Source organism: Eschrichtius robustus, chromosome 1 (genome assembly GCF_028021215.1).
Source record: "Eschrichtius robustus isolate mEscRob2 chromosome 1, mEscRob2.pri, whole genome shotgun sequence".
NCBI lineage: Eukaryota > Metazoa > Chordata > Mammalia > Artiodactyla > Eschrichtiidae > Eschrichtius > Eschrichtius robustus.
In genome coordinates, this window is record NC_090824.1 from 113,400,883 (window position 1) to 113,472,971 (window position 72,089).

Below are 72,089 nucleotides of genomic sequence, written 5' to 3' on the forward strand. Positions count from 1 at the left end.
CTCTTCCCTCCCCTTTCTGTACAAATCAGTCCAAAAGCCAATTCATGGAGCCAAGCAAGGTTGGTGTCCTTGGTGGGGGTGTGGAACTGTGGTGGCTGAAAGGCATGAGGAGGGCATCTGGGTGAGAGGTCAGCCAGGTGCAGGTGTCAAAGCCCAAGACAGGTGAGAAGGGCGTCTGTGTGGAGGGCGGCATGACTGGGATGAGGGGCGTGTTCCCCCCAAGGAGAGGGACCCCGGTGTGGTATCCCGAGCACAGTGGCAATGGAGTCCCTGCAGAGGGTTAGCCTGTGGCTGCCAGGTGCTGGAACCCAGTGAGGGTAAGATAGCTATCCACATGGGGAAGGGGGAAGGGAGAGGAAGAAAGGAGGCCTAGTGTGGGTGCAGAGATCAAGCTGGGTAAGGAGGCCATCCATTGAAGGAAGGCCATCTGGCACAGGGTGTCAGAGTCAGACCAGGGTGAGGAAGGTGACTGTGCAGGCGATGGTCCAGCTTGGGGCACTGGAGCCCAAGCAAGATACAGAAGGTATCCAGGCAGAGCAGCAGCCCAGTGCAGGGTGAGGAGGTGTCCACACAGGGGGAAGGGGTAATCACAGGAGATTATTTATGCACGGAAGGATTGATGAAATACAATAGTCATACTAAGGATAATGGGAGTTACATTTGTCACTGGTAGAGATGGTAGTTACATATATGAATAATGAAAAAACTAGAATGAACTAGTTGGTGTTGGATTGAAATTGGAGGTATCAGTGTGAACTCATGATTTTGAATATATATAGATATAGAAATATAGATGTAAAATGTGTTTGTGTAAACATAAATTTAAATTTACATACATAAATACATATATACATATACATACATATATTTCATATATTCCCTAGATCTGTCTGCTGAAAGGGCCTAAGAACAGTGATACCTCAATAGCAATGAGCACATCTAACGCCAAGATCTTAGTTTCTGAATGCCATTCTCTGCCAAAAGAAACCAGAGCTCCTTGGAGAAATGGCTGATTCCAGGGCTGGGGCAGGAAAAGTACAAAAGAAGCTTGGACTATCTCATGCAGCAAGCAAGAAAGTGCAAAAGAATGATGGAGTGATGTTAAAAGGATAAAGAAGCCAACTTGAAGGGGCTTCCACTGACCAAATGTGGAACAGTCTAAGTGTCAAAATAACGACAGTAATGGGTTATCGTCCACTGAATAAAATAGGAATTCCTTGGCTAATACAGATATAAATTTTAAAAAGAATAACTAGGAAGTATGATGAAGAATGGGATATTTACATAGCCTCAAAGTACTTCCCCACAAAATACTTAATTACAAGGCAGATGCCACCTTAATCAAGTTAGCATCACCAGTGACACGACAGATTGAAGTCATGTGCCACCTAATAGGATACAGTGAGAACATGGCATCACTTCTCTGATCGTTCCACCAAAGATAACCTGTATTTAATCATCACAAAACCTCAGACAAACCCAGACTGAGGGACATTCTACAAAAATAAGTGGCCGTAATCTTAAAGAGTATCAAGGTCATGAAAGTAAAACAAAGACTAGGGAACCGTTCAAGATTGAAGACTGAAGAGACAGCTAAATACAACGCATAATTTCTGGGCAGAAGGACATTATTGGGACCACTGACAAAATCTGAATGGGGTATGAGGATTATACAGTAACATATCAATGTTAAATTCCTGATTTTGATATTGTACTGGGGTTATCTAGATGAATATTCACTAGTAAAAAAATACATACTAAAGTATTTGTAATGACAGGGCATTTTCACAGTTCAGGCTCTGCAGGAAGAAGACTCTGAGTCAGAGTTTAGTGTCCAGGATGTTTACCAGGGAGTGCCTTTGGGATCGACACCTGTGGAATAGAAGAGAAGGAAGCAGGCTTAGACGGAAGGAAAAGCAGGCTGCATATAAGGAAAGCCCAGTAGCCTGAACTGACCCCATGAGGAGTTTTGGAGCTGAAACGGTCCTTCAGCGTTGCCCCAAACCAGGCTGAAATGGCTGGGCTTAAAAACCACGCCTTGATCAGTTAATGGATGTAAGCTGTCTCCAAAGGGGTGTGAGCTCTGATAAGGCAGCTCTCTGCTGCCTAAAGCCTAAAGGCTGTCTAATGACAGAGCCCCAAGTAGCTGGGACAATAAGTCCCTCTGCAAAGGGAAATCTCAGTGGGTCATCTCCACGTTCATTCCCTGTGCTGCTCCCGGATCTACTTCGTCATATACATTGAGGAGTAGCTTCTTCAGGTTTCTGATGAGCCTCTCCTCCTGGGGAAACTTAGAAGAGGAAGGCTTGTAGAACAAACAAACGATAGCCCTCTCTGCTGCAGCTGGTCTTGGGGCTGCAATTGAAACTTACAGCCTCCTTTCTCAACCATCCTTTCTAAATTCCTCTCATTCTCAGCTACCACTTCTCTTGGCCTTAGTGACTTACCTGGGGTCACGATCTAGATTCACATCCCAGAGAGGTCTGGGTTCCTGGTCGCCATGTCCTTGCTGCATTATCCATTTACTATTGCAACTGGGCAAGAGAATAACAAGAAGCACACAAGTAGATCATCCGAGTGCTAGAACAGTCTTCCCTACCCTTATTGTATAACAACAGACCTAAGTCCTTCTGATAATCAGGGTTAATACCCCTGCTAAGATGATTCCTCTACTTCCAGCCCACTCATCCCTGGATACTAGGAGCCCAAAGTGCCCAGCGGAAGTTTAAGCTAGTAGTTCAAAGGGACTTTTGCTGTATCCTTGGGTGGAAATATTCCCCTTTTAGAAACAAGGTCCTCTGACCCTGCAGAGTTCTGAATCGCAGGAACAGGAAGCATAAATTTCCCATTGGGTCATTGGGAATAATGATAAGCAGGTCTATTTGTACTTCCATAGTTTGCTTCTCAGACCCATGTATTCTTCCTGTTGGGGACACAGAACCAAATAAAGATCTTTGATTCAATGTGTTTAATGTATCCAGGGGGATGGCACTCACAGAGCATTGCATCTCAGCTAACATGTCAGCCATACCTTCAGCATGGCACCCCAATACTCTGTCAGGCCAGGAGCTTCAGGGTGTTGCAGTAAGTGATACAACCAGCAGATACCATTGTCATGGGTCCACTCTCACATCTTTTTTACTGTAAATTGGGTCCCCTGGTCTGATGCAATGTTATGTGAAGTCCCCTGCTGGTGGATCAAATATTGTTTAAGCACAGAGTGAGGCCTGAAGACAAGACTTTTAAATCCTTACCCAGAATATGTGTCCATTCCTGTCAGAATGAAACATTCTACCTTTCAGTCAACTTGCCACCAACTTGTTGGTTGGGCTCCTTGAGGAACGGTGCCATATCAGGAGCTCAGCATTGATCTCTTTTGCTGTCAAGATGGACATTTGGCAGAGGCAATAACTAGATCAGCTCTGATAAGTGGGAACCCATGCTAATGGGCCCAGGATAGCCTCAATCTCTGCCACATGGCCACTTTATTCAAGTATCCATTGTGCCAGAAATGGTGTGGTCAGTGACCAAGGGGGAGTCAGCTGGCTGAGTCATTTTATATTGAAGGATTTACAACTGCCATTTTGCCTTCTTTTCCATATGCCATGGCTTTTTTGCTCCTCTACTCCTATATTTTGCCATCTTTTGTGTTAAAAAGATATTTTCCAATGTAACATTTTAATTCCCCTATCATATATATATTTGAGTTATTAGTGGTTGCTGGGATCATGATTAACATCTTAATTTATAACAATGTTGTTCAGATTAATACCAACGTAATTTCAACAGTATTCAAAAACTTTGCTCCCAAATAGTTCCATTCCCTACACCCTCTTTGTTTTCTTTTGCTTGTACAAACCAAGTAGTACCCTTATTGGCTGTCCATCTATTTTTCAGCAAGTGACACCATGTTTTATTAATTATCTCCATAACTCTCTGCAGGTCAGGGGCCCCTGGTTGCCACTTTGATCTTGCTGCTTATTATCATAATTGCGTCCACATGGTTTCTGACACGTGTGTGATGCCATCTGGTTCAATTATTTCTGGGTTGTATTAACTCCATTGCTAATAAGGAAGTCAGTTTTATAACAGCGTCGCCTACCATCATCAGTCCAGCCTGCAAAAGAGAGCCGCTACTGAACTTCATAGTGATTCTGGTGCCCTTTCACCAGCACATTCTATATTGCTTTGGTAGATGGTGTATCCTCCAGGTCCTCCTATGGAAGAGTCATCTGGTGGGTTTTCTGGACTGACATAGCATAGCTATACCAGCATGCCCACTTCCCTGTGTCCTTTTTCAAAAATTGAGATAGCATTACATACATAAAATTCACCATTTTGAAGTGCACAACTTATTGGTTTTTAGTATGTTCACAAGGTTGGGCAACCATCACCACAATCAATTTTATAGTAGTTTCATTACCCCAAAATGTAACCCTGTGCCAGTTAGCAGTCATTCCTTATTCTCCCTGCTGACAGCCCCTGGAAACCACCAATTTACTTTATGTCTCTATGAATTTGCCTACTCTGGACATGTCATTAAATGGAAGCACACAATATGTGTGGCATTGTATGTCTGCCTTCTTTCACTTAGCATAATGTTTTCAAGGTTCACCCATGTTGTAGCATATATCAGTCTCATTACTTATTATGACTGAACAGTATTCCATTGTATGGATATAGCAAATTTCATTTACCCATTCATCAGTTGATGAACATTTGGGTTCTTTCCCCCTTTCGGTTATTATGAATAATGCTGCCTTAAACGTTTGTGTACAAATTTTTGTGTAGACATTATGTTTTCATTTCTTTGGGGAATATACGTAGGAGTGGAATTGCTGGGTCAAATGGTAACTTTATGCTTAACTTTTTTTTTTTTTTTTAAATAAAGTTTCTTTTTTTTTTTTTTTAAACTTTGGGTTTATTTATTTTATTTTTTTAATTTATGGCTGTGTTGGGTCTTCGTTTCTGTGCGAGGGCTTTCTCCAGTTGCAGCAAGCGGGGCCACTCCTCATCGCAGTGCGCAGGCCTCTCACCATCGCGGCCTCTCCCGTTGCGGAGCACAGGCTCCAGAAGCGCAGGCTCAGTAATTGTGGCCCACGGGCCCAGTTGCTCCGCGGCATGTGGGATCTTCCCAGACCAGGGCCCGAACCCGTGTACCCTGCATTGGCAGGCAGATCCTCAACCACTGTGCCACCAGGGAAGCCCTATGCTTAACTTTTTCAGCAGTTGTCACACCGTTTTCCAAATTGGCTGCACCATTTTACCTTCCCAGCAGCAATGTATGAGGGTTCCAGTTTCCCCACAACCTCACCAACGCTTCTTTTTCTTTCTTTTTAAAAATTTTTTATTACAGTCATTCTATTGGTGTGAAGTGGTATCATTGTGGTTTTGATTTACATTTCTGTAATGACTACTGATATTGAACATATTTTCATATGCTTGTTATCCATTTGTGTATCTTTTTTAAAGAAATGACTATTCAAATCTTTTATCTATTTTAAAATTGGGTTATTTGTCATTACTGTTGAGTAAAGTTTACATATATATATATATATATATATATATATATATATATATATATATATAAATTCTGGATACTAGATTGTTATCGGAATATGATTTGCAAATACTTTCTCCTATTCTGCAGGTTGTCTTTGACTTTCTTGGTGGTGTCCTTTGAAGCACAAAAGCTTTTAATTTTGATGAAGTGCAACTTTGGTTGACTGTGTTTTGTGTCATGTCTAAGAAACCATTGCCTGATACAAGGTCACAAAAATTCACACTTACTTTTTTCTTAGAGTTTTATAGTGTTAGCGCTTACATTTAAGACTATGATTCATTTTAAGTTAATTTTTGTGTATTTTGGGAGATAAGGGTCCAAACTCTTTCTTTTGCTTGTGGATAGCACCATTTGCTGGAAAAAACTATTCTTTCTTCATAGTATTTTTTTGGCATTCTTGTTGAAAATCCACTGCCCATAAATGTGTAGGTTTACTTCTGGACCCTCAATTCTATTCCCTTGATCTACATGTCTATCCTTATACCAGTACCACACTGTTTTTGTAGCTTTGCAGTCAGTTTTAAAAATGGGAATTGAACCCTCCACCTTTGTTCTTTCTCAAAATTGTTTTGGCTATTCGAGGTCCCTTACATTTCCATATGAATTTTAGGATCAGTTTGTTAATTTCTGCAAAAGAGCCAGCTGGGATTTTGATAGGGACTACCTTGAATCTGCACATCAATTTGGAGATTAATGCCATCTTAACAACATTAATTTTCCAATAAATGAACATGGAATATCTTTCCATTAATTTAGGTCTTCTTTCATTTCCTTCAACAAAGTTTTGTAGTCTTCAGTGTATACGTCTTATTAAATTTACTCCTAGGTATTTTATTATTTTTGATTTCCCTTAGTGTTTTAATCCTTTCCTCTACCATCTGCCAAGACATTTATGGCATTTTCATATCTCTTAGCATGGGCCATCACTTTTTCCATGCTTCATAGGAGCCATCTTACCAGTAAGTTTGCACCAATTCCTGGGGTCTTTTGACAGAGTATAAATCTTATATTTTGGGAGAATGTACTCAAATTGTTTTTGAATCTTATGTTCTATCCCCCTTGATCAAGTACCCTCAGAATCTAGTCCCATGTGTATTCCCCCACCTCCTGCAATCCACACTGGTTAAATCTTTTTACTCCTTTGGGATATGGTTTCTTTCCTCCCTTCTCAGGCCTAGCATGTCCCCAGCTGGATTATGCTGCCACTTAACCCTAGTTATAGATTTAGTGGACAGGAGGGTTGGTGGGGGAAGATCCTGACGAGACACATGTTGTATTGCAGGAAGAGGCCCTGGCATTGTCTCAAGCTAGGGGAGTGTATGGCTCTTAGTAGAAAAGGGTGGCTCACTTCTGCAGGCTCAGAGGATCAAAAGGAACCTGGGAATATAAGATATTGGGGGGCATCAATTTAAAGGTCCCCATCCCATGTGTCAGGGTCTCATTCTTTCCCAACAACAGCCCTGTCCTTGGATTAGGAGACCTAGTTTATTAGTAGTTTAACCTTCTTTGGAGCTTGGCCACATTGATGATTTAGTGTGGTCTGGTCCTCAGCCTTCTCTGCGCTCCCTCTGCAGGTTATGAAAGCCTCTTTACCAAAGAGACCCTCTGGCTTTCATACTTGGCTTTCAGTTGCCTGCTAGCCACTCTCTTAGCTTTTTGTTTTCTTCTCCTAGAGCTTTAATAGAGCTAAGCAATAACCATCCAATCCCACTGTCCTTATAGTTACTATTTCCTCCATATATTGTACCAACTAATACATTCTCTTTCACTAGTATACTATCCCAGTTCACCACTGGTGAAAGTGTTAGTAACTGTACTGTTACCTTATGCCAGGGGCTATCTGTGCTCCATCCATCACCAGTGATGAGGTCCTCATACCAGCTGGGTAGTGATCCAGCTTCAAAACCCCATCTTATCATCTGCTTTCTCGATCTCTCCTGGCTCTAACTGTGGCAGTTTGGGTTTTCCAGGAAGCAGACTCTGAGACAGACTTTAGTGTTCAGGATAATTATGAAGGCGAGCTCTTGAGATCCATGTCTGTGGGTTGGAGGAAAGAAACCAGGATTGGGCAGAGGGAGATGTTGATCTGAGATACAGGCTGATAAACTCAACTAACCCCATTGGGAGCTCTTGAGCAGAAATGGCCCATTGAAGTTGCCCTGCACAGGGCCAAAACAGCCAGGCTGCTCTATCCTTCCCTTGATCAGTCCTTGGATTTGGGCCACCTGGGAAAGGGGCATCTTCTTGGGCAAGGTAGCTCTCTGCAGATGAGGCTAACCCTGAAGGGAATGACAGTAGACAGATGCTTGTTGACCTCACAGCTGAGCAACAAGTCCTTCCTTGAAGGGTATCTGGTCAATGCATCTCAATGTCCACCACAGGTGTCATGCCAGCAACTTACTCTCAAATTAGTCAGTTAAAAAAAAGTTCATTATGCTATGTGTGCAACTTTTCTGTAAGTTTTAATACTTTCAAAATTAAAAAAAAAACTTAAAAAAAATGAACATGCTTACATAAATTGTGACTTAGGAAACACCTAGAAGAAAGCCTTCTGTTGCTGATACAAAGAAAGAGGAATGGTGTTGAAAGATGAAAATTCATTTGAATGAGTAAAATATGGATCACCAGAAGAGTTAGTGGGAGGTAAGAATGAAAAGGCAAGTTGAGACTTCATCCTTGCTGATACAACACACTTCAGAATAGGGCGATAACAGAAAATGCCTATTTCATCACAGCTAGACCTGCCTTTAATTTCATCTCACCTCTTCTGAGTAGGTAAAGTCTTTTCCAGATTATCTTTAATAGTTACTGTTTCCTAGCTCCCTCTTCCTTTTGTTCCTTTCCTCTCCAAGGCCATCATGGAACTTGGAATGTGAAGATGTTGAGTCTTTGCTCAGCTTCCCATACTGGGATGAAGATTATTTTTAAAATTAATCTCTGAGTCACAGAGGGAGGAGGGAAAGAATCATTTTAATCTCTTCCTTTTCCCTCCTTCATAACCTGCTGTACAGCTAAATCATTTTTAAAAATCTGTCTTTTTTCCTCTTCCCCAAGAATCACTTGCCTTTTATTTTTCCTTTGGAAACAGTATTTATAAACCTTCAGAAGCTTCTAAAACTGGAAGAAATTTTTCTTTGCTGAATGGGCCACCAGCTAAAGGAGATTTCCGTAAGCTGCTTTCATGTAAGTAAATCTATTTCTTATAATACTGATTGTTGGGATCTGAGAAGTTATATACAGTTCCTCCTCCTCCCCTTCTCACTGTGCCATCAGCTGTACCCTGTCTGAACTTTCCCTTCGTCTCTCCTGGGCTGCACAGAAGACACTCCTGTTTTCTGTGGGAGATGCAAGCAGAGACTCTTCTGGCCTTCTACCTTTGCAGCATGCTATGGCATGTCTCATGTTTCACTATTTGACCTCAATTCTTTGAGGGATAAATAAGCATAGAAACAGTGAAAGCTGCATTTTTTAAAAAGTGTTTACCAATTTACATACTAAACGTTGAAGAAAAGCCCTACCTAAGTTACTCAGAAAATGGGGACAAAGTTCTATGTTGGGTAAAGCAGGCACTTAAAGAATATCTGTGGAATGAATTGAATGAAAGAGAGAGCTGCCTTAACTTCAGGAAACCGTGGTTTAAACAGGCAAGCTTCTGGGTGGAGATATTAATAGCACCACTTATTTATACAGTCGTTTAACATTTTCAGAGTGCTTTCACACACATGATCTCATGAAATCCTTGGAACAAACCTGCAAGGGAGGAGAGGCATTTTTATGATAAGATTAAATGACTTGCCTGTGGCAGAACTGGTGCCAGTACGCAGGTCTGCTGACTACTGTTGGTGCCCGAATACCAGATGGATTTTTCTGATTTCAGAGTGGAGTCCTCAAGGATTACTGCTAGGGGACTTACTTAAAACTTTCATAGACTGTTTGAAAGTGGGCTCATATAAGAACAGTCACTAGGCTGAGGTGTCCTTAAGCTCTCCAGAGTAGTAAACACCAAGCAGATCAATCTAAATTGAAGTAAAGATAAATAAACAAGGCTATGTGAGTGGACAGAAGTATGGCAAATGAGTTTCATTCTGTACTGATTTTGAATAATGCATTTAGGTTGTTAGTCTGAAGGACACTTGAAAGAAGATGAGCTTGGAGCTATGTTTTATTTCAAGAAAGAGAACCGTGAGTTATTGTTGACTGTTTCCTAAAGTCATGTAGCAATAATTTCCAAGTTCTTAGCCTCCTTGCTAAAAACATGGAAAACAAAACTGAAAGCACTGTTTTGTCCTATATTCGACAAAATAGTAATGAAGCTATACCTCTGGTCAAGCATTTAATTCTGCCCCAAAACCTTAAAAAAGAGCCTAGTCAGTATACCAGGTCAGAGAAAAGAGCAACTAAAATAATCAAACAGATTCCCTAAGAAGAAAGTTGCTTTAAAAATAGGAGTAAATAAGTGGATATTTGGAGGAAATTCTTATTTACCTTTCTGAAGTTTATGTCATAGAGGGCAATTATAATATTCAAAAACACTTCATTTTCAACAAACATTTTATTGGGAGGACACTATATTCAGATACTATGCCCCACACTAGAGTTTACAGTGAGTAACACATAGCATTCACAGTCATTGTCAGAGAATACCACACCAGACGAATCTTTTGTCCAACTCAGCACAGCTTTTCTTGTGTTCTTTATGAATTGGCATCTGGTTTATAGTGCAGTCTCTTGGGTTTGGTTGGTATGTGTTGGTTGCTAGAGACCAATCAACCATGGTGAACCTGCAATCAAGTTCTTCAAGCTGCAAATCTTTAGGACTGGACTCTTCATACCACCCAAAGGATAAAGTGAAGTTATTACTATTAATAACCTTCTCATTAATGTTGAGTTGTTTATCTGGGTCTTACAGACACCATCCTTCTCTGTGTTCTCAGCATTTCTTCTGAGCTAGGAAAATAAAGATAGTCCCTGTATGACTGAGTTATGTCCCCAAAAGTTGACTTCTAACTTAGTTGTTTGAAACTGAAAATGCATTTTCCCCAGAGAAACAATGTGACAAATACTGGTTAGGTCCTCAGGCCAACTGTTAGAAGCCCATTTAGCCCACAAGCAGCTCGACTATGAGAGGATGAGAACTGTGACCTACAGCATTGTTTCCATGGGAAAATGTGCCCCAGCAGCAGAATAAGGACTTCCTTCCTCCCCCACTTCCTACCTCCATGAGCAGAAGCCAGTGTGTTTACTACAGGAAATGCAGCTCCTGCCTGCGGGCAGCTGGGCACTGCAGCAGCCTTGGATGCCTGATCCACGGGGCAGAGATACTCTCTCACCTCTCCTGCCCTAACCCTGTCAGTGAAGAGAGTGGGGGCAGGTGTGGAGTCTTTCCCTGATCCACCGTCTCTGGAGCAGGGCTGTTGGGATTCTTTTGTGGGGGGGTGGGGGGTTCAAAGCTGGCTACATAATTTCTGGGGCCTCGTATTCAAAAAGTAGAAAAAAAATGGATGGAGCTAAAGGCACCAAAATATAAAGCCTTTTCCCTTTCTTCTGGTCTTGCTCTCTTGACTTACGGTGTTTAATTTAGACAGTCAATAATCATAACTAATATTCTAAGTAAGGAAAAATTAAAAATTTAAGTTGTCAGCATGACTTTTATAATTAATTTTTATATTGTAAGATGCAAATATAGTTTGAAATACAAATATGAGTATTTAACTCCTATGTGAAATCACCAAAATGACACAATTTCTATGTTGCAGCTCCTACATGCATATATATTTTGTTCTCACCAGAGCAGTGGAAAACACTGCAGAAAACGAACTTAACCATTATTATTTCATTTCTTGATACACACATTGGAGCAACACTCTCTACCTTTGACTTATTGAGGAGTAAGTAAGGGCTGAAAGGACAAAAGAAATGTTTTGGCCTAGGCTGTTGGCTAATATGGGGAAGTAACGCAAGAAAGGATACGATAGGGTTCCTTGATCTTTTCTGCTTCCTAGAACGCCATTGCCTTCTTTCTGCGTTTGAAGCAAGTTCTGGTTCCAATGGAAAGCATGGCCTCTCAGAGCTATCAGCATCCCCAGTTACTCAGTTGTAGATGTAACACACCTTATACTCACTTGCTTTGTTTCACTGAACTCCAATGCCTTGTGGGTCCACCAGAATTCTGTGCTTATCGGGCCCTAAGAAAGCTATATGTGAATAGGGTGGCAAGGAACAGTGATCACCCATTGCGCCTCTCTTCTGTTCACATGCATACTCTATTGTCCCATCCAAATGCACTACAAAACATGAGTTCAAAGATAAACTTATAAGGAATTTCAAGATGGCAATAGGAGAGTATTAAACCAAGCATGGGGTCTTTCTGAGCGTGTGATCCTGCATAATGCCCTGGATATGGGGTGGGGTGGAGGCCAAAGGTGGGGGAGGTCTGTGGTAGCCTGGGGTAGGAATTCACAGGGATAGAGCTACCCAGGATGGGCAGATGGATCTTAAGCCTCCAGAGGGCCTGGCCATTTTCCTTTGAGAACACCACTCCTAGGGTATTGCTAGAAACAGTGAAGGCTTCAGTCAAGACTCCAGAGGTGGGACTTCCCTGGTGGCGCAGTGGTTAAGAATCCGCCTGCCAATGCAGGGGGCACGGGTTCGATCCCTGGTCTGGGAAGATCCCATATGCCGTGGAGCAACTAAGCCCGTGCACTACAACTACGGAGCCTGCTCTCTAGAGCCCACGAGCCACAACTACTGAGCCCATGTGCTGAAACTACTGAAGCCCGTGTGCCTAGAGCCTGTGCCCTGCAACAAGAGAAGTCACCGCAATGAGAAGCCCGTGCACCACAATGAATAGCTTGCTGGCAGCAACAAAGACCCAGTGCAGCCATAAATAAACAAACAAACAAACAAAAGACTCGAGGTGGGTACTGGTCTCTAGGGATGACATCTTCAGGGAAGGTTCTTCCAGTGGTGGTAACTGCCAGCTGGCAAAATATGTCACACAGAAGGAGATCATATTGTGGAAGGTAGACCTACTGCACCATATTATATACTGGTTGATAACTTGAGCACTCAGAATGACCAATGTAAACACACCTTCAGCATGTTTACTTAGAGTTACAGATAGTGATTACCTTCTTCCCCAAATGACAGATAGCTTGACTATTTTGGAGTACAAAAAGGAGAAAAATGACCTTGTGTACTGAAAGCTGCTTTGCCCCCACAACTCAAAATATTTATCACTCTGTGGATGGGCTGAGGAACACCTTGTCTGATCTTTTATTTGCATTGGTCATGTGCTGGAGGCCCAGGTTGTTCTCAAAAACCTAGGATGTTTATAGAAGACTGTGGTCTCAAGAATTCAAGTTTCAAAAATATGGACTATCTCCAGGACTCAGGAGCATCTGTTCTCACGCTAATGGGGCTCTCAAGATAGGAGGAGGATGGACAAAGTGTAAATAAGAAAGCCTTTGGACCATATTTCCCTAAAGCCAAGAGTGTCACCATCTCTCTGCTCCTCTTAAAAAGTGTGCGTGTGGGGGTGTGTGTGTGGCAGGCGGGAGCTACAACTGTTGTATTAGTCGTTTAATTCTACCATTTCTACAAATTTATCCGACTTCCACAAAATACTGACTTTCAAGGCAGATAAATTACAGGGAGGATCCTTTGATTACTTGCTGTTTTTGTAAAATTACCCCAATAGGTATTTCCCAGTACATTTATGTATTTAGTTATATAACCATTATTCAAAAAGTAAGTGTAGGGACTTCCCTGGTGGCGAGGTGGTTAAGAATCCGCCTGCCAATGCAGGAGACACGGGAAGATCCTGTCCGGGAAGACCCCACATGCCTCGGAGCAACTAAGCCTGTGCGCCACAACTACTGAGCCTGCGCTCTAGAGCCCACGCGCCTAGAGCCCGTGCTCCGCAACAATAGAAGCCACGGCAATGAGAAGCACATGTGCCGCAATGAACAGTTGCCCCTGCTCGCCGCAACTAGAGAAAGCTCGTGCGCAGCAACGAAGACCCACGCAGCCAAAAATAAATTAAATAAATAAATAAAAAGTACGTGTACAGATTGTTTCAGAGATTTTGTTACAAGGAAAGCCAGGTTTTGTCTAAAAAATTTGAGTAGTTGATTGCAGCTTTCCTACGAAATCCTATTTACCATAGCCTAAGAGAATGAAATAATGTTTACAAAGTGTTTACCTGAAACAGGTTACTTGATAAATGCTATTACCATTCTCCCAAGGAGTAAGCTCTTTGCTGCCCCATCACGTTAAATGTAGGACCCTTGATCTTCATTTACAGGTGTCTCTCGCTTCAAAAAACCTTCATGTGATCTGCCTCTCATTGAACTTTACATACAGCTTCAATGGATCTTGGCTGAAAACATTCTCTTCATAATCTTTAACTACAGTCAATCCTCATTATTCGCAGATTGCTTGCAAATTTGCCTACTTGCTAAAATTTATTTGTAACCCCTAAATCAATACTCACAGCATTTCTGACATGCAGAGTGGTGAAAAAATTGTTGCCCTGTGTGTATGTTCCCATTGAGGTTGAACGAGGCAACACTCTGCCTTCTTGTTTCAACTCTCATATTATAAACAAAAGTCCTTTCTGTGGTCTAGTTAGCACCATGTTTTTTGCATTTTTTGCTTTTTTGTTGGTGATTTAGCTGTTTAAAATGGTCCCCAAGCATAGTACTGATGTGCTGGCTATAAATGTAAGAAAGCTGTGATATGCCTTTTGGAGAAAATGTGTTAGATAAGCTTCATTCAGCATGAGTTACAGTGCTATTGGTCAGAGTTCAATGTTAATGAATCAACAACATATATTAAATGTCTTTAAATAGAAACACACATAAAACAAGGTTATGTATTGACTGGTTGGTGAAAACATGACCAGAGATTTGCAGGAAACTAATCCTGTATTTCCCTGAGAAGCAATGGTTCAGCAGTTACTAATTCAGTGTTCAAAGTGACCTTACAGAACATAACTACCACAAACAACAAGAATTAACTGTACTTGGCAACCAGTTTCTTCAGTGGAAAGTTCTTTTGTTTACAAATCAAATTACAATGTGTTCTTTTAGAAACCATGTCTAGGAAAGCAATCATTTTAAATTAAGAGTATAAACATCGACACATAGAAGCTTCTATCAATAGTTAGAGAAGACCTTGGATGGTATCACCTCTTTGCAGGTTCCTCCTCCCCCCAGCAATTTCTTTTATAGCATCCCTGACAGGTGGCCATTGTTTTCTGACTGAATGCTTCCAGTGTTGTAGCGCTCACTTCACCAGGAGGTCCTGTCCACTGTAGCTCAGTTCCAATATCCAAAACTGTCCTTTCTTACACTGAGTCAAAATCTTTCTCTCTGTAATAGCCCTCCTGGTGGTCTTAGATTTGAACTCCAGTACAACATGGAATAAATCTACTCTCTTCTCTGCATGACAACCCTTTAGCAAATTGCTTTTCTGCAGGTTAAGCAGACCCAATTCCCTCATCTTTTCTTCAGAGAAAAAATGGTTTCCACACTCTTCCTAGATGTCTCTTCCTAATGAATTCTGATTTGTTATGCAAGGTAGCTCTTTTTATGTGGTATCTATATTTGAACACATGAGTTCAGAAATCCTGAGCTGAATAGCATAGGTCTGGTGTCCCTGTGACTTGAACACTGTTTTGCATTAACACAGTCTACATTTTGTTAGTTGTTTGGTGACAGCTCACACTGCATGAATATCTGTAACTTATAGTTACATCATCAGGTCAAGCTGTTCCCCAAATCCTGGCCCCTTTCAAATGATTTTTCTGAACAAAGATACTATACTTTATATTTATTGCAGCCAAATGTCATCTTCTTTAAAAGAAAAATCATGATTTTGAATAACTATTCTGTCATCATATTCTGACCTGAGTTCTATATCTTCCTCAAATTTGATATCTTAACTCAAAACATTGATAAAAATATTGCTCAGGTCTGGACAAAGGAGGACAAATCTGCATTGCTCTTCTTGAGAACTTGAGGCCTCAAGATTAATGTCACTCCAATAATTAGCACTCTTTGAATCAATTCTCTGCAATTATCTAAACCCGTATTTCTCAATCTTATCCACAAAAGTGTCTTGACTTTTTGAAATGACCAACATCTTTGTTTAGTAATGTAATAATCCTATCAAGAAAGAAAGTGGTATTTCTTTGTCATGATTTACTTGACAAGAATCCATGATGACTCCTATTAACTGTTACATTTTCCCTAACACATCGTGTTCAATGATTTACATTAGAAAATTTCCAGGAATTGGCATCAAGCTTAGTGGTCTTATTTCTAAAATCCGCTTTTCCCTTCATCTTGAAAATCAAGATATTGACAGTTTATTTTCATGGGAAGATGGTCATCAGAATGGAAAAAGATAAAACAAGTAGTCTAATGAGGGAATTTAAACTCAAATAGGCAAAATGGGAGCAACTGGGTAACCCAAGACTTTCCCCTCATGGAGTCCAGTTGATCTGGCTCCAAGAATATCACTTGCATTGTCATCCCCTTTCTGTGCCCAATAGAGACACATTCTCTCTCTTTCTCTCATGCTTAAACCAGAGATTGGATTGGGTTTTCTGTCACCGTAACAAAAAGAATTCTGACTTATACAGGAAAGGGCTCCTTAAAGGACATTAGAGTATTGTTACCAGTGTAAAGCAGACTGGATACAGAGCAGAAAACAACAATGGATCCTCCTGCCCTCTTCCTGTTGCCAACCTCTTGCTCATCTAATCTACCCTTCCCATTCATAGCAGAATTATCATTCTAAAATACTAGTTGAATCATCTAAATTCCTCTCCTTCTGCCTTTAGCATAAATCCAAAAGTTCTGGCATCCAAATAAGGCCTTCTCAACTGGTGCTAACTTGCCTTCATTCCCCCAGGCCTGTCAGACTTTTTACCAAAGTGTGCCCAGCACATTCATGCCTTTGTACACTCTGCCCTCTCATCCTGAAATTTCTTTTTTCCTCATACTTCCTGATGGAATCAAGCCCGGCTCAAATACTCTGTCTTCTTGTTGGAACTTTCCTGATGTTTCCAGTCCTTCATCAATTGTTCCTTCCAACAAGAGCAGGTAATTTGCATCTCTGCTCAGGACGCACTAATCTCAAGCTGCCTTATGGTGTACTTTACCTGTTCCTTTCCTGCATTCTTCCACTACAACGGTGGCTTTCAAACTCTTTTTAACAATAACATAGCTCATAGCAATAATGAGCAATAAATAGTGCCATTGTAATCCAACTGGCACATTTATAGATACCTTATAGTTCAACAATTTTAAGAAGTACTTCCTCCAATATCTCTGAGATCAGGATGTAGCAATAGGGTATCATTATTTTGATAGTTTTTGCTTTCTTCATAGTACATAAAATAATGGTCTGTCATAATTGATGACATTTTAGATTTGTTGGAATATGATACATAACCAAAACAAAAGTTTCACAAAACAGTGTTTACTCTTTGTTATAGGCTATGGTCTCTAGTTTGGTTTTTTTTTTCTCTATTTCATTAAGAAGAAAATGCAGACCATAATCCACCAAAATGATTTCACTGTGTATGGCAGTTTGAAAAACTACTGAGAACTTAGAATATTTACAGCCGCACAATAGGATTAAGAACTAAAACCGACTACCTCAACATGACTTTACAACCCTAACACCTGCATAAACATGACTTCAATTCCAAGAAATTCTTGCCCGAAAAAATGAAGTTGCAAGTAACTTTATTGCAGTTTCAAGAACTTCCTCAAAGTCCATTTAACTCAACAACAGACTACAACCGACCTAGCCTTCATCAGGGTAAACAGTCCCTCCTCAACGAAATTACTCTTGGGTTTATCAAACCATTGTTGACTTTTCTAGGTTTGCTTCAAAACTCTCCCCCTCCCTGTGTCTACTAATCCTAAAAGATTACATAACAAATTTAGTCCCATCTCAATCATGCTTTCATTGAAAGACCTGTCTTAAATTAATCCTGACCCTCTGAAACCATCCCACTCTTGACCTCCCTCTTTGAGATGCTATTAAGACTGTCAACACAGTGGTTTCGCTTACCTTCTGTAAGGAGTACATTTGGCTTTGCTCGATCAACAGGTTATTTTGGTGGTCTCTGACGGAAGTTAGGAGCTGACACATTATAACCTCCTTGAGGGAAGGCACAGTTCTTATCCTCTACCCCCTCCTCCTAGTGATCAAACATTGATGGATGGGGGAGGAAAGGTGTCAGGAATCTCAGGGGAGCCTAGAGCAGGGGCAGCAGGGATGTACAATGGTCACAGGGAAGGAGCTCTTGTTGCAGAAAGGCTGCAGCCAGAAATAAGAAATCCTGTGGTTAGGACAACCTTCCCCTTTCTCTTGGTTTTATCTACTCACTGTGCCCTCCACACCTGGTATTCAGATGGTATTGTTTTAAATATAAAAAATATAAAACATTCAAACTCCATCCCAACCACTTAATTTCAAGCCACTCTGTTACCTTTGAAGTGGTCTTTGCCTCGTGCTTGAAGCTTGAGGATGCACATAATAATGGATAAAGGGCTGCCAAACGTTTGGTTCTCATCAGGAATGGTGAATAAGTCATTGAAAAAATATGTCGACCTGCGTCTCTAACTTCATAAATACCTACATACAATTCACATAAACACTAGAAGGCTTCTTGGATTCAGTAAGCCATGATGGATAAAATAAGCTTGCTTTTCGTCCAAGTGGGCCCAAGAAGGCACCAATCTAGGTTTCCCACTTATCTCACAGTACATTCCTGCTCAAATTCTACACTTCCCTCAAACTGGCCTAGTCCCAGTTCCTGCAACAAGCCAGGTGCTCTCCTCTTCCCTGTCTTTGCTCATTCTGTTCCCTCCGCAGGCACAGCCATCCCCTCACCTCCTCTGGTTTCAGGGGCTCCTTCTCATTTAGCTGAAAGGTCACCAGTGGCAACCTCATTTAGAAGCCTTCCTTAGCACTTGACCTTTAACGCGTTTGCCTTGTTCGATGGCTGCTGCTTTCTAGCCCATGTATCTTCAGGTCCAGCCTCCTAGTTCCTCGGAGGCGGGGACAAAGGCCTATTCCTCTAGGTTGTCCAGTACCTTGCACGTAGTAGGTGCGCAGTAAACACTCACAAAGAGTTTGGTCACTTCGCCCTCTAATGCTGGGGCACGTAGAGCGAAGACGGCCCGTCTGTTTACCTCCGCGCCAGCGGCCCGGCCCGGCCCAGTCCAACCCACCCCACCCCACGCGAGACGCCTGACGAGCCCGCGTGCCTCACCTGCAGCCCCTGCGCCGCGGAGAGCCCAGACACGGATGTTGGAAATTCCGGCGCCTGCCGGCGCGCGGGGCTGGACTGGGGCAGGGGCGGGGGAACCCGTGGAGTGAGCCTGTGACGTGAGGGGGCGTGGCTCCGGGAAAACCCGCCCCCTCTTCCTCGCCCTCTCTCGCGGGTCGGGGTTACATGGCGGCGACTGCGGCAAAGCGAGAGCCTCGGAGACGCCGCTGCCGCCAGCACAGCCGGAGACCTGAGCCGACACTGGGGGCTGTCCGTGGGCCCCGCACTCCCTCGATGAGTCGGAGAAGTCCCGTGAGTATGTGTGTGTACGTGTGCAGGGCGCGCCGGCGGGGCTGCTCGGGAGGGCGCCGCGGCGGGCCCGGCGGCGGCGGCGGAGCCGGTTCCTTCCATTGTGTGTGACCCTCAGGCTGCAGCCGCTCAACAAAGGCGCTTTTGTTCCGTCTCCCGCCCGCCCCCGGCCCGCCCGCCGGCTCCCTAGCTCGGGCCTGGCCGGCGCGGCCCCTCGCGGGCCGGCGGGCGGCGGGCCGGGGTCCCCGCGTGGGGCCGGCAGAGCGACCGGCGCGCCCCTCCCACCCGGCACGCCCCTCGCCGGCCGCGGTTCCGGGCCCGGCCGCGACTGCCCGCCTCAGGGCCCCGCTTTCCGGCTGCCGCACCGCCGCCCGCACCCGGGTCCGCGGGTTCGAAGCCCGGCCCGGCTCCGCCGGCGGGCCCGGGGCGGCGGCCGGGAGGGGCGGCCCGCCCCGGGAGCGTGAGGTGGCGCGGAGTCTCGCCTTCCTGGCACGCTGCCTTTCGAAACGCTCCCGCGTCTCCTCCCCCATCCCACTCGGGTGACTCGGCCTCAGCTGACTCCGGCCGGGCAAAGTCTCCAGTACACTCGGCAAATTGCGTAGCGCGCCGCTTACCCGGCTCGGCTCAGAGCCCTGTAGTCCTCTGCCCGAGTTGAGTGTGGCCGTAAAGGAGGTACAGGAAAAGTCGTCTGAATCGGAATTCCTAATTTCCTTCTCCTCTACTACAGCCTTGCCTGAGCTGCGTTCGGGACGTGGAGCGGTGGTAGTCCATGAAGGTCCCCAAATGAAAACTTGTTTTGTCAGTTCACTGAAAAGGGGCCTCCTCGCTCCGCTGTGCATTTTTCCCTGACTTGGTGAGGTGCGTTGAAAAGTAAGGGCGTTTTGGCCACCTTTTGTTCCTTGGCTTAGTAAGACGGGTTCAGGTGTTATGTGGGAGCGCCCCGAAGCAGGATATTTTTGATTCCTTTCCTGTTTTATTTTTTTCCTTTGCTCGCTCATTGGAAAAGGTCCAGTAAAGGGAAACTGGTGAGGTGGAATTAGAAGTCTACTGCATTTGCAGCAAAATTCATGTTCTTTCTTTCCTTCAATGCTAAAAATGCTCCCCAAAGTCAGTCTGAGTGTTAACTTTTTTACAGGTACAAGATGGTTTGTCAAGGGAAACAAAAATTAACAGGGGACAAAATGGAGCGAAAACAGCTTCAGAGTAGTTTTCTGATTGTTTGATTTGTCTAGCCGTGTCATTTTTTAAAGTTCTGATTGGACACATTCTCTCTAACGTTGGGAAACTGAGATGGTCTGACTAGAAGAATGAGTAGTCTGAGCTAGAAGAATGAAGGGACCAAACAGGACTGGGCCCTGAAAAGGAACTGCCTCTAGAGTTTCTTCTTAGCAGTGTCAGATATTTATGTTTGAAATATAATTTCTAACTGGGTGGCAGAGACTTTACACTTCTTTAACGGGTAGTTGTTCAAACGTTTACAAAGGGCTTGCTATGTGCCAAGGAACGTGGAGTCCTTTTATATATATGTGTTACATCACTTAATAAGAATTGCCTTGTGAAACTTGGTAAAATTGCTTATTGGTGTCCTAATTTCAGTAATTGCAGTCATCTAGGAAATATGCCAGATTTGAGGAGGATACGTTTTAATCACCTAGGTATTACTGTTCAGAAAAAAAACTCTGGGAAATGAAGAATTATTTAGAAAAACCATTATATATCACCGTATTTTGCAGTTCAGTTATTTGCAAAAGAGGATTAAAAGTGTTTGCTACTTTCTGTGATTAAGAAAGAATCCAGAAAAGATTGAAGATCAGTTAATTTTGCAATAGGAAAAGCACATGTTCTAATGACAAATGTTAGTACTAAAAGTGTTGCAGCATTTTGCATAAGTTCATTTAAGCATCGTGAGAATTCATAACTGACAAAATAGTAAGGTTTGCTGACTCAGGGTACATTGCTGAAGGGGATGGGGTCGAGTAGGAGGAAGCTTAGAAGTGCTGCAAGTTTTGAGTTGGGTGATGACTCATCCTGCCCACGGACTGCTACGTGGCCTTTTTTTTACACACTGTATTTTTTTAAATGATAGGCTAAAATGCTCCTGTACACATTATAATTGTCTCTCTCATAGAGGAGCCACAGTTTCTGTAAAAATGTAATGGCTTCTTAAATTGCGTTTCGAAAGGATTATCATATATCCTGCAGGTGGAATTTTGTAATATTTGTTGAGAGGAAAGGTAAAATTAATTGCTGGTCAGTTGCTGCAATTAAATATTTGATACTAACAGTTCCTTGGTTATTATTGAGAGAGATTTCTTATGGATTATTTACAAAGGACAGATAGTACTTTTATGGTGTGGATAGAAATTAACCTTTTGTTTTCATTGGTAATGTAAAAGTTATGTTTATAATATCTAGAAATTATTATAGTTTAAATAAATGTTGTAAAAGCACAGCAGTAAAGCTCTTAATATGAACATTTCACTCTGATGGAATTATATTTAGTGCTTTCTTCTGATCTACGTGAATTTGCTGTTTTAATAAAGACAACTTAGAATAGGTATTGTTATAAGCACTATTTTTTCATCAGTCTTTTTCTAAGATAAGCTGAATGTACAGCTCCAAATTTAGGACTTACATTGAAATTTGGTGATAAAATATTTTGACTATTGTAGAAAGCCATTGTTTAGCAGGTTGGCTTAAAGTAAGATTGAGGGGGAAAAAAAGATTGAGATAGCAGTTTGTTTTAAAAGTGAGAAAAAACTCCCCACTCCCAAGTTTTTCTTTGTATATACGATTTATCTTCTCAGTGATTTATTTGAAGGGTTTTGTGGGCAGTAAAGTGTATTAATGAGAATCAAATCTTTGGAGAGATTTTGGAAGAACGTTGTATGATTTATATAGGGGAACTTTAGTAAAGTTTAATTCAAACTTTAAACTGTATTTCCTACTAAAGGAAATCTAAAAATACAAATTTTAAAGTATTATAGATTTTCAAAGCATCCTGTCATTTAGAGGTTGAACATGTATTTCCAGTGTGTGTGTGTTTTGAGAATATAGGTAATTACCTGTCATGCTTCATTCAGAATTTATAAACAAACTGGGTGTGTTAGCCTATCTTCTTTCTATGAGGTATTGCCTTATGAAACTATGAGCCTCACCACTGCTATCCAGTTCCTTGTTTGCATTGCCTACTCTATGGCCCGTGTTAAAAAAGAAGATGCCTCGAAAGTAAATTCTTTGTAGCATTGTTGGCTTCCCACTGTCAGCTCCTTCAGCCTGTTTTGTGGGCTGTTACATTACTCCACTGCCTTCTAGGGGTATGGGGATTTTGGTCGGTTTTATTGCTCAGAACCCTGACTGAGACTTGATAAAAACAGTAATGTAATTGTAGTTACTTTTTTTTCTTGGGAGTTGCTTGTCATGTGGAGGTGATGCATTTAGAAAGGTTTGTCTTATATACATGTCAGCCTTTTAAATCCATTTCTGAAAAGTGGTACCGAGATTGTCTGTAGCAAATCACATTTTCCCATTGATATTCATTTAAATTTGATAATTTTTTATGGGGGAAAGATGGTGTCACAAAAATTGTTTGTTAGAAACCTAGCGTTTACTTCAGGGAAGAGACTGCCTCTTCAAGAGTATGAGAAATCTGTGTGCATTTAATTCTATACCACCATAAAACTATAAAATGTTAGTTTTTACGGAGGGGTCATGGGTATTATCTTCCCCCAGGTACATCATTTGACAGCTAAAGAAACTGAGGCCCAGAGAAATCTAAGACCTTGTTACTCACAGGGTGATTTCTGGACAAGCAGTATTAGCAGCACCTGGGAATTTGTTGGAAGTGCAGAATCTCGACCCCATCTCAAGACTTACTGTGTTAGAACCTGCAGTTTAACTAGATTCTCAGGTGATTCAAATGCACATTCATTTCTGGAAGCACTGCTAAGTGACCATACATAAGTTGCTCAGCTGGTTAGTGACTGATTTGGAAAACTCAGGTCTTCTGAGTTGTTCTTTCCATTGGCCCTCCTGAAAAAAAGTCAAAAGGAAGATTGAGGATCTAATGACTGTCCAATAGAACTTTCTGTGATGATAGAAATGTTTTATTCTGTGCTGTCCATTGAGATAACCACTAGCCACATGTGACTGTTGAGCATTTGACAGGTGGCTAGTGCACCTGAGGAACTGAATATTTAATTATATGTAATTTTAATTAATTTATACTTAAATAGCTGCATGAAGTTAGTGGCTACCATATTGGACAGCACAGATTTAGATGATCTTTGCCCACACTAAATTTAAAATAGTCTAAGCTGTAGGGCTTCCCTGGTGGTGCAGTGGTTAAGAATCTGCCTGCCAATGCAGGGGACACGGGTTCGAGCCCTGGTCTGGGAAGATCCCACATGCCGTGCAGCAGCTGGGCCCGTGAGCCACGACTACTGAGCCTGCGCGTCTGGAGCCTGTGCTCCGCAATGGAAGAGGCCGCGACAGTGAGAGGCCCGCGCACCGCGATGAAGAGTGGCCCCCGCTCGCCGGAACTGGAGAAAGCCCTCACACAGAAACGAAGACCCAACACACCCAAAAATAAATAAATAAATAAATTTAATAAAAATAAATAAATAAATAAATAAATAAAATAAAAAAAATAAAATAGTCTAAGCTGTAATTTAATAACTGATTAGGCTTTTAACGTATAATTTTTTTCTAACAGAAGATTTTTTTGAAGGAAAAAAATTTAATCTTTCTCCTTGATTCTTGAGAAAAGTATTAGGTACTTATTAAATAGATATGTTATAAAAGCAATTGATAACTTATGAAAAATATGCAATTTATTTTAAAACTATGATATGTATGAATTTATGGCATGGTGAGTGTGATCCTAAGATGTACAGTTTGATAAGTTTTGACAAATGTGTCGAGTTGAGAGTTCATATAACATTAAAATATAAAATATTTTTATCACCCCTAAAAAAAAAATAACTGATTAGGCTTAATTTAATAATTTCCCTCTTCATTTTCAAATTGGAGAGATGGTAGGTTTCTAACTACCTGCTTCTCTAATATGCCCAGATATTATTTTAGTAGTTATTATAAAACAGTGCCAATTTTCTGATTGATACTCCTGTGTTCAGTAATGTAGACACTCCAAGTTGCAAGTATATGCATTTTCCCATTTGTCTCAATAAAGATATTTTCACTTGGATTTAAAAATATTAAAAATAACCTGTTAAGTAAATGTTCCTTAATTATCTTGAAGATAACATTGAGGGGGCAGTTTTGCCTCTGGCCTAGTACCTCCAGGCTTTTTTCCACTTGTTGATAAGCTGCCAGATTGATCTGCCATTTGTTATGTTATTTCCAGGCATAGAAACATTGAGTGGTTCTTTACCTCCCACCTTATGCAGTGGTAAGATTCTAACCCTAGAGTAAGTCAGAGTGGCCTGTGTCCAGATCTTGACATTTACTATATGTGCGATTTCAGTGAACTTGATTTACCTCTCGGAGCAAAAGTGTTCTTATTTGTAAAATGAGACTTAACAAGGTGTTGGTTCTGAGTAACAGAAGTAGTTCGTTTTAGAAAGTGCCTGTCACTTAATAGATAGTAAATTTGAATTACCTTCCCTTCCCCTTGTGCTTAGCTTTTTATAGCCTTCTGTATTTAGTCTTATGTTTAAGATTCCAACCAGACTTAAGGGATATTCTGATTTTAAGTTGTGTTGGTTCCCACCGATTACATGGCTTCATGCCTTGCTTCATTCATGTTATATCCCTTGTACATTCCTCTACTTGTGCTCTAGATTCCTTCTCTTGACTTCTTAAGGGCTCATTTCTTGCCTGCATCATGAATTTTGCCCTTTCTGTTGGGCCATCTTTATTGGTATACAAATGTGCTCTAGAGCTATGCTGTCCAATATAGCCACTAGCCACATGTGGCTATTTAAACAAAAATTAATTTAAAAAAATTCAGTTCCTTAGTCATGCTAGCTACATTTCAGTCGCTTGGTAGCCATGTGTAGCTATTGACTTCTGTATTGGACAGTGCAGATATAGAATAGAAGTCTGTTATAAACCCTCTCCTGATTCCACATTCTTCTCATTACTACTGCCTCATTTCTCTGATCCTCTTTCTTTCTTTTTTTTTTTTTTTAAACATCTTTATTGAAGTATAATTGCCTTACAATGGTGTGTTAAATTCTGCTTTATAACAAAGTGAATCAGTTATACATATACAATATGTTCCCATTTCTCTTCCCTCTTGCATCTCCCTCCCTCCCACCCTCCCCATCCCACCCCTCTAGGTGGTCACAAAGCACCGAGCTGATCTCCCTGTGCTATGCGGCTGCTTCCCACTAGTTATCTATTTTACATTTGGTAGTGTATATATGTCCATGACACTCTCTTACCCTGTCACATCTCACCCCACCCCCTCCCCATATCCTCAAGTCCATTCTCTAGTAGGTCTGTGTCTTTATTCCCGTCTTGCCACTAGGTTCTTCATGGCCTTTTTTTTTTTTTTTTCCCTTAGATTCCGTATATATGTGTTAGCATACTGTATTTGTTTTTCTCTTTCTGACTTACTTCACTCTGTATGACAGACTCTAACTCCATCCACCTCATTACAAATACCTCCATTTCATTTCTTTTTACGGCTGAGTAATATTCCATTGTATATATGTGCCACATCTTCTTTATCCATTCATCTGTCGATGGACATTTAGGTTGCTTCCATGTCCTGGCTATTGTAAATAGAGCTGCAATGAACATTTTGGTACATGACTCTTTTTGACCTATGGTTTTCTCAGGGTATATGCCCAGTATTGGGATTGCTGGGTCGTATGGTAGTTCTATTTGTAGTTTTTTCAGGAACCTCCATACTGTTCTCCATAGTGGCTGTATCAATTTGCATTCCCACCAGCAGTGCAAGAGTGTTCCCTTTCCTCCACACCCTCTCCAGCATTTATTGTTTGTAGATTTTTTGATGATGGCCATTCTGACCGGTGTGAGATGATATCTCATTGTAGTTTTGATTTGCATTTCTCTAATGATTAATGATGTTGAGCATTCTTTCATGTGTCTGTAGGCCATCTGTATATCTTCTTTGGAGAAATGTCTGATCCTCTTTCAAGCAGATTTTCAAGAACTGTCTTTGTGTGCTCTCTCCACTTTCATTTGCTCTTCAACTCCAGACTGGTTTCTATCACCATCTCACCACTGAAAGTACTCTAGTCAAGGTTACCAGTGATATCCGTTTACCAATTTTATCTTAAAGGATCTTGCAGCAGCATTCAGTATTATTGACCACAGTTTTCTGCCTATTCACCCGCTTCTCTTAGTTTATGGGACGCATATTCCTGTTTTCCTCCTACCTCACACTTTGTAATACTTTTTTTTTTTTACAGGTTTCTCTCTCCTCTCCTGCCTCTAAGTATTGGCATATCCCAGAGGTTAGTCCTGGACTTTTTTCCCCCCTTCTCTTGATTCTTTCCATAGGAGGTCTCATTCAATTTAGTTTTTTAAATACTATCTATATGTGAATAATTCTCAAGTGTATGTTTCTGGTTTAGACTTCTCACCTAAATAGACTCAATATGTCCAAAATAGACCTCTTTCTCCCATATTGTTCTCCAAGTTTTCCCCATCTCAGTAATTGTCACCTAGGAGTTATCCTTAAAACCTGTTTTTCCCTTTATCCACCATATCTAATCCATCGTCAAGTTTTCTTGGTCTCCAAAATATCATTTGGATTTGTCTCCTGTTTTACATCTTCATTTCTACCAGCCTATCTCAGTCGCCATCATCTTATGTGGCCTACTGAAATAGCTTTTAACTGGTCTCTGCTTTCACTTGACCATCTTCTTCAGTGCATTCTCCTCCCGGTAACCAGAATCATCTTTTAAAAATGGAGATGAAACCATGCCAGTTGTCTGCTTAAAATCCTTCAGTAGCTTTCTTAGTTATAAAATTCAGAATCCTGCCTCATGTGTTTGCCATCAGTCCCTGCTCCCTTTGCTCAGGACGCTGTCACATCTTTTCTTTTCCTCCAAAATACCAAGTTATGTCCTGCTCTAGGTTGTATTTGCTTTTTCCTCTGTTTGGAACAGTCTTTTCCCATCTCTTAGCAACACTGGTTCTGTCTTACTATTCAGGCCTCAGTTCCTTAGATGGCCATTTCCAAGCCACCCAGTCATAGCACTTGGCCAAATCTGAAGTTATGTTTACTTGTTAGTCTTTCCTCATTAGAATGTAAAGTGTTTGGAAGCAGAAGAACCTTAACTGTCTTATTCTCCACTGTACCAGGAAACAGTGCTTGACACATGCCAAGTGCGCAGTAAATTTTTGTGCACTGTATAAAATGTTTGTTTGACTCCCTTAAACTTCTAAAGGGAAAAAGTGCATTAAAGATTGCATTGTAGTGATTGTAACATGTGATTCTGAACTGGGTTTATTTAGCTCTCAAGTACATTATTGGTACAATTGTAAAAACTTAAATGGGATCTGAGTACTAGATAGTAGTGCTATGCCAGTGTTAATTTCCTGACTTTGATGACTATATTTTGGTTATGCAGAAGAATGTTCTGTCTATAAGAAATATACTCTACTATTAAAGGGTTGGGAGGGAATGTGTAGTGTACTTGTCAGTAAATTACATTATTATTTGAGAGACGGTCATGGGCTTTGCTTTTGAAACCTGAGGTTCAAATTCTGGCTCTCACTGATATGTGATTTTTAATGCATTATTTAAATTCTCTAAAGATCTTAGTTTTTTGTTTGTATTGTTTTTCCCTAGTATATACTTTTTCTCTTTTCCATAGTTGCTCTTAAGAGTTGCTCTTCCACCCTTCCCACCCCCCAGTTTTCAATAGTTTATGATGTGCTTAAGTATGGGTTTCTTTGTATTTATCCTGCTTGCTGTTCATTGAGCTTCCAGGTTTGTGAGTTGATGTCTTTTATCAGTTTTTGTCCATTTTCTCATCACATACTTCTGCCCTGTCAGCTTTCTGAACCTTGGGGCTCTCTACTTTTCAGCCTAGCTGCCAGCTCTTTGGATTGCTTGGACATTTTCTTCGCTTTTCAGTACCACCTCAGGTTTTCTTTAACTCATGTTTTTGCCCATTTTCTTATGAAGAATATCTGCCTTACATTCAGAGTGACTTGGAGCGGTTTATCTCATATTCCTGTCTTGGCCTCCACCTTAAGAGGGCATCTGTCTTGTACACAGTGGAGACCTATATGCTTCATGAGATTTTCTCTCAGCTTTCCGGCCTTGGCTTCAGACTTGTGCACTTAGTGAGGACCCGTGGGGAAGAATTGGCAGGTGGGGCTTGTAACTGGGCTTCCTCTGAATTCTAATCTGTTACCTGAATCCACATTCAGCCAGTAAAATTTGTTTATAAATTTGGCTGGTTTCTTCTTAGTCCTGTTAGTGGAAAATTTCTTGTTTTCTTGCCACTTTGCCAGGAATGAGAATAGCCATGGTCTCTTGTCTTATGAAGAGCTTGACATTTTCTGGAACTTAATTTATTTAGAGTTCTTTGCATCCTTAACTTTCTGGTGTTTTTTAAAAATTTGTTTATTTTTGGCTGCATTGGGTCTTTGTTGCTGTGCCCGGGCTTTCTCTAATTGTGGTGAGCAGGGGCTTCTCATTGTGGTGGCTCCTCTTGTTGAGGAGCATGGGCTCTAGGTGCACGGGCTCCAGTAGTTGTGGCACGTGGGCTCAGTAGTTGTGGCTCAAGGACTTGAGAGCACAGGCTCAGTAGTTGTGGCGCACAGGCTTAGTTGCTCCGCAGCATGTGGGATCTTCCCGGACCAGGGCTCGAACCTGTGTCCCCTGCATTGGCAGGTGGATTCTTAACCACTGCGCCACCAGGGAAGTCCCCTTATGTTTAAAAACAAAACAAAACAAAAAAACTACAATTTTGTAGCTTATTCAGCTTATCATTGTTTATAGGGTGAGAGTAATGGTGTCTTGCAACTTTCTGCATTCTAATCAGGAGTGGAGATCCTGACCCTTTCACTAAACTTAAAACATTTTGGAGCTGGAAGAGACCATAGAAATCACGTAGTTTAGCTCCATCATTTTCCTGATGAGGAACTAAGATGTAGAAATCTGGGATGCTTTGATTACAAAGCTAATTTAGCCACAGATCCTGGACTAGACTTCAGATCTCTTCATGTTTCTTTGGTTTTTTTTTTTTTTTTTTAGTATGGGGTTAGTGAAATCAGACAGGAATTTTTCAGCAGTGCCAAACCATAGTGTGAATCTGAAAGGAAACTTACACTATTTTTTATTTTGCAAGCTTTGTTCAGGTCCGGAGAAAATGAGAAACAAAGGAAGAAAGATATTCCAGAAAAGTTGTATGCCATTCTGAATCATTTTTTAAAAATTGGGGAGGGCTTTCCTGGTGGCACAGTGGTTAAGAATCCTCCTGCCAATGCAGGGGACATGGGTTCAAGCCCTGGTCTGGGAAGATCCCACGTGCCACGGAGCAACTAAGCCTGTGTGCCACAACTACTGAGCCCACGTGCTATAACTACTGAAGCCCGCGTGCCTAGAGCCCATGCTCTGCAACAAGAGAAGCCACCGCAATAAGCCTGCGCACCGCAACCAAGAGTAGCCCCTGCTTGCCACAACTAGAGAAAGTCCACGCACAGCAACAAAGACCCAACACAGCCAAAAATAAATAAATAAAATAAATAAAATTTTAAAAAAAGGATATCCCTTAAAAAAAAAAATGTTGGGGACTCTCTAACCAAGCACATGGTTGTCTCCATTTGATGAGGGTCCAGATATGTTTTGTGTGGACTTGCACAATGTGGCCTTCTTCAGACCCTCACCAGGGTTAGCTCAAAAGTGACAGCTGTTGTATTTGATGTATAGTTTGGAAAGCTGTGGTGCTAGATGCCATAGACCCTACTAGGATGGAGTAAAGAACAGTAAAATCAGAGTAATGTCAGGGTCTTGCATATCTTCATGATACCTACTTGCTATCATATAGGCTAGTAGGACTTTTTACAGAATCCTACTCATCTGGTTACATAGGATACTATTTCAGTGGCACAGTCCCTCTCCACTACCTCAGCAAAACAAACCAGGAGCTGTAACAAAGCTGAAGTGTTTTTGTTTCTTCAGTCTGAGTGGGTTGAAATCAGTTGCTTTCTTCAGATGTTGGCAGACCTATGTGTTCACCATAGGGTGAGGCTCTTGCGGGAATGCACAGAAAGGAAAGTACCATATTTAGGAGTCATCACTGATGTCCCCACTTGGTAGGTCAGAGTGTAATCAGATTTTGAAAAATCGAGGGTAGAGCTTGTCTTCTCCAAAACTTTCTACTACCAAGTAGAATATGTTATTTACATTAATTCATTCAGTAGTTTTTAAGGTGCTTACTAAACTACCAGGAACTATGATCAGAAAATGTCAGTAAAGCTACTTAGTCCCAAACCTTTTATTTTAAAATAGAGCTACAACAAAGGGGAGGGGAGTGGTGCCCTAGAAAATGAAGATTATAGGATTTGAAGATTAGAGATTAGATGAGATTGGGGGTGGATGGCCAAAGACAAAGGAAGGAAAATGCTATTAGAAAAGAGAAGAGAAAGCAGGCCTAGTGGGACAGGGAGGAATGTACTACAATGGAGTCTGTTGATACTGTGATGCTCTAGGAGTGAATATGTGCTCCATGAGGTTTTTTTTGTTTTGTTTTTTTTACTATTTTGACCCCTTCTGTACCTTAATGCCTAAAAGAATGCCTGGCATTTGGTAAGCACTCAAGGTTTTGTTGAATAAAAATGTAGTGGATGGATGGAAGAATTGAAGCTGTTTTAGTGAAAGCTGTTCAAAACAATCTAGGTTCTCTCTGCTTCTGGGCCATGTTGGGATTGCATTTCCCTACTGCCTTGAAGTAGGTGGGACAATGTGACCTACTTTCGTCAGTAAAATGTGAGTAGAAGTGAATTGTATCATTTTTGGATGAAGGTTTAGGCACCAGTGAGATATTCCTTCTTCTTTCCCTCTGGCACTTTGAGTGGCAATGATAGAGATGGTAGGTAATTCAAGAGTTTAGATAACAGCTATGTTGGTCTTGTTGCATGAGCTGGACTTAAAAAGTTTAAGTCACTGAGATTTTAGGGTTATAGGTTACTGTAACACTGCATAACCTATCTTGACTACTAAAGAAATTTATATTCATTTTTGTTTGGTTGGAATCCTCAGATTTCCAAAGGTACTTGAAGAAGGAGGCTGCCTACTTGTCTCCTGCTTATATATTTGCCTCAAGTGTTTCCTTACCATTAGTTAGGAGAGGAGTCTTAGAAATGAGGGCTTAGGCAGGAAGAAGATAGGAGAGGGATGAAGGGTTATTACAGTAATTTTAAATTTTCCCGCCATAAATTTGTAGAAGGGATCATGTTTGTTTAATGTTAGGTTTATAGTAATTTCAATCACATTTCCACCATTCTGGGCATCCCACCATAATAAGTGGAAACAAAAACTACTGAAGTGAAAGACTTATATGGTGCTTTCATAAATCATAGACTTTTAGAATTGGAAGGGTCTTTAGAGATTCTTTGACTTGTTTATCTGGTCTGTGAAGTTCAAATATTCCAATATAGGTACTTAGAGTAAATTAAATAGCAACTAGAATTGAGCATCAAAGTAAACATAATGATATTTATTTTATAATGGCCTTTTAAATGGTTGAAGTGTCCCTAATGTTAAAGTGCTGTTTAGGCAAAGTTTCAGACAATTTAAGAACAGAAGTTAGGAGTAGAAGAGGAGTTTTTAAAAAACTGGATATTTTATTAGAAGCTATGTAATCATGTTTGAGAGTTTTTTTGTGTAGCTTACAGTAGTTACTGATAGCAGGTAAAGCCTTTTAGTCTTCAGGGCTCAAGTGTTAAGGTCCTCCCTCCCACACCAGCCAGGTTCCTAAGAAGATTCACTGACACTGGTTTGCACTTTGGACCTCCTTTAGGTCTAAATCCTGAGAGGGGTCCCTGGTAACTCTGAGGGCTACCCTACATTAGGAGTGAGGGCTTTGTCAAGAATGCATATAAGCAAGCAGTTAAGCTGTAGCCTTTGGCCTTCTCTGCCCTAGAAACTTAGTATCTTTGATGAGAGCTTGAGAACATGATCTTAGGGAAGGGTGAATTTGCTATAACAACACCTCTCTGTGCCAGGGTTAGGAGACAGTCCTAGGTGAATGTAAGTAGAGCTCAACCTTTCCCTTCTCTCCAAAAGCAGCTGGGTTTTGGCTGAGGAGATGTGAGGCTGGCTGAATGCCAGTTAACTCAAATTACTCACTTGACCCTGGAAAAGAGCTAAATAGGCAAGAGCTGGGGGGGTAGGGGGGTGGGTGGTGGTGGTGGTGGTGGTGTTTAAGTGAGTGAGTATGATCAGGCCAGATGACCCAAGTCAGCATTTAACCTGAGAAGCAGCAGAATAGAAGATGGAAGAGAAAACCAGACAAATAACCTTTATGTTTAAGGCCCTCACCTCAAACTTTGTACTTTCTGACACTGACCAAGTTGTTCCTGGATAAGAAAGGAAAGAAAATCCAGTTTCTGTAGAATGTGGAGATGGGGCAGAGTGAAGTTATTCTACTGTCTTTTCTTTCTTTTGCATTTTATAACTTTACTTCATACACTTAGGCTTGACTCAGAGTACCTGCTTTTCTCTTGGTGTGGGGTTAGGCTAACTGACAGAAAGCTGGAGGCAGTTTAGGGAAGAAAGGAGAGCTTGAGGCAACATTTGTGGCTAATGCAGCTTCAGGAAGTTACATGTAAGTGTTGGAAGCTGGTACCCAGTCTGGGCTACATAGAGAGCTTTTACTTCCATGTTATGGTGAATCACTGAAAGAAAACCAAAGAGCCAACTTCATCCTTATAAATCATTCTCTGTACTTCATTTTATTTACCAAATTGTTAAAAACAAAAACAACATTGATTCAGCTAATTAAGACTTAACCAGTGACCTCCCTCCAAGCAACACAGTGTCAGCCCTGATGGTAGGAACGGGTAACATTTGGAGGCAGAAATTGCAAAGGGGGTGGGAAGGGTCATTTTTAAGTTACTGTCCTGTCATAGTTTTCCCTTTCCTCCCTTGAAGTGTGTGGAAAGTGCAGAAGGAATATAGAACCGCAGATCTTTCCAGAGTCTAAGCCTTGAACTTTGCTTTTATGAGGTTAAACGTGATAGATGGTGGAGAAAATGGTATAAATGAGACATTTCTAGAGGTTGGTGATGAGGATGGAGAATGCACTGACGAGTAATCTGCTGATCCAGTTGAGCTGCATGTGCATGCCCATGGAGCTCCCTGATGGATATGAAAGATGGAGGTGATTGGAGAGATCAGGATTTGGAATATAACTGCCATAAGGGTCAAGGCGATAAGGAAGAAGCTGTCTTCATGGTCACTAAGGAGGAGCATGGGAGACCTCTGGCTTTTTAGGGCTTCCAGAGGCATATATCCTGACCTCTCTAATTAGGTCAGATCCCCCAGTGTCTAGGCTCTCATACCATCCTGTACCATCCGGTACCATTTTTCCCTTCTGCATTCTCCTTTTTCATATTGTTAGTTTATTGTTTGTCTCCAACCATACCATAAACTCCATGAGGGCAGGGCCCAAGCCTATGTTTACTTACCATTTTATCCCCAGTGCTTAGTATATTGACAAGTACATATCATATAATTAGCAAATACTTGCTGAATGGAGTGGGACTGAATTGGAAACATTTACTGGATCCACTTTATCATGCAGAGGTATAACATTACCTCCAACTTACTGTTTAAGGTGAGCTTATTCTTCAAGCTCCTGGATGAAAAAGTGCTAAATAAGTAGCTTTTGGTCTAATAGATACTGAAGGACTTCAAAGAGTACTACTCACAGACAGTGAGGCAACTCACTGGGCAAGCACTATGTAAATAATGGGATATTCTCCTTCACCCCCCCCCAATTTTTTATTGGTACAGTCCTCACTGTCTAGTGGAATTACAGTTTTGTTGATAAATATTACCTTCTTTCTTTACGTTGGTCTCATTTCTGTAAAGTCTGCTTAAGGCTTTCAATATAGTCATCATGTGAATCTATAATGAGAACTCTGCAGTTCTCAGCCTAGGTAAAACTCCTACCTTCCCCAAGATGAATCTTTACCCACTCTTTACCCCTGTAAATGCTGACCAGTCATTGAGAATTCTGAAGAGGCATTCTCATCCTTCCACTTGTTTCTGCTCTGTAATGCTTCTTGGTCTCACTGAAATTGAAAGGGGGCAGTTGTGGTTGGAGGTCTTGAGCAGAGATCTCTCTCATAATCTGAGTAAAGATGTCTCTCTCATAATCTGGCTGCAATTCCTACTGTCGTGCTCTTGGATGATAGTGGTGGTTTTTTTTGGGGGGGGGAGCCCGCGTCGGGTCTTCGTTGCGGCACATGGGATCTTTGTTGAGGCATGCGGGATCTCTTCGTTCCGGCGCTTGGGTTTCTCTCTAGTTGTGGTGCTCGGACTTCTCTGTAGTTGTGGTGTGCGGGTTTTCTCTCTCTAGTTGTGGTGCGCGGGCTCCAGAGTGCCGGGGCTCTGTAGGTTGCAGCGCGTGGGCTGTCTTGTTGAGGCTCGCACGCTCAATAGTTGTGGCACACGGGCTTAGTTGCCCCACAGCACGCAGGATCTTAGTTCCCCAACCAGAGATCGAACCCGCGCCCCCTGCATTGGAAGGTGGATTCTTTACCATTGGACTACCAGGGAAGTCCCAGTGGTGTTGTTTTTAGCAAAGCCTTATTTCTGCTTGCCCATGATTGCTGTTATTAGTAAACTAGAAGCTTAAGAAAGTACCTAGAGGTTTTACTGTTCTTATGTCAAGTCTGTTAAACTGACATAAAAATGTACATTTATCAAAAACTTAAAACTTGACTGAGCTTTAAGGAATTGTCTGCGTTGGGCAAGAAGGTAGGTGTGAACAAACATTCTGTTTCACGTGGAGACTAGAAATGTAAATTTCAGAAACACTGGACAGCCTTTGAAAAATACTGATTTTTTTTAAATGAACAATTATTTCTTTTATTTTTTTTTAAGAATCATTGTTATTTTGTTTATTTATTTATTTAGGCTGCACTGGGTCTTAGTTGTGGCACGCAGGATCTTTCAGTTGCCGCATGCAGACTCTTAGTAGCGGCATGCATGCAGGATCTAGTTTCCTGACCAGGGATTGAATCCCGGCCCCCTGCACTGGGATCGTGGAGTCTTACCCACTGGACCACCGGGGAAGTCCCGACAAATACTGATTTTTTTTCTAAGATATTTGGTAGGGAACGGGAAGAATCAAGATGTATACAAATAGAAAAAATTGGAGTGGGGGGAGGCACACAGTATTAATTAAAGCCCTTTAAAAATCTGAAGTATTTTTTTTATTTAAAAGTTTATTTGTAAACCTTAATTTAACTTTTAAATGTTTTACTACAAATAGACTGATAAGTTACAGAATTTTTAGGAGTCTGCAGAGTCTGTTTGTGTTTATTTTTTTTTTGATTTCTGAGAAGCAGACAAAATACTTGCATACAGAAGAAACCATCTCTGTCATAGTGAAACAAAGAAAGCTATTATGCTATTAACGTCTTTCACAATATTAAGTAGATGTAAGAAACACTCATATTTATTAAAATAACTCAGGGATAGTAAATAATCAGTTTTCATTAAATAAGCTGTTGCCATTAGGATCATTTATCTACTTAGTCCCTGAGTTATTAGTATTATCAGTTTCTCTTTCACACATTATTTTTGATGTTTGTGGATTTCTCAAAATTGAAGATTTGCTCAGATTGAGTCAAATGCTGTTACCTTATTTTATTTTTCAGAATCTTGTGTTTCCACATGTGAGGTATATAGGAATGTGAACGAAGCAGGCAGAAAATAAAGGCAGATTCCTCTGTTGTATGAAAGCTTCACCACTGTGAAATAGCTGATTTGTTTGGGTCCTAGCAGTTCTTAGGCCACACCTGAAGGTGATTGTAAGTTGTTACATGTTCAGGTTCAGAATGGACTGCTTTATTTCATACAATGATAAATTTTCTCCTTGCCTTTAAATGATTAGCTCTTTGAACAAAGGACTATTACAGCTGTCCTATTTCCAATCTCTTCAGACCCATTCAGAAAAGAGCACTGTATATGCCCCTATACCAGCTTTAAGATCAGAAGTCAGCAACAGGAAACCTGGGCTTCCCTGGTGGCGCAGTGGTTAAGAATCTGCCTGCCAATGCAGGGGGACACGGGTTCGAGCCCTGGTCTGGGAAGATCCCACATGCCGTGGAGCACCTAAGCCAGTGTGCCACAACTACTAAGCCTGCTCTCTAGAGCCCGCGAGCCACAACTACTGAGCCCGTGCACCTAGAGCCCGTGCTCCGCAACAAGAGAAGCCACCGCAATGAGAAGCCCGCGCACCGCCGCAACTAGAGAAATCCCGCACGCAGCAACGAAGACCCAACACAGCCAAAAATAAAAAAATTTTTAAAAAAACAACAGGAAGCCTTTCCATTTAAGGGTTAGTTAGGCTGTATTACATGCTCATAGGCATGTACATGTAAATGAGCTACGACATTGGCCTCCTAGTTGCTTCTGGGACATGAGACACTCACCTTAATGGCTTTCAGGTCCTAGCCCCTCTGTCTACAACAGTTTCTCCCACATAGCATCCCTAAGGCATAACCACTTCCCTTACTTCCTCCTTTAGAGCTTTGCTCCAATAACACTTTATCAGAGGCATTTCCTAACTACCCCCCCGTCCTCTTTCTCTGTTTTATTTTTCCACAACACTTAGTGCCATCTAATATCTGTTTTACTTTTTTGTCTGCCTGTATTCCCCCACTATAATGTGAGCTCTTCATTTACATACCACCTAACTGTAACAGTCTAATAATTTGTCACACTTCAGTTTTCTTTTTAAAGAACTAACACATTAAAGATACAGTTGAAGCGTGCTGTGTAATCCTACCCTGATTCTTACCCCTTCCTTCATTCCTCAAGGTAATCATTATCATGAATTTGTTATTTATCAATCTTACATCTTTTATACTTTTGCTACATCTGTATGCACCCTAAAAGCACCATTTTGCACTTGATATAACTGGTTTCAGCATGCACATTTCTCTCTGCAGTTTGCTTTTTAAATTTAGTGTGTATTTGGTGATGTCAACCATCTCTCTTCATTTTTTACTATTATATAGTAGTTAACTATATGAGTATAACTCATTTATTCTCTTACTGTTGAAAGTTTAGGCTTTTTTTGATATTTTGCCATTACAAAAGAAATGAACATTTGCATGTTCATTTGCAAGCATTTCTCTAGGGACCTGTCCGTGAAGAAAAATTGCCAAGTCATAAGTATGATCCTTATTTATTTGCTTATGCCAAATTGCTCATTGATGTTTCTACTGATTTAAACTCTCACCAATATTGTATGAAAGTTCCTGTTTTTCCACATTCCTCTCCAGACTTGATATTAACAGCTGACTCTTAAAAATGATTTTCAATCTGAAATGTTATCTTCATGAAGTAATTTGATTTTTCTGATTACCAGTGAAGTTAAACATCATTTCATGGGTTTTATTCATAGGTTTATTCACTGTTTAAGTTCACTCCTATGTTTAAGAACATGCTCGGCAAATTTCTTATTTGTACTGCTACACTTTTGTTCATTAGATATTGTTAGGCAGAGTTAATAAGTAAACATGTTCTTTAATGAACTAACACATTGTAGGCTATTATATATATATTTTTAGAAAAATGTTACTAATGCTTTACCCCTCAGAAATTCTAAAGAATTCTTTAAAAATATTATGAGCCTTCCTTTGCTCATTGACATTTAAGAAATTATACAAGCTAATGACCTAAATAATATAAAGAATCTAGTATGGTGGGATCTGGAGTCTGAGCCAACACATGTGAATTGCTTACAACATGGATAGCTGTTTTTGATTGAGGGTAATCTTTCCATTTAGTGACTAAATACGTATGTTTAATGTACCAGTAGTAGCCTATAGCTAAATGCCCAATTTGTGTCATTTTACAGAGTTGAATAAAAGAGCATTTCCTGGGCTTCCCTGGTGGTCCAGTGGTTAAGACTCCTCGCTTACACTGCAGGGAGTATGGGTTTGATCCCTGGTCGGGAAAGTTCTGCCTGTCACAAGGTGCAGCCAAAAAAAAAAGAGCATTTCCTACAGTGGTGACTCTTTTCCTTCTTTTTTCTCATCCTCCAGGTTGTATCAGAGTAAGATGGACGGTAGCTTTGATTGTGATTGTGGTGAGCTGGAGCCACCTGATCACTAACAAAAGACATCTTCTGTTAACCAACAGCCACCAGGGCTTCCTGTTGAAATATACAGCAACAAAGGAAGAAAAGAAGCAAAACGGAAATAGTGCTTACCAGCACCTTAGAATGATGCTGCTCAGGACCAGTCCAACACTGAATGTATCTGCACTGTGAGGAGAATGTTCATAGAAGCCTGTTGTGTGCATATTTATTCACATTTCTGTTAAATGTTAAACCCTTCAGCACAGTAAATCTGAGTGCATAGTATGTCATTTCATTCCGTTTGAGTTTCTTGAGTGTTTTCTTTAAATGTCTGCAGAGTTGCTGCCCCTTTCTTGAACTATGAGTACTGCAATCTTTTTAATTCTCAGTATGAGTAGAGCTTTTTGAGCTTTAAATCTAAGGGGAACTCAACGGGCCTGGTTGGCATATGCAATGAAACCATCTTGCTGTGGAAGCAAAATTATTTTTTTTCTACCTTTTTGAAAGATCTTTCCTTTTGATGCCAGCTTTCTTCCTTATTTACACAAGTTCAACAATTCGAAAGGAAAAGGCAATAGTAAGGGTTTCAGAATGGCAGAGAAATTTGAAAGTCTCATGAACATTCATGGTTTTGATCTGGGCTCTAGGTATATGGACTTAAAACCATTGGGTTGTGGAGGCAATGGCTTGGTTTTTTCTGCTGTAGACAATGACTGTGACAAAAGAGTAGCCATCAAGAAAATTGTCCTTACTGATCCCCAGAGTGTCAAACATGCTCTACGTGAAATCAAAATTATTAGAAGACTTGACCATGATAACATTGTGAAGGTGTTTGAAATTCTTGGTCCTAGTGGAAGCCAGTTAACAGATGATGTGGGCTCTCTTACTGAACTGAACAGTGTTTACATTGTTCAGGAGTACATGGAGACAGACTTGGCTAATGTCCTGGAGCAGGGCCCGTTACTGGAAGAGCATGCCAGGCTTTTCATGTATCAGCTGCTACGTGGGCTCAAATATATTCACTCAGCAAACGTACTGCACAGAGATCTCAAACCAGCTAATCTTTTCATTAATACTGAAGACTTGGTGCTGAAGATAGGCGACTTTGGTCTTGCACGGATCATGGATCCTCATTATTCCCATAAGGTATGTGGAAAGTCAGCTGAGACAGACCTTTAAACTGATATACATCATCAGATGTAAGTGCTTATGTTTCCTTTGTGTGTTGTGGCAGAATTTTTAGTTAATTGTATTGAACTTTACATAGTACCTTTTTTCCATTCACAGTCTCCCTGTGTTTGAAATGAAGGTTGGAGTAGAATCCTGATTAAATACAAATTCTTAAAAGTGTATCGTTATTTATTTTATTGATTTATATATCTATATTTATTATATAACTGAAATTCTCCCTTATTTGAAAGTAGGATATATCCTTATGTGTTTAAGGCAGAAGGTGGTCCTATCTGAAGGTAATAGGGGTTGCTGTTTCAACTTTTATGCCTTTTTTGGTCCATTCGAGCATACTATTCTGTTTTGCCTTGTTTAGTAAACTTAGTTTAGTTTGAAATCTAAATTCGCATGAAGATAAAGTAGGCAATAAGAATAGCCAAAAGGATTCATAGTAACTTTGCCTTAAATAAAAGCTTGCTTTAATTTTCTGAGCCGAACTCTGGTCTTTTAGTTTTCAAATGAAATCATATGTGGGATCCTGATGTTCAAAATATAAAAACGGAGCTGCTTTGGTTATAAAGCATCCCTGGGAGGCCTGCTTGCTTGGCTTCCCATAGCACATGTCTAAGACACATCTTTTCATTTTCGTGTATCATCTCACACTGAGTATAACTTAATTAAAAAAAAAAAAACTTTAACATAGAAATTGAGTACCAAAATGAAATGGATGACCACATCCTCTTTATGGATAACAGTGCAGTATCGTAGATAGAACACTGAACTAGAAGTTACACTATCTAAAATCGAGTTAATTTCTACATCCAACTAAGCTATACGACCTTAAGCAGATTCTTTAATCTGAGTGTTAATATCTACCTTCACATTTTCTCAGGGTTGTTTTGAAGATGAAATAAGGCAATATATGTGTAACTGTTTTTGTCAAACAATTCATAAATGTAAAAGTAGTAAAAATTGATTAGGAATGGGGTATGCAGTAAAGCCAGGCCTGCTGGATTGTCAGTAAGGAGGTTGGCAATGCATTTTTATTCTATTTATTTTTAAAGTTAATTAATTAATTTATTTTTGGCTGCGTTGGGTCTTCGTTGCTGTGCACGGGCTTTCTCTAGTTGCAGCAAGCGGAAGCTACTCGTTGTGGTGCGTGGGCTTCTCATTGTGGTGGCTTCTTTTGTTGCGGAGCATGGGTTCTAGGTGCACAGGCTTCAGTAGTTGCGGCACGAGGGCTCAGTAGTTGTGGTGCATGGGCTTAGTTGCTCTGCAGCATGTGGGATCTTCCCGGACCAGGGCTCGAACCTGTGTCCCCTGCATTGGCAGGCGGATTCCGCGCCACCAGGGAAGCCTCAGCAATGCATTTTTAAATAGCACCTCTGGTCCTCTTTCCTGCCTTTCTCTCATTGATTTAAAGCATACCTGCTCCTTCATTAACTTGAGACTTGAAGTGAAAAATAGCTCCTCCTCTGAAACCTGTTTTGAATATGTGGCCTAGAGTTAACACTAAATTCTTCTAGCATACTTCGGTTAGCAGGCTTCATGTGAACATAATTTTATAGATGGTATATTACAGGGGGAGTTTAACCTCCATTCAGGCTCACAAGTGCAAGAGACTTGAAAATAGGCATAGAGATCAACAGTATTGTTTTAGGATTTTACAATTACAGTTTGTTTTTAGATTAAGGATTCTTCAGTGAATCGTGTTTTTTATGTACTGTTATTCAGCTAAAGTAAAAAGTATATTTTTGTTTCTTTTTCAGGGTCATCTTTCTGAAGGATTGGTTACTAAATGGTACAGATCTCCACGTCTTTTACTTTCTCCTAATAATTATACTAAAGCCATTGACATGTGGGCTGCAGGCTGCATCTTTGCTGAAATGCTGACTGGTAAAACCCTCTTTGCAGGTTAGAAATTTTAAAATACAGTGGAAAAAATTATCCCAAAGAGAAATAATTTTGCATATATCTATGAAGCAAGATTTATGTAAGATTTAAAACAATTTATTGTAGTTTAGAATATTAAAATGAAAAGATAAATGGTTTTAATATCTAAAAAATTAAGAAAACTTACATATTCACTGAATTGTTCACTCAATAAATTTAGTCAGAATTCTAGTGTTCTTTAGCATATATCTTCTTAAACATAATTTCATATTTTGTAGATCCATAGTATTTGTTGGTTATCTGTTAAATGATACCTGAGTTGCCTGATTCTGTCAGTGTTTGTCACTTCCTGGTAAAACTTTTTAGCAGTTGTTGAAAATTCAGTAATTCTTTCTGTGTCCCCTATCAACCCTGTTGCTTGATTTGCCATATTGTGTTGCCTGACTGCTGTGATATTTCAGAAACAACCAATTTTTGCAGAGTTTGGTGCTATGAAGGAGTCTAAAAAAGTGCGTGAGAGAGTTTTTAGTTAAGGTGGATTAAAAAAAAAAAATCTCTAAATAACATAATTTTCGATCTTACACTCTTTTAAACTTTAAACATTTAGTTAAAGAGAATTGTTTGTGAAATGATTTGAAAGATTCAGTGATAGTTCCCTTCTAAAGCCTCTTCGGTAGGTTTGTGAACCATCCAGTAAAAGCGACATGAGGGAGATCTAAGTGTTGATTAGTATAGACCTCAATATATTAACAGAGCAATAAAGGCAAGGACTAAGCATTCATTGGAAATCTGTGTATTTTTAACCTATGGTAAGTGTCCTAGCCTTATTTTTCGGTCTTACTCAATATCTCCGCTTGGATGGCTAATGGCATCTCAAATTTAACCTACCCAAAACTGACCTCCTGATATTTCTCCCTCATACTTTCTCTTTCTGCTCTCTTCCTCATCTTAGTAAACCAGACCCACTTCTTAGTTGCTCAGGCCGAAATCTTGGCATCATCCTTCACTTCTCTCAGCACAGATCTTGCAGGCTCTTCCTTCAAAATATGTCTTGAATCTAACTGCTTGTTAGTATCTCTATCACTACCCACCTCCTGCCAGTTCAGTAAATCATTATGCCTCTCCTGGTCTAATGCATGACCTCCTGACTGGCTTTCCTGCTTTGACCTTTGCTGTCTGTGGTCTAGTTACCACAGAGCAATGTAGTAAGTTCTCTGAAAACATAGCTCATGTCATTTCTCTGTTCAAAACTCTATAATGGCTTCTTATCAAATTCAGGATAAAGTAAACTCTTTGTGTTCTGGTACCACTGACCTCATCTCCTGTCACTTCCCCCCGAGCCACTCTACTTCAGCTACACTTGCCTAATTGTTGTTTCTTGGACATCCCAAGGCCACTGTCTCCTGTAGGCCTTTGGGCCTTTTCTCATCTTCCTGGAACTCCTTTCCTCCATATGAATGTATGGTGTGTTCCCTAACTTCCTTAATTTTCAGCTTCTCAGTGAGACCTTCCTTGGTCATCCTTGGTTGTTAATATAAACTAACCCTACCTCCAACAGTGCTCCTGTCCCCCTTAGCTTACTCTATTTTTCTTCATAGCATTTGTCACTGTTTGATGTGAATGTTTACAGAGTTATTATGTCTTCCTCCATTAGATTGTGAGCTCCATGAAAGCAGGAACTTGCTCAGTTTTGTTTCACAGATGTATTCTAAAGTGCCTTGCTCATTGTAGGCACTCAAGAAAAATTTTGAATGTTGAATGAATTTCTAGAAATAAGTGGAAAAGCAAATGAATGGTTTTTAAAAAAATTTTAGTTGCCCATTTAGCCTGAAGTGTTTCCCCTTTTATTTCTTTAATAGTGGCCCTGAAATGTTAACTGAGCCTAATATATAACTATAAAACTTTTTGTTTCACAAATCTAGTGCAGGCCTCTGTTTTATTGATAGTGAAATTAAGTCATTACAGTTTTAAGTATTCTCAGAGTTACAGTGAGTTTATTAGTGGTACAGTTAAGACTAGAATCTAGGTCTTTAAATCTCAATTCATTGCTTTTTTCGCTACTTTATGATACCTTAATATGAGGCCAGACTTCAAGTCAGTTTCTTATGGAAACAAAGCAGCTAAAACTAAACGTATCAGTGAGCAGTAATTGAAATAGATATGCTTTTTGAGCAGGTTGATGATGATATTCAGTGCAGTGAAATCTGCTGATTAATGATTCAGTTAAAACCATTCCCCCCCCAGTGTTCATTACAATATTTAAGTTACTTGCCTATAGCTTTAGAATGTTTATTGCCAATAAGTAAACAGTGTGTTTATTCCTGTTGTATTTGGTGTTTTTTTGATCTCAGGTGCACATGAACTTGAACAGATGCAGCTGATTTTAGAATCTATTCCTGTCGTACATGAGGAAGATCGTCAGGAGCTTCTCAACGTAATTCCAGTTTACATTAGAAATGACATGACTGAGCCACACAGACCTTTAACTCAGCTGCTTCCGGGAATTAGTCGAGAAGGTATTGTGACTGAAGAGTAGGCATCATGTAATGGTGTGTTTGTGTGTAAGCAGGATTTGTGTAGGGAAGCTTTAGCTTTTTATCCTTAGATATGTAGCATTCTCTCAAATAGTCTTTAGACACTTTAAGGTATACCTAAAACTTCAGCTCTGGTTTTCCCTTTTTTGGCCTGGCACTTAGGCTGGGATCTGTGTCTTTGCTCTGAATAATTTTCTAGATTCCAGAAAGTAACCCCTCTCTCCTGGTTCTAACTCCATCTACTTTTCCAGCTTATACCTCTCATTGTCTACGCTAGGTGAACCTATTAATTACTGACTCTCACTAAGCTGGAATGGGGTTCTGTGAGGGTTATATGATACATAAATGTGGGTATGAATATAAATGTGATTTAGGTATGAAAGAGGGAATTGAGTCAGGGAAAGCAAAGGTTTCAGAGCAAGGAAGAGAAGGAGGAAAGATCAAAACTCCATATGAGCAAACTTCCTACATAAAAGTTGGCGGATCACTGTTAGTAATATTAGGTGCTAAATGTGAGAGTTTGTGCAAACTTGAAAGTAGTAGGAACTGGGGGAGAATCAAAACTGTTGACCACTAAAGTAATTAATTTCATATCTCAAAATAAGACATATCTTTAGGGTTTGTTGATATAAATAAGATACAAAAGTCTAACTCCTGTAATAGTTATCTGTAATAAGATAACATTCTTTAAAAGAAGAGCATTAGACATGAAAAACATCTTTCTTTTTTTTTAAGATCTCTTCTGCCACTGACAAATACACTTTAATAATTTACAAATGCACCTGAAAATGCCCTCCTGATTTCCTTTCAGTTCTATGCCTCAAATGAGGCTCATCCACAGGGCTGGACCTCAGAGTCCAGCTTGCGCCTTTGCAAATGTCTCTAATCCTTGAGTTAGGGTCTGAAGGCTCATTCCATTCTGGACATGAATGCTGGTAACACCTGCAAATTTGCACCGCCTAAATTTTTGCAGCCAAGGGTTACACGGGAAGTCTCCTCATGCATGCACCTCTCGGCATTAGACCGACTCAGTCGCTCTTCTTACCGTGAAGCGGCCGCGACGGGCACCCCCAAGCCCTGCAATCGTTCCAGGACCTTAGGCACCTCTGGGTACAGTCGGACGGCCTGGCCCCGCCTATCTCGTACAGTTCCATCACTGCTCTTGTGGAACGGCGGGTCTACGTGCGTGTCCACCCAGAACGGCCACAGCGTGTAATCAATCCAGTCCCTCACCTAGATCGAAGACTACGAGTTTCGGGAGCCGCGCCATGACCCGCGCCCGCAGGCTGCGCGCACGGAGGCGGGCCTTTCTGCCGCGGCTCCCAGGCCGCCCCCGAAAAACATCTTTCTTAAAAGTGGATTGTGTCTTACATCTTTAAGAATTATCATACTGTATTTAGCTACATCAATGCCAGGATTGTAATAGTTCTTTCATGAATCATAAAGATAGGGATATATAGTTTCCTAAACATCTTAAGCTTTTCTCGTGTTCTGTTCATGATCATCAGAGGGAAAAAGCAAATAAGATTAAGTACATGTGAATTAACACATTAAGACTACTAGGAACCCTGTTCCCATTAGTGTCTTTAGATTAATACCCAATCTTTTAAATTTCCCTCCATTCTTACCTTTCATCCTCCCTTTCTCTATAGTTTACCACTTATTTCTTTTTTTTTAATAGATCTTTATTGAAGTATAATTGCTTCATAATACTGTGTTAGTTTCTGTTGCACAACAAAGCGAATCAACCATATGCATAACACATGTCCCCATATCCCCTCCCTCTTGAACCTCCCTCCCATCCTCTCTGTCCCACCCCTCTAGGTCATCGCAAAGCACCGAGCTGATCTCCCATGCTATGCTGCTGCTTCCCACCAGCCAACCATTTTATATTTGGTAGTGTATATATTGTCAGTGCTACTCTCACTTTAACCAGCTTTGCCCTCCCACCCCATGTTCTCAAGTCCATTCTCTATATCTACCTCTTTATTCCTGCCCTGCAACTAGGTTTATCAGTACCATTTTTTTTTTCTTTTTTAGATTCCACATATATGCGTTAGCATACGGTATTTGTTTTTCTCTTTCTGACTTACTTCACTCTGTATGACAGACTCTGGGTCCATCCACCTCACTACAAATAACTCATTTCATTTCTTTTGATGGCTGAGTAATATTCCACTGGATATATGTGCCACATCTTCTTTATCCATTCATCTGTCTATGGACATTTAGGTTGGTTCCATGTCCTGGCTATTGTAAATAGTGCTGCAGTGAACATTGTGGTACATGTCTCTTTTTGAATTATGGTTTTCTTGGTATATGCCCAGTAGTCAGATTGTTGGGTCATATGGTAGTTCTATTTTTAGTTTTTTAAGGAACCTCCATTACTGTTTTCCATAGTGGTTGTATCAATTTATATTCCCACCAACAGTGCAGGAGGGTTCCCTTTTCACCACACCCTTTCCAGCATTTATTGTTTCTAGCTTTTTTGATAATGGCCGTTCTGACCAGCGTGAGGTGATACCTCATTGTAGTTTTGATTTGCATTTTTCTAATAATTAGTGATGTTGAGCATCTTTTCATGTGTCTCTTGGCCATTTGTATGTCTTCCTTGGTGAAATGTCTATTTAGGCCTTCCATCCTTTTTTTAACTGGATTGTTTGTTTTTTTGATATTGAGCTCCATGAGCTGTTTTTATATTTTGGAGATTAATCCTTTGTCTGTTGTTTCATTTGCAAATATTTTCTCCCATTCTGAGGGTTGTCTTTTTGTCTTCTTTATGGTTTCCTTTGCTGTGCAAAAGCGTTTAAGTTTAATTAGGCCCCATTTGTTTTTTTATGTTTTTATTTCCGTTACTCTAGGAGGTGGGTCTAAAAAGATCTTGCTGTGGTTTATGTCAAAGAGTGTTTTTCCTATGTTTTCCTCTAAGAGTTTTATAGTGTCTGGTCTTACATTTAAGTCTTTAAGCCATTTGGAGTTTATTTTTGTGTATGGTGTTAGGTAGTGGTCAAATTTCATTATTTTACATGTAGCTGTCCAGTTTTCCCAGCACCACTTATTGAAGAGGCTGTCTTTTCTCCATTGTATGTTCTTGCCTCCTTTGTCATAAATTAGGTGCCCATATGTGCATGGGTTTATCTCTGGGCATTCTATCCTGTACCATTGATCTGTATTTCTGTTTTTGTGCCAGTACCATACTGTCTTGATTACTGTAGCTTTGTGGTATAGTTTGAAGTTGGGGAGCCTGATTCCTCCAACTCCATTTTTCTTTCTCAAGATTGCTTTGGCTGTTTGGGGTCTTTCGTGTTTCCATACGAATTGTAAAATTTTTTGTTCTAATTCTGTGAAGAATGCCACTGCATTGAATCTGTAGATTGCTTTGAGTAGTATAGTCATTTTCACATTATTGATTCTTCCAATCCAAGAACATGGTATATTTCTCCATCTGTTTATGTCATCTTTGATTTCTTTCATCAGTGTTTTATAGTTTTCTGAGTACAAGTCTTTCTCCTCCTTAGACAGGTTTATTCCTAGGTATTTTATTCTTTTTGTTACAATGGTAAATGGGAGTGTTTCCTTAGTTTCTCTTTCTGATTTTTCGTTGTTGGTGTATAGGAATGCCAGAGATTTCTGTGCATTAATTTTGTATCTGCAACCTTACCAAATTCATTGATTAGTTCTAGTAGTTTTCTGGTGGCATCTTTAGGATTTTCTACATATAGTATCATGTTATTGGCAAACAGTGACAGTTTTACTTCTTTTCCATTTTGTATTCCTTTTATTTCTTTTTCTTCTCTGATTGCTATGGCTAGGACTTCCAAAACTATGTTGAATAAGAGTGGGAAAGATTTACCACTTATTTCTATATCTTAGCCTATACTTCAACACCATTGTAGTAAATAGACCGATTTCCTCTAGAGCAGTACTATCCAATAGCATTTCCAACGATGATGGAAATGTTTTTTATTTGCATACATTTGGGAGCTCAGCCTGACTAATTTCTTTTTTTTTTTTCCTGCGTTGAGTCTTTGTTGCTGCGCACAGGCTTTCTCTAGTTGCGGTGAGCAGGGGCTACTCTTCCTTGCGGTGTGTGGGCTTCTCATTGCGGTGGCTTCTCTTGTTGCATGTGGGCTCTAGGCACGTGGGCTTCAGTAGTCGTGGCATGCGGGCTCAGTAGTTGTGGCTTGTGGGCTCTAGAGCACAGGCTCAGTAGTTGTGGCACACAGGCTTAGTTGCTCCGCGGCATGTGGGATCTTCCCGGACCAGGGATCAAACCCATCCCCTGTATTGGTAGGCGGATTATTAACCACTGCGCCACCAGGGAAGTCCATCAGCCTGACTACTTTCTTTGTTACCTCTGCCTCTTTCTGCCTGCTATCTACTGTTCCCAAATGCTAGGGATTTTAGAGTATATTCCTCTTGTGTAGCTGGATATGTTTCCTTCTGAGGATGGTAATTATGCTGAGTCAACCATCCATAACTCGATGCCTCAGATTGTCTCTTGCCTTGAGACACATGGGCCCTGGCCTAAGACTGACTCTTGCAGGAGAACCAAGAACAACAGTTTGTTGTATCATGAAATGACTTCCTAGATTAGGGTAATATAATAGAGAGGAGTGGAGAAAAGGTGAAAATATAAATGGCTATATAAATGTCAGCTATTTTTCATGTTAATGAGAGATTGGGAATTGAGAATAGCATCCTTTCTAGAGTGCAGCTTAGTTTTAGAGAGAAGGGCTAGCTAGCTTTTCCTTTGAGACAGAAGGTATGGTTAAGTAGATGTGTGATAGACCATAGTGAAGAAGTAGGGATTGAGATAAATGTGAAGTAGGTTTATCTGTTGGGAATAATGGGAAGATAGATAGCATAAAGAGATAGTGAGGAACATTGCTAAGCAATAGCAAAGGCCAAATTGAAATTCCACAGTATGTATGAATTTGTAGAAAGCTAGATATATATGTGATTTTGCATCTAGTTTTTATCAGCACTGTATGGCTAGGAAATGGAGAAAGTGGAAGGTAGGAATGATTCAGAATCGAAGATTGGTGTCAGTCCTAAGGCGTACAAGTGTGTGGTGGTGGAGGGCTGGTGACAGAGTGGTTCAGGCTGGGTAAGGAGCTTAGTTAGGAAGGCCTAAAAGACTGAGTGGGAAGAATTGGGTTTGTGGTAGCTCCACCATAGCCCTAAAATGATCAAGTGCATTGTGTGATATGCTGTAGTGTGATTGATGTGAAACAGAAATCAACAAATTAGTACAACAGCTAGTTAGTGAGATAAGGGGAGGAAAGGGCTTTGTATTAAGTACTAGACACTATACATTTAATTTTTACACCTTGTAAGACATCTGTCTCTATATCCATTCTACACATGAAGAAACTGAAGTTCAGCAAGTTTAAATAACCTGTCCAGTCCCACATAGCTAGTAATTCAGCTTAGCTAGTAATTCAGCTAAGCTTGTGAGTTGCAGAGCTGAAATTAGGACCTATGTATTAGGTTGAGCCATATGAAATTGCTGTTATTTGACAGTTTTTGACTGACAAAAATGAAAGTTTCACATGGTTCAACTTAATATATTCCTTTTTCTTTATAACTGGCCATAATATGAGATTGGGGTATATTTCAAATATTTACTTTGTTTCTTGGGCACGTGTCTTTTCAATCAGTGAATCAGGAAAGTTAGTTTTATTTCTCTGACAAAACTTAAATTAACTTACCTTTTAATTTTATAATCCCTTTTTGTCCTTTATGGGTTGGTGGACCTCCAGTATAGTTAAGGTGTTTTATTCCTTTCTTTTGCAGCACTGGATTTCCTGGAACAAATTTTGACATTTAGCCCCATGGATCGGTTGACAGCAGAAGAAGCGCTTTCCCATCCTTACATGAGCATTTATTCTTTTCCAATGGATGAGCCAATTTCAAGTCATCCTTTTCATATTGAAGATGAAGTTGATGATATTTTGCTTATGGATGAAACTCATAGTCACATTTATAACTGGGAAAGGTAAATTGACTCTAAATTAGAAAAAGATTTTTTTTTTAAAAAAAGATTTTATTTTCAATGAACCATAATATAGTGAGTTTTAATTTTAAATTATATATGATAAGACAATGTAAAAGTCTTAAAAATTTAGAATTGGTCTTGGGTTTCTGCTGAACTTACTGCTGTCTTTGAATAGCCTTTATGTGATTTAAATATTTAATAATTACTGCTTAGGATATACATAATGAGAAAAATTAAATGCTACTTTGGAACAAGAAGTAGTTAATGTTGAAATTAGTTCACTTGTTGCATTTTTTTTACTCCTAAAATGTTGAGGTGTTTGAGAGTATGTTTACACACATCTGCCAACCATTTTCTTTCTCCACATGAACATTTCTACCATCTGTGTATAGTTTTTTCCTCACATACCCAGATGTTTTCCAGTCTCCACGTTTTCTATCATACTTATTAGTTATCTAATCTCTTTTCTGTTCCCTCCTCCTCAAACCCCCATGTTTTCATGTGTGTCTCAGTCTGCCTCTACTTGAGCATGGTGTGGTCACCTTACTGTAATGTGTTAGTAAGAGGATACCACATTCAGTAAAACATATACATGGATACTTGTTGGGTTTTTTTGTTTTTTGTTTTTTCTGTTCATGGTGATGATTTCCATCAAGTCCTCTTCTTATCTGCCTTATTACCAGTAGAGTGAAAATCTGTATGACACCTGATTGAGATTAGAGATCTACATTTTGTGGCCATAAAGTATTTTTTTCTGTGTGTGAAACAGTGTTAGAATTGAACTGTAGATCAGCCACTCAGATGTTTGTATACATTTTATATAATTATATACTTTATTGGTAATTACCAAATATTGCCTCATATTCCTTTATATAGTAACAGAGCTTACCTGTCCGTTAAGATTATAAATTATAAATTCCTGGAGGAAGACTCATGATTTAACACTCCTATTATCCCCTCATAGACCTAGCAAGCACAGTGTTTTGATCTAAAAGGCACGCAGTGAATTTGAAAATGAAATCATACACCTGGACTAAGACTAATGTATTAATTTTTTTCAGGTACCATGATTGTCAGTTTTCAGAGCATGATTGGCCTATACATAACAACTTTGATATTGATGAAGTTCAGCTTGACCCAAGAGCTCTGTCCGACGTCACTGATGAAGAAGAAGTACAAGTCGATCCTCGAAAATATTTGGATGGAGATCGTGAGAAGTATTTGGAGGATCCTGCTTTTGACACCAGTTACTCTACTGAGCCTTGTTGGCAATACTCAGATCATCATGAAAACAAATATTGTGATCTGGAGTGTAGCCATACATGTAACTACAAAACGAGGTCATCATCATACTTAGATAACTTAGTTTGGAGAGAGAGTGAAGTTAATCATTACTATGAACCCAAGCTTATTATAGATCTTTCCAATTGGAAAGAACAAAGCAAAGAAAAATCTGATAAGAAAGGCAAGTCAAAATGTGAAAGGAATGGATTGGTTAAAGCCCAGATAGCTCTAGAGGAAGCGTCACAGCAACTGGCTGAAAAAGAAAGGGAAAAGAATCAGGGATTTGACTTTGATTCCTTTATTGCAGGAACTATTCAACTTAGTTCACAACATGAGCCTACTGATGTTGTTGACAAATTAAATGACTTGAATAGCTCAGTGTCCCAACTAGAATTGAAAAGTTTGATATCCAAGTCAGTAAGCCGAGAAAAACAGGAGAAAGGAATGGCCAATTTGGCTCAATTAGAAGCCTTGTACCAGTCTTCTTGGGATAGCCAGTTTGTGGGAGGTGGGGAGGACTGTTTTCTCATAAATCAGTTTTGTTGTGAGGTAAGGAAGGATGAGCAAATTGAAAAGGAAAACACTTACACCAGTTACCTGGACAAGTTCTTTAGCAGGAAAGAGGATACTGAAATGCTAGAAACTGAGCCGGTAGAGGATGGGAAGCTTGGGGAGAGAGGAAATGAGGAAGGATTTCTGAACAACAGTGGAGAGTTCCTCTTTAACAAGCAGCTTGAATCCATAGGCATCCCACAGTTTCACAGTCCAGTTGGGTCACCACTTAAGTCAATACAGGCCACATTAACACCTTCTGCTATGAAATCTTCCCCTCAGATTCCTCATAAAACATACAGCAGCATTCTGAAACATCTGAACTAAAACACTCAGCAGACATTTCTTTTGTATTCTTCATGAAATGTGTTTTGTCTTCTTTATTACTAGTGTTTAAGTCATTTTTTTACTTGAATCAGATGGTGTCATTTAGAAAGGATATTTTCTTGGTTTTTAAAATCCAGACTTTTTTTCTACATGTGAGATGGTTTTCGTTTTAACTGGCATGTCGTTTGCACACAAAAATAAAGAATAGAGCAAAATAATGCAATGCAGGAGGAGACAAAAGAAATGCACTAAGACAAGTAAAAAACATTCTCTCATAGAACAATGATCTGTTTTACAGGAAACAAAAATCTTGCCTTGAAATTTACACAGTGAGACTGTACATAATTGCATGAAAATATCTATTTTTTTCCTAAAACATTTTTCATTCATGAGTATTTTCAAGTTTTTCATACTGTACACATTTCTTAAAAACACATGATACCAGCAGCAACTGAAAATGAATGCCGAATTTGGTACACATGTGTTATCTACCTCAAGGTAACAAAAGTATGTGGCAAAACATATACCACCCATAGTGCTTCACAATATGCACTTCTATTTAGCCAGCGTTTATTGTAGTAAACTATTCTTAATAAGATTCACTCACTGTTTATAAATGTTCTGGTATGCATTCTTTATAGTGAAATGTTGCTACATCACATCTTATTTATTTTAGCAAATCAGTATATTTTCTGTATTTAATTATAAAAAGTTAACTTAGTTTTTGAAATTTATTTGCAAATACACTTTTTCCATTTGGCACTATGGTTTGTTGCCTATTTAGCTGAATATATAATGTCAGCTTATCCTAAGGCTGTCCATGTACTTAATTTACTTAAGTATTCATTTTAAGTAAAGCGCTCACTGTGTATAGGAATTTGTATTTTGGAGGTGCTTGATCTATCTACAAAGAAAAATTAGGAATTACTTTATTATAAAATGCTCCTAGAAGTCTTAATTGTGTTTATTTTAAAAAAAAAAGAACTGTAATGTTAGACTTGTGTGCATGGAAGTAATTAAGGTACATCATTATTGTAGTTTAAAAGTTGTACATGATAAGACATATTTTGTTTTTACTGTATGTTTTTACTGAATGATCTATTCCCCATCCCAAGGCAAGCATGAATAAAATTAGGTTAAATGTAGCATGGGGCATCACAGTCTCTTAGAATTTGTTTCATCTATTTTATTTTATTGAATACTGTCTGTATCTTTGGTTATCCTGTTTGAAGAAAAAGGACAAATAGATCATGGCCGGCAAATATGGCTCTTGTTTAACTCTAGGTAATGAAAATAATTACCTGCTAGAATGAAAACCACTAGCAGAATCTTATCTAGTTCCACTTTTCAGCATCTTTGAATCTTGGCTACAGTTTAAACTATGTTAGGCTAAAAGACTTAAAAGAGAACAATTCTTCGTCTCCACACAAAAATCTCTTGTTGACTCAACCTCACACATTAAAATGGAATAAGGCTTTCATAGATTTCAAAACTTACTTAAGATGTGTGTGGAAGCTTTGAACTATGCAGTTGGAGGAACCTCCTTTAAATGTATTTGCTCTACAATACACCATCTTTCCTTTGCTCAAGAACTTACCCATTTACCTATCCAAATATAACCATTCTTCCTTTAACCTCACTTTTCTGTTTTGTCTTCCATTCCTGTTTTGTACAAAGCCAGTTCTCTTAATATCTGGACTTCTACCTTTCCACTGACCTATTTATTAATTTCATCTGGATTCACAAAGGTTTTAAAAATGCGTATATTTTCAGTGAATTCAGTGATTTCAATGTATATCACTGTGAATTTAAATGTATATTCAAGTTACCTTAAAAAGGCAAGCTCTTAGAGGAAAAGCTTTCAGTTTTTCACCCTTAGATATGATGTTAGCTGTGGATTTTCATATGTAGCCTCTATTATGTTGAAGTAATTTCCCTCTGTTCCTATTTTGTTGAGTGTTTTTTTTAATCATGAAAAGGTGTTGAATTTTTGTCAAATGCTTTTTCCATATTAATTGAGATAGTCATGTGGGTTTTGTCATTCATCCTGAAAATGTGCTATATTACATTGATTTCCATATGTTGGTTGATTCTTATATTCCAGGAATCCCACCTGTTTATAATGTTAATTCTTTGTGTTGTTGAATTCAGTTTGCTAGTATTTTTTTTTGAGCATTTTTATATCAGTATTCATCAGGTATATTGGTCTGTAGTTTTATTTTCTTAGATCTTTGTCTGATTTTGGCATCAGGATAATGCTGGCCTCATAGAATGAGTTTGGAAGTATTCCCGCTTCAGTTTTTTGGAAGAGTTTGAGAAGGATTGATATTCTTCTTTAAATGTTAGGTAGACTTCTCTAGTCAAGCCATGTGGTCCTGGGCTTTTCTTTGTTGGGAGGTTTTTGGTGATTGATTCAATCTCCATTTCTTCACAGTTCACTCTTACAGGTTGCATGTTTCTAGAGATTTATCCATTTCTTCTAGGTTATCCAATTTGTTGGCATACAGTTGTTCATTATAGTCTCATATGATCCCTTTTTAATTTCTGTCTCTTTCATTTCTGATTTATGTTGACTCCTTTCTCTTTCTCTTACTCTAGCTAAGCATTTGTTAAATTTATCTTTTCTCTATTTCATTTATTTCTGTTCTAATTTTCCTTCTGATAACTTTGGGTTTAGTTTTGTTTTTTTTTCCTAGCTCCTTGAGGTGTAAAGTTAGACTGTTGATTTGAAGCCTTTTTTTGTTTGTTTGTTTTTAATGGACTTTATTTTTTAGGGAAATTTTAGGTTCACAGCAAAATTACGCATAAGGTACAGAGATTTCTGGTATACCTACTGTCCCCACACATTCACAGCTCCCCCATTGTCAATATCCCCCACCAGAGTGGTACATTTGTTATAATTGATGAACATAACGTTGACACAACAGTATCAGCCTAAGTCCATAGTTCACATTAATTAGGGTTTACTCTTGATACTGTACATACTGTAGGTTTGGACAAGTGTATAATGATGTGTCCACCATTGTATCATACAGAGTAGTTTCACTGTCCTAAAACTTCTCTGTGTTTTGCCTACTCATTCTTCCCTCTGCTCCCACCCCACCCCAAAACCGATGCAACCACTGATCTTTTTACTCTCCATACATAGTCTTCCAGGATGTTATATATTGAAATTGTATAGTATGTAGCCTTTTCAGACTGGCTTCTTTTACTAAGTAATATGCATTTGTCCACTTGATCTTGTCTCATAAGTCCTTTAGGCTTTCTTCTTTTGTTCTTTTTGTTTGTTTCTCTGACTTGATAATGTCAAATGAACTGTCTTCGAGTTCACTGATTCTTCTGCTTGATCAAGTCTGTTGTTGAGCCCCTCTTGTGAATTTATAGTTTCTAAATCTTTGTTGTATCCTTACTTTGTTCATGCATTGTTTTCCTGATTTTGTGTGTTGTTTATCGATGTTCTCTTGTAGCACATTGAGCTTCTTTAAGATGATTATTTTGAACTATTTGTCAGGTAATTCATAGATCTCCGTTTCATTTTCTTTCAGTATATGGAGATTTATTTCTTTGAGTGGGCCATGTTTCTGTGTTCCTTCACGTGTCTTGTTATTTTTTGTTCTGATATTTGCATCTGAAAAAACCGGTGCTTCTACCTATCTTTACAGACTGGCTTGTACTGGGGAGTAATCTCACCAATAGTCCCAGCTGGAGATTCTCAAACCTTTTGTGGGATTGTGTAATCTCGGTACTTGTGTGTGTTGCCACCACCCCCCCAATCCCCCCAACCCCTCATCCCCCAACCAAGTTTCTTTTCCAGGAGGTTGTCGTCTCTTGCTTTGTCCGATGTCTGTCCCAGGTACTGCAGGTTCTCTGGTGCTGCAACAATTCCCTGAGCTCTCTTTTGTTCTCAGTGGCCCCCAGGCAGCCAAAGTGGTGCTTTGAGTCAGGCCAGACTGCAATCAATCCCTGGGGCATCCCCCGAAAACCTGGAACATTGGTTGATTGTTCTATTCCTCACTGTCCCTCCCAAAGGAGAAGCTTCAAGGTGGGCTTTCCCTCCCAAGCATGAGCCATGCTGGCTTGAGGAAGGGGCTGACATGGTTGAAACAAAACTGCTTTTCAGATTACTTCAATGTGTCTGTTCTTGGCTTTGAGATTGTCTGGGGGTTCTGTGACTTCTTAACTGGGATCTGGAGTACTCATAAAGGCTTTTTGGACCATGTATTGTTAAAGTCGGTTTTTCTGTGGGGCAGTGAGGTCTAGAGGTTTCTATTCTGCCAGTTTGTTTATGTCCAAAAATAATTTACTTTTTAAATGACTAATTCTAACTTAGAGGAATGTTCCAGCTGTTGGTTTGGCATCACAATTTTTAGAGCTATTTCTGAATCTTAGATATTATTAGGTTTAATTTGGAAACAGCAACACCCCCCCCCCACACACACACACAGTTTTTTGGTTATTATTTAAATAAGATTTCAAGCATGTGGGAAAACTGTGTAGAATTTTAAAAAAAAAACGTATAGATACTGAAGCTGTGCACCTCAGGTTGGGACTTGAACCCATGCTGCCGGGACTCGAACTCAGCCAAAACCCTGATTGTGACTTGAACCCGGCCAAAACCCACAGTCTTCCAACTGACATCACACATCTGGTTTTAGGACTTAAAGAAACTCAGGTTCTTGATGTCTCATCGCAGAAAGAATTCAGTGAGAGACAAAGTGATAGGTAAGAAGTGGATTTATTTAGAGAGAAACACTCCACAGACAGAGTGTGGGCCATCTCAGAAAGTGAGAAAGGCACCAGGGTATGGGGTTGTCAGTTTTTATAGGAGTGGGTAATCTCATAGGCTAATGAGTGGGAGGAGTATTCCAGCTATTTCAGGAAGGGGTGGGGATTTCCAGGAATTGGGCAACCGCCCACTTTTTGACCCTTATGGTCAGTCTTGGAACTGTCATGGCACCTGTGGGTGTGTCATTTAGCTTGCTGATGTGTTACATGAGGCTGTATACTGAGGCTCAAGGTCTAGTGGAAGTTGACTTGCCATCTTGGATCCATTTGGTTTATCCATAATCAGTTTATGTCATGTCCTTGGGCTATGTCATTCTTTCAAAAGTTGTGCCTTGCCTCCTTCCCTCCTGTTTCAATACCAATACCACTTGCTTTATCAGTTCATCTAATGTCCATTTGCATCAGATAAACCCCTACAGATACAATTGAATCCCTCTCTTTAACCCTCCCACATCTCATTTCCCTACCTCCCTCCTCAGAGGTAGACAACTTTTCTGAATTTTGTTTATCATTCTCATGCACAGTTTTATACTTTTGACACAGGAGGGAAGGGGGCAGGGCACAACCTTTGAAAGAATGACATAGCCCAAGGACATGGCATAAACTGATGGGTCCAAGACGGCAAGTCAACTTCCACTAGACCTTGAGCCTCAGTATACACTAACTGTAACACATCAGCAAGCTAAATGACACACCCACAGGCGCCATGACAGTTCCAAGACTGACCATAAGGGTCAAAAAGTGGGTGGTGGCCCAATTCCTAGAAATCCCCACCCCTTCCTGAAATAGCTGGAATACTCCTCCCACTCATTAGCCTATGAAATTACCCACTCCTATAAAAACTGACAACCCCATACCCTGGTGCCTTTCTCACTTTCTGAGATGGCCCACACTCTGTCTGTGGAGTGTTTCTCTCTAAATAAATCCACTTCTTACCTATCACTTTGTCTCTCACTGAATTCTTTCTGCAATGAGACATCAAGAACCTGAGTTTCTTTAAGTCCTAAAACCAGATGTGTGATGTCAGTTGGAAGACTGGGGTTTGGCCGGGTTCAAGTCCCAGCTGCGTGGGTTCAAGTCCCAGTCAGAGTTTTGGCTGGGCTCCAGTCCCAGCACGTGGGTTCAAGTCCCAATCTGAGGTGCACGGTTTCACTTTTACTAATGATTTTGTAAGCATGTAATATTGCATGTTTTAAAATCTCATGGCATATTCCTATTTTTTCAACTTATGTTTTTCACTCAACGTGTCTCTGAAATTTATGTTGATATATGTAACTCTAATTCCATTTTAATTGCTATGTTGCAGTGTATCCATTTTTTTCTTCTTTTGGGGTCGGGGGCTCAGTAGTTGCAGCATGCGGGCTCTAGAGCATGTGGGCTTAGTTGCCCCACAGCATGTGGGAATCTTAGTTCCCCAACCAAGGATCAAACCCATGTCCCCTGCGTTGGAAGGTGGATTCTTAACCACTGGACCATCAGGGAAGTCCTATCCACTTTTTATTTTTATTTTTATTTATTTATTTATTTTTTAAATTAATTTATTTATTTTTGGCTGTGTTGGGTCTTCGTTTCTGTGCGAGGGCTTTCTCTAGTTGCGGCAAGCGGGGGCCACTCTTCATCGCGGTGCGCGGGCCTCTCACTATCGCGGCCTCTCTTGTTGCGGAGCACAGGCTCCAGACGTGCAGGCTCAGTAATTGTGGCTCACGGGCCCAGCCGTTCCGCGGCATGTGGGATCTTCCCAGACCAGGGCTCCAACCCGCGTCCCCTGCATTGGCAGGCAGACTCTCAACCACTGCGCCACCAGGGAAGCCCCCCTATCCACTTTTTAAATGACACTTGTGTTTAAAATTTTGCTGCTACAAACACATTTGCAGTGAGAATTCTTGTAAACACGTATAAGAGTGTCTTTAGGGTATATATCTAGACGTAAAATTGCTGGGTCACAGAGAATGCATATCTTCAAGTCTATGAGATGCTATATTGCTGTCCAAAAGTGAGCATATTGATTTACATTCCTGCAAGCATATGAGAGTTCCTATTCATCCACATCTTCCCAAATAAGAAACCAGGTATTTTCTATTCAATTAACCTTACCAGGCTTGCTGTGTTTAGTTTACTTTAACTACAGTAGGAATTGGAATTTCTAATGCCAAACAACTTCATGACAAAGTCATGACTACACTTTAGGGATCCTTATGCAGCCACTTCATTGATGATGATGATGAGATAGTCTTGTTTCTTATTTCCTGCTGCAGTTGCTGCAGCTTGGGAACAGGTGGTTTGTATCATAAAGACTGAGCCAGTTATATAAATTTATACTGGGGTCTACATCTAAGGAGTAAAAAGAGCATTATGAATCAAACTATTTTTAAAATAAAATTCAATGTGGTATCACCTTTGCTTCTAGGTTAAAATAGTGTAGGTTCTGCATAGTATTCCTTACAAAATTATTTTAAAGTACTGTTTTCCATCATATGCTATGGTGTGTAGCACATTTAGTTAGTGGGCTGGTTGTCATGTTCTCTGACTGAATTGCTCACCTAATCTTGGCCTTTTCAGTTCCCATTTACTGTTGAATTCAAAACAAGTAGATGCTCTACCCTAAATGGGTTTATCATGTATCTAGTATTAGTAATTGTAGTTTTACCATATGCCTGTTCATATTAGGATTGCTTACTATTCAAATCTAATATCTCATTAAAATCTAGATAGAGAAGAAAGAGGACAAATTGGGAATTGGGAGATCAGAGTTCTGGATCCACTTTCACCACTAACTCACTCTCTGTCACTGGGTGGCACTTATCTCTATGGACCTAAGGTCCTTGTTAACTTAGAAGATGCAAATTACTTGAGCCTAACAATACAGCCTACCTGGGACAACTCTGAACGGGACAGCACCTTGTTGAATTCTAACCCACTATAATAGCCACGATGATTAGCCTTTACCAGTATATACTGCTTATAGCTCTTATTTCTATAATAGCTGCATTGGATTGAGTGCATTAATGTGCCTTTTAAGCAGATTAAGAATGGAATTTGTGTTCAGTGTGTTCAGTTCCTGCATTTGGTGGAGGAAAAGAAACAAAAGTATTGGAAGCCCAAAGTTGTTTACCTTTGAAAGAGCATTGTGAACTCACCAAGCTCTTTCCTTGTAGTGCCTCGGCCAGGCTCCTTAAATAAACCAGGTAAAGAAAAGGATATTTATGAGCTCTTCCAATGCTTAGTATGTAACAAGTATCTTACACAAAAGACGTTTGATTACCCATGTTGGAACACTCTCAGTTCCAGTGCAGAGGTCTAACAATCAAATTCCATTGGATTTGCATGTTACCCTTGATGCCTTGGTATAATAAGGTGGCAGTGTTACAAATCTAACAAATCTAGCTAAGCAGAATACTTACCTTGCATTACAACCGTCTGCATCTGCAATGCCTTGCTTAGCTCTTGGTGCTGCTGCAGTAGGGTGTGTTGCTCTGCCAGATCCTGGGTTCCTGATTTCAAACTCCAACTTGGATCCAAATTTGTCTGTATACTTGGACTCTGCTTCCACTTGTGCTTACTACTCCCACACCCACCTAACTTGAACCTCTGAGATGACTTCAGCTGCCTACTGAGACACTGAAACTTGCAGTATTGCTCAGTCTTTAAGCTTAAACTCATGCTGCAGAGTCAGATCCAAACTAAGCTTAAAACCGTGTTCTACTGCTTACCAGCCACGTGTAGGTTATTCACCCTTTTGATTTTCCTCATTTGTGAAATAGGGCTAATGACACCTAATTCTTGGGGTTGTTGTAAAGATTAAATGAGATGTTGTACTCAAAGCCTTCTCATATTTCATAAATTATCCTTGCTCTTGTCCCGTTTGAATTACTGCCTTTGCCTCCCAAACTGGACTGAAACTCTGAACTCTGACCTTGACTTTGCTTTCAGTATTGCATCCCCTTATCTAAGTATCTTAACATCTGGCCTTGACCTACAGATGGCATTCTGTTCTAGTCATACTGCCCGTCAGCTCTGCCCAACTCTTGGCTCCATTTTTTGATCCTTCCTCATCAGCCCAGACCTTGGCCTGAAGTACTTCAACACAGGCAGCTCTCAGATCCGTAACGACTAGACTGAGTTCATGTCCACTTTCTGTTTGATGTAAATAGTCTGCAATGCCTCCCTGCTCCGCATCCTCCTGGGGGACAGGCATCTTCATTTGGAAGCCAAAAGCCTAGGAGTCATTTTGTACTCCTTTCTCTGAAAACCCACATCCAATCCCTCAGTGAGCCTCATGGCGGTATCCAAAATCTGACCACTTCTCACCATCGTCATTGTTGCTACATGATCTAATCCACCATCTGTCTGCTGGACTACAGCCATAGTCTCTTTACTGGTCTCCCTGGATCCCCTACAGTTTATTCTCCATACAGCAGCCAGAGTGATCCTTTTAAACCATAAGTCAGACCATGTCACTCCTCTAGTTACTCAAAATCTCAATGACTCCCCTCCTCAGAGTAAATGTGAGTTTTTACCAAGGCCTACGAGGCACCCCTCCACCACTCCTTCTCAAGTTCACGTGGCTCCAGCCACATGGGCTCCCACTGGCTCCCACCTTAGGCTGTTTACTAGCTCTTCCTTCTGCCTGGAAAGCTCTTGGCCCAGAGAGCTGCATCCCTTTCTCCTTCCCTTCTCAGAAATTTCTGTTCGAATGTCACCTTATCACAGAGGCTGTGCCTGACCACTGTACGCAAAATAACACACATCCATTACTCCTATATGCCTGCCATGCTTAATTTTTCTTTCCAGCGCATACAACAACGTGTTACATCCCGATTTTGTATGGTCTCTCTCCCTCCACTTAGACCATAAGCTCCTTGAGGCAAGGACTTCATCGTTTTTTTTCACAGCTGTATCCCCAGCCCCTAGCACAGTACTTGGCATGTAATAAGCTTTCAATATTTGTTGAATGAATGAAGGCATGAAGGAAATGAATGATGACTGCTGTTTTCTAAATTCTTCTGTATTGATAGGACTCAGGGGCAGTGAGGCTCTATTGATATTTCTGGGGTTCACTTAATAGTTCTGAGGTTAAGTTATAGTGTTCATGGTTCTCCAACTTTTCTGTGATTTGCAGCGGGGAGTGTGTAACTTTGGGGCTCCTTCAGTATGACTCTCCAGAACCAGCAAGCTCTAAGCCGCAGTCCCAAGAGCAGTTAGAAATTCTCAAAAAATGTTGTCAGGTCCAGCAAGTTCATTTTCCTGAACTGCATTTTCAAATGTGGGTGCAGTTTAGGTTAATGACTGTATTACTCCTGAGTCAGCTGCTTTCCTATTATCCTGTTCTCTTTGTTGGAGTGACTATACCTGTCAGGGTTGCACAATATGTTCATGACCCAGTTAAGCCAGTGCAAGGTGGTTTATTTTTTAACTGCCTCTGTGCTATTCCTGTTAATCGTAACCCTGCCAAGTGAGCCAGATGTAGATTATATGTTTAGTTAAGGATCTTTGGCAACAGAAAACATGCTAACCTTTGAAAAATTTTCAGGATTCAAGGGTGACTCATGGAGCCCAAGAAGTGGGCCTCAGGAAGAACTGGAACCAGGCCGGGGCACCAGCAGCCCGAGGAGGGTTAGGCTGTTTCTCAACTCTGCCTCATTCTAGGCCAACCGGGCTTCCTGGCCCAAAGATAGCTGCTCATAGCTCCAACTTCAAATGTAACTGTTCCGGCTGTACAGAATTCTTCTGTCTGGCTGTCCATCCCTCTATCTATTTCCCTCTCCTAAGTCAAAGTTTCTCTGGAAAAAAATCATATTGCCCCACCTCTACATAACTATGACCAGCTGGCAGTGTCGTGTTGAGGAAACAGTGCTGCCGGAAGTCATTCCTAGTTAATGGAGAGTGGCAGGCAGGTGGGGGATTGTTTTTAGCTGGCTGTCCCCAGTGTGCCTGCAACACATGGTAATAAACTACCTCCTTCCTCTTATATTTTAGTCACCTTTCTATCATTCTGAAGGACAATGCTTTTCCAACTGGACCCACTGGGGTCCTCCAGGCATTGATTCCACTGGCTTGTCTCTTGTTGGGTTCATCAGAACAATCTATAGCTTTATCAGTCTCAATTCTTTGACTTGTGTATAGTGTTTGATGATTTTTAGAGTGTACTTCTGTACTTCATGTGAGTTTCACAATAACCCAATGAAGTCAAGCAGACCACGTATTATTATCCCCAGTTGCAAGTTAAGGATACAGAAAGAGAAATTAAGTAACTAGCCAAGCTTTGGACAGTGGTGGAATCAGGACTAGATTCAGGCCACCTAATTCTTAGGTGTTTTTTCAGTTTTTTTTTTTTTATTAGAATAAAAATTTCCTTAAATCCTCTGCTAACTGTCACACCATTCAATATATTTCTTTTTTGTTGGTGGTATTAATTACTAAATTACTGATAAAGCAATTTCTTATTTTTAATTTTAAAATATGTGTATATGTTCTTTTAATTTTTATACATCTATCACTTAATTATCATTAATTATAATTCTAAAAATTATATTTATTCATTGTGAGATAATAGAAATATATATGTTGGTCTCTGCTCCTGGTTCCTGGCACAGAGTTTTTAAAATCCTTGTAATTTCCTAAGTGATAGACCGCTAGGAGCATCTTTTGTTCTAATATTTGGTCTTTGACCCCAGTTCTGCCACAGAGTTCCTAAATCCCTTGGAATTTCCTGGGTGATAGCAGTGTCTTTTGTTCTAATGAAGTGACCCTTGGTGGGCTCCTAGACGGGGGCTGGTCACCAGAAAGACCAAGCCATGATTAGAAGCTTAAAGTTTTCAGCCCCACTCTCCATTCTTCAGAGATGGGGGAAGGGCTGGAAATGGAGTTAATGATAGATCGTATTTATGTGATGAAGCCTCCATAAAAATCCTAAAAGTATGGGATTCAGAGAGCTTCCAGGTTGATGAACATCTGTACATACTGGGAAGGTGACTCACCCAACTACACGGGGAAGAAACTCCTGTGCTCAGGATCCTCTCAGACTTCACCTTATGTATCTCTTCATTTGGCTGTTTATCTGCATCCTTCATCACATCCTTTATTATATAATAAACTTGTAAGCATAAGTAGGTGTTTCCATGAGTTCCATGAGCTGTTCCAGCAAATAATTAAATCCAAAGGGGAGAAGGTCATGGGAACCCCCAATTTGTAGCCAAGTCAGACAGAAGTTGCAGGTAACCTGGGACTGACTGCTTGTGATTGGCATCTGAAGAGGAGGGCAGTCTCAGATCCCCTTAACCTATGGGATCTGATGCTATCTCTGGGAAGACAGTGTCAGAATTGAGTTAAATTATGCGATACCCGGCTGGCGTTGCAGAATTGGAAATCCCCCCAGCATGTGGTGTCAGACTGTTGTGAGTGTGGTAGTAGTGTGAGGGTAAGGAAAGCCGTACACGAGAAGTGTAGGTTTTCTACTCATTCATTTAATATTTTAATTTATCTTATTTCCTTATATATCACCACAGTTGTGTAAGTTATGATTTACCAACACATTATGTCTATGGCTCATTATCTTCTGGAATATAAGCTTCATGAGGGTAGGGATCTTTGTCAGAGTTGTTCACTGATGTACCTCAACACCCAAAAGAGGGCCTGCATATAGTAAATCCTCAAATATTTGTTGAATCTATTTTTGTTTTAACACAAATACATAAATGTAATTTCACACATTTTGAGTACATTTTCTTTTCTTTGCTTGGTTCTCCCCAGTTGTCTACTCCCTCTCCCTCTCAGAAAGCCCCACCATACATGCCTGGTAATCGTATGTATCCTTACAGAGTATACCCGTAGTATATACAGACAGACAGATAGATATAGATGTACAAACAAATGCAAATATACTTTTAGAGTTTAAAAAGTGATTGTTTTTCAAAAATGTCATATTGTTGGAATAAACTTCCTTGTCCATATTGCTTTAAGACAGGGAACCTACCTGACTCAATTATTTAGCTACCTTCATGCACAATGGGAGAAAAGACAAAGGAGTTCTAAGACTTCTAACAAATTAAAATGTTACTTTATATACCATCTGGACTCACAGATGTCATTTGAGTTCTGTTGTCCATAACGATCAATTAGCATAATAGAACTTTCAAGGTTCAAGTGCATGTTTCACAAAGAATACGTTAAAATTTTGAAGTCCTGATGTCTCAAAGAGACACATTCATGATTACTAAGTATGTGACTGTTAGGAGTTCATTCTTATATATGTTTCCATCACCAACTCTCTTAACATTATCTTCTAAATGGCTTCATTGTTTAGAAACTATCTCCTTTTGCACCCACATCACCAGTCTGTTCAACTGGTGAGCAGAAAGGCATGAGGATGTTCTTTTATTTCTGTTTTTTTAAACAACTAATAAAAACTCATTGAAAAATTAGAAAATGCAGATAAGCAAATGGGGAGAATTCCCCAAAACTCCATCACCTAGGCATAACCACTGTTAATTACTATTCATATATTGTACCTTCCCTCTCACCTTCTCTGCTTCCTTCCTTATTTTCTCCTAAGGTAATTGCTTTATTTTTCCATATTTACCAAAGTATAAAAATAATTCAAAGGTATATAAAATAATTTCCTTCCCCCCCCCCCAAATATTCAATCCTCACAGGTAACTACCATTAACAGTTCATTGTGCATTTATCCAGAATTTTTTCTATGCATATACAAACATCTATACCATTATTTTTTGAAAATTGGGATCACGTTATACATACTGTTCTGTAACTTACTTTTCTTCTCTAGCAATGCATTTCAAGAATCTTTCTATGTCAGCAGTGATTGAGTTATGTTATTTTTTTAATGGCTGCATAGTACCTGATGGTGAGGATACATCATTTATATAACCAATTTCCTATGAATGGACATTAATTGTTTACTACTACAGATGTAGCTGTAGTAAACATTCTTTGTGTGCCTTTGAAGCATTTCTGAGGATACAATCCTAGAAGTAGAAATGCTGGGACAAAATTCTGCTTACGCTGAACATTTCAAAAATTCCCCAGGGCTGACTTTCAGCCTGTCTGCCTCAGTGTGGGAGGCTGGTTATTCTCAGCTGGTGCTTCTCATTTAGACTGTGCCGTACCCATTGAAAAGGTTTTGCAGGTCACTCCGGGACACCAAATTGCCCTCCAATTGGCTGCACTAATTTACACTCACTGTTTCTCCACATGAGTGCCCCTTTCCCCACACTCTGGCCGGCACTGCATGTTACTGGGGAGTTCATCTTTTTCCTAATGATTTTAAAGACTATTCTCTAAATATATTTGTTACTCATGTTGCAAAAGTCATTCATATATATATATATATATATATATATATATATATATATATATATATATATATATATTTAAATTTTATAGTGTTTTTCTACATTGAAGATTGTTTATTCCAATGTACTCAATCTGTCAATATTGTCCTTTATGTATTCCTAGTTCTGTGTCATCCTTAGAATGGCCTTCCCCACACCAAAATTATTGATCCAGTCTTCTATATTTTCTTTTATTTTTAAGGGTTATTTTACATTTATATATTTAATCCACCTCAGATTTTTTATCAGCTTAATTTTGATATAATTTGCATAACATACATACAATTCACCTTCCTTTAAAGTGCACAATGCTTTTTACTATATTCACAGGGTTGTGCAACCATCAGCACACTCTAATTTCACAACATTTTATCTCTCCTAAAGAAACCGTGTCCCATTAGCAGTCACTCCCCAGTCTCCACCCCCTCTCCATTCCCCTGCAACCACTGATACTGTTTCAATGCATAATGTTTTCAAGGTTCATCCATATTGTAGCATGTATCAGTACTTCATCTCGAAGTATGTTTTTGGTTCTCTTGGGTACATACCTAGGAGTGGAATTGCTGGGTGATATGGTAACTCCATGTTTCATTTTTTGAGAAACTGCCAAATTCTTTTCCACAGTGGCTGTACTATTCTATATTACCACCAACAATGTATGAGGGTTCCAATTTTTCCATATCTTTGCCAATACTTGTTATTGCCTGTTTTTTTTTTTTTTTTTTTTTCCCATTATAGTCATCCTGAGTATGAACTGGTGTCTCATTGTGATTTTGATTTCCATGTCCCTAATGATTAACGATGTTGAGATATTTTCATGTGTATATTGTGTATCTTCACTGAAGAAACGTCTACCCAGATCTTTTGCCCATCTTTAAATTGGATTGTCTTTTTGTTATTGAGTTGTGAGAGTTCTTTATGTATTCTAGGTACAAATCCCTTACCAGATATATGATTTGCAAATATTTTTTCTCCCATTCTGTGGGTTGTCTTTTCATAGAATGAGAAAATATTCCTTCTTCTGTTTTTGGGGAGAGTTTGTGAAAGATTAGTATTAGTTCTTCTTTGAATGTTTGGTAGAATTCATCAGTGAAGTCTTCGGGGCCTAGGCTTTTCTTTGTGGGAAGTTTTAAAATTAATTACTAATTATTAGATTTATTTTTGTGCGTGATTTTAAGGTGGGACTCTAACTTAATTGTTTTTTTCTAAATAGATAGTCAATTGCTCTAACATCATTTACTGAATGATCATTTACTGAATTGTAAATGCCACAGAAACTTCTTTAGACCATTTTGGATCTTGATTGCAACCTTACTCCTGATGAGGTACAAAACGAATTTGCTTTATCAGTGGCTGTAATGTTGGAGCCTTGAGAAATTCTTTGTCCTGTCAGCATGTGAGGTTGGAAAACAGAAGGGACCAGGAATGGCTCATGATTTCCCTGCCTCACCGTGAATGTGTCAGTGCGGTCTGGACTGCACACAGAGCCCACCAGCACCTGCAAGCCTTTGTCCCCAGGCTGGGAGCACACCTGTGGATGCCTGCCTGCCCACACCACAGCAGAGGTCCAAGCCAGGCCAGGGGCCACCAGTCTGCTGGCCTTGCTCTTGTGGTCTGGATTCCTGCCTTTGGTGATTGCCTGGACTTTGGAGTCAGTTGGGCCTACCCATCTTTCCTGCACCTCCCTGCAATCACATTCTTCTCAGACCTTGGACTTGGTCTTTTAATGCACCTCATTGTCCACCACTCCCTCCACACTTGGGAACGATGAGCTGTGTCCTCTGCTTTCTTCCTGATCCAGGACATTGACTATACTAATCAGCATCTCTCCTCTCCACCCCCCGCCCCAGCCCCCATTACATTTTGACCCTTTCCACCCTGACTCATCCCACAGTTGCTCATGGTTCAGTATGAACATGCAGACTCAGCCATGGCACCCAGGAAATTGGACCGTATACTTGATTTGACTTGATTCTGGACCCTCCTCTCTCCCCTGATACTATTATGTATCACAGATGCATGTGAAGCCATGGGAATAAACGAGGTGGTTGAGAGCAAGAGTGAATAGTGAGAAGGGACCAAGACAAGGCCCTATGGAACACCAACATTCAGAGCCCAGAGAGGCAAGGAGCAGTCAAAGTGGAAGCTGAGAAAAAGTGACCAGAGAGGTAGATAGAAAACCGGGAGAAAAAAAAAAAAAGAAAACCAGGAGAATGTGGTGCCTGAGAAGTCAAGGCATGAGAATGCTCCAGGATGGAGGGAGAGAGCAGCAGGACCAAATGCTACCACAAGAATTTACATTAGATGCAGATTGAAAGTACCCAATGGATTTGGCAACACTAAAGTCATTGGTGACTTTAGCAAGCTTCCATGTCAATGATCATCTAACTCCACTTTTTAAAACCCTCAAAGCTTCCCGTTGCCCTCCAGAGAAGGTGGCCTCCACTCCAGCATCGCCTCACACCACATTCATGCACTCACTCCAGTCTCCAGCCAGGCTGAGCTGCTTGCGTGGACAGATGCCACAATCTCTCTCCTGTGCTGCTCCCTCTGCCTGGAACCCTCTCCTCCTCTCAGACTCCCGTATGTCCTTCCCAAATAGCTCAAGTACCATTTCCTTCAGGAAGCCTTCCCTGACCCCCAGGTTGGGTAGGGTGGTCCTCTTTTCTCTTCCCATCACATCGTGTATTAGGATGAGAAAGGTATGTTTTCCCCCAGGGGCATGTCTCGTCCTGACCAGGTTCTGGTCAGGACCTGCCCCACTATGTTCCCGAGCATGCAGGGAAGCAAGCCTTGTTGATGGCAGTGGGCCTGCACCCAGCTTCCCTCTGACCAGGTAAGTAAACACTTGCGAGCCAGACTGGCTGGCAGGGGTGGAATGGCTGCATCAGCACCACGAGCCAGCGGCGTTTCTTTGCTCTTTTGTTTCATGCAGGTCAGGTTTGCTAAGAGACCCGTGGCCAGGAGTGCAGTTCCTGGTAACCCCTTCCTCGGGGTCATTAAGTTGCAAAATCTCCAGTACCAGTTCAGGTCAGAAGCTTTTCACAGCACTATCTGTGCCTCCTGTATGTACTTGCTGGCCTCTGCCTCTGTCTGCTTCTCCCCCTGACCTGCCCTCCTCCCCCAGAGCCCTTCCCTCCTCTAGGTACCCATCTTTCAAGCATCTGATAACACCATGCTTATTCACATTTGCTTCTGCATTGATGAATCTCTGCCAGATCTTCCTTTGCCCCGCAGGTCTCTTCCTCCTCCCAGGGGAAGTGTAACTGTGAGTTTGGCCTCTTTGGTTGAGTCATTAACTCCCCAAGGGCAAGGAGCATGTACTTCCTCCTTGTATTTGCTGAGTCCAAACCTTCCTAAAATGTACTTGCTAACTGATTTCAAGGAAAATGGACTTTTATATTACTACTGACCAGGGAGGCAGGTGTTCTAATCCTTCGAGCCACTCTGAGCATGGTTCTTAGGTGTGGAGGTGGAATTTCGAAAAATTTACCCTTTACACCTCGCTCCCTTGAAATCCGACTCCTGACTCAGGGCTCAGCTGCCTCATTACTTGAAGGCAAAACTCCCCCTTGAGGAAGAACACAGTCTCCTCAGAAAGGTCAGACCCCTCATGCCTTTAAATCACACCTCCTTGCTCCTTTCAGAAAACCCTTCCTGGGGTTGAAAGGTAGAGGAGCTCTACTTTTTAAAACATGTCATGTTATATATTGTTTTATTCCTGATAATAAACTAGGCCTATTCATGTTATAAAATGTAGCAAACACAGCAAACTATAAAAAAGATAAAGTAAAAAATCACGATAATCCCCACCTTCCACAGATAGCCACTGCTGACATTTTGGAGTATATTTTTTTTTCTATGAAAATATGAGATATGTAAAGAAACTACATAAGGATATATATGTAGTATAGAAGTTAAAATATAATTTAACAGGTGAGGTCATAGATGTACTTTTGAACATAGATGTACTCCTCTTGAGAGCAGCGTGGCTAAGCCCTATGTCTTCAAGTCTTTGTGCCCCTGTTTAGCCCTGCAACCAGGCCTTGCCCCACCTCTCAGCACTCTGGCTCCCCATCCTGCTCTACTTTTGTTTTCTTCAACACTTATCACCTTTAACCTATTACACAATTTTCTTATTTCTTATGTTTATTGGTGTTGTGTGTCTCTCCCTCACCCCCTCAATGTAAGCTCCAGGAAGGCAGGACCTTGTCAGTTTTATTCAATGATGTATCCCAAATGCCTAGAGCAGTGCCACGCACATAGTAGGTGATCAATAACTCCTTGTGGAAGGATGCCTTAAGATTATATGCCTTCTGTTTTTTTATTACTAAAAATTATAAGCATATGTAATAAACAAAAAAGGATACTGTTACTGAACTCAGGTCTGGCTGCTCACCACTTGAAAGCCAATACTCTAGAGATGAGTGTTGACTGGAAAGGAAAAATTGCTTTATTCAGAAGGCTGGCAACCTGGGGAGAAGGCAGACTTGTGTCCAAAAACCATCTCCAGGGACTTCCCTGGAGGTCCAGTGGTTAAGACTCTGCCACTTCCACTATAGGGGGCATGGGTTCGATCCCTGGCGGGGGAAGTAAGATCCCACATGCCGCGTGGCGTGCCCAGAAAAAAACCAAAAACCAACTCTGAAGATTCTGCTCAACCATGAAAGTTTTAAAAGGGAGAAGCATTTGGGAAGGGTGTCTTTGTTATCCTCCACTGTGTGCAGACTTTCTTCTGGTTGGTTGGTGATGAGGTAACAGGGCGGAGCTCCAGGAGTCTTGTGCTCAGCCTAAAGTTAACATCCTCCATCTGGGTGGAGGCCTTAGTTCCCAACAGAACTCAAAGGTATTTTGTTATGTGTATTCTTTGAGGAGGAACCAGGACCCTGCCCCACAGCTGCATTATTGTTTATGGATTGCTCCTCCCTTGTCTCTGCATCCGCTCCCTTCCCTGATAAGCAACTGTCTGAATCTGACCTTTGGAACTCAGGGAAGGTCTAGGAGGCTGAAGTCTTTTTCTTAACAAACAAGAAATGGGGGACATGGAAAGGCTTTTGTACCTGGAAGGGCCCCACAGGGTACTGCTCGTTTTTAGGATCTGACACTATCTTCAGGTACATAGTGTCAGAATTAAGTTGAATTGTAGGACATTCAGCTGGTGTCATAGAGAATTGCTTGGTGTGGGGAAAAACCTCCACACATTTGGTGACCAGAAGTGTCAGAAGTGAAGTGTTTTGTGTGAGTAGGAAAGAAGGCACACAGGAAAGAAGGACTGGTAGGGAAGTACTGGGTTTTTCCCTACTCAGGTGGAAAACTGAGTTTTTCCTTTGTCATCTGTCATCTGTCTATCTCTATTTTGTTCTAGCTCTGACTAAGGAAAAGGCCTATATATGTAAAGGGCTAAAAAAAAAAAATCATTTCTCATTCTCTATGGAGTTTACTTTTTATAGCTCTCTTCTCCTGAAAATCTGATGGAGGTAGAATGTCAGCTATGTTACTAGGCAACATTGCTTGTGGTAAAAATGACACACTGCATCTGGACAGTGAGGACTGTGAATGAATTAGAAAGACCTGGTGGAAAGCTGTGGCTTTGAAGTTTCCTGAGAATTATGACTCTTGGAACTGGACATGTCCCTTGAGGGAACATGGAAGCAAGCTAGTCCCATAAAAATATCGCTAATATTAGGATATTGGTTTCTAACTGGAATATGAGGCTTATCTTCATTGTTTGTCTGAAATTCAAGTTTAAT

General features: G+C 40.3%; 1 protein-coding gene, 1 long non-coding RNA gene and 1 pseudogene across 4 annotated transcripts; 1 reads left to right on the forward strand and 2 right to left on the reverse strand.

Moving 5' to 3' along the window:
- Positions 1–1,419: 1,419 nt before the first annotated feature.
- Positions 1,420–18,891, reverse strand: LOC137759655 (uncharacterized). 2 transcript variants are annotated; one of them, XR_011073127.1, is made up of 4 exons: positions 18,861–18,888; positions 17,654–17,902; positions 2,448–2,534; positions 1,420–1,872 (listed from the first exon to the last, which is right to left on the reverse strand). It is a non-coding gene; the product is annotated as an uncharacterized lncRNA (long non-coding RNA). The 2 variants fall into 2 exon arrangements; XR_011073125.1 differs by lacking the exon at positions 17,654–17,902 and having other exon boundaries at positions 18,861–18,891.
- Positions 18,892–19,008: 117 nt separating this feature from the next.
- Positions 19,009–53,351, forward strand: MAPK6 (mitogen-activated protein kinase 6). Of its 2 annotated transcripts, XM_068551716.1 has the most exons (7): positions 19,009–19,169; positions 19,894–20,024; positions 38,409–39,589; positions 41,383–41,527; positions 43,858–44,022; positions 49,840–50,041; positions 51,103–53,351. In XM_068551716.1, exons 3-7 carry the CDS (start codon positions 39,035–39,037, stop codon positions 52,202–52,204), a joined length of 2,169 nt encoding a protein of 722 aa, XP_068407817.1. In that variant the 5' UTR covers positions 19,009–19,169; positions 19,894–20,024; positions 38,409–39,034; the 3' UTR covers positions 52,205–53,351. The 2 variants fall into 2 exon arrangements, with proteins under 2 accessions (XP_068407817.1, XP_068407813.1); XM_068551712.1 differs by lacking the exon at positions 19,894–20,024.
- Positions 44,770–45,368, reverse strand: LOC137759662 (magnesium-dependent phosphatase 1 pseudogene; annotated as a pseudogene).
- Positions 53,352–72,089: the final 18,738 nt, after the last annotated feature.

Coding starts and splice junctions, on each gene's coding strand:
- MAPK6 (XM_068551716.1), top strand. CDS start 39,035: ATGGCAGAGAAATTTGAAAGTCTCATGAACATTCATGGTTTTGATCTG. Junction 39,590..41,382: donor ATCCTCATTATTCCCATAAG/GTATGTGGAAAG, acceptor TTTCTTTTTCAG/GGTCATCTTTCTGAAGGATT. Junction 41,528..43,857: donor TGGTAAAACCCTCTTTGCAG/GTTAGAAATTTT, acceptor TTTTGATCTCAG/GTGCACATGAACTTGAACAG.